Source organism: Salmo trutta, chromosome 1, assembly GCF_901001165.1.
Source record: "Salmo trutta chromosome 1, fSalTru1.1, whole genome shotgun sequence".
In the NCBI taxonomy this organism is placed as follows: domain Eukaryota; kingdom Metazoa; phylum Chordata; class Actinopteri; order Salmoniformes; family Salmonidae; genus Salmo; species Salmo trutta.
The window spans coordinates 813,163-880,898 of record NC_042957.1 but is presented as its reverse complement, the minus strand read 5'-3'; the positions used below and the strand labels follow the sequence as shown (position 1 = coordinate 880,898).

The 67,736-nt window shown below is 48.6% G+C and overlaps 2 protein-coding genes across 3 annotated transcripts; both read left to right on the top strand.

Moving 5' to 3' along the window:
- The first annotated feature begins 7,729 nt into the window (after positions 1-7,729).
- Positions 7,730-38,684, top strand: gareml (GRB2 associated, regulator of MAPK1-like). The gene is made up of 8 exons (XM_029774587.1): positions 7,730-8,004; positions 13,096-13,236; positions 25,747-25,877; positions 26,097-26,262; positions 27,440-27,654; positions 29,607-30,215; positions 35,163-35,323; positions 35,946-38,684. Exons 1-8 carry the CDS (start codon positions 7,890-7,892, stop codon positions 36,532-36,534), a joined length of 2,127 nt encoding a protein of 708 aa, XP_029630447.1. The 5' UTR covers positions 7,730-7,889; the 3' UTR covers positions 36,535-38,684.
- Positions 38,685-49,692: 11,008 nt separating this feature from the next.
- On the top strand, positions 49,693-67,535 carry hadhb (hydroxyacyl-CoA dehydrogenase trifunctional multienzyme complex subunit beta). 2 transcript variants are annotated; one of them, XM_029774392.1, is made up of 16 exons: positions 49,693-49,783; positions 50,473-50,547; positions 52,951-52,992; positions 53,091-53,187; positions 58,267-58,311; positions 58,558-58,657; positions 58,745-58,832; positions 58,917-59,104; positions 60,796-60,976; positions 61,824-61,945; positions 62,315-62,394; positions 62,500-62,547; positions 64,001-64,088; positions 65,562-65,636; positions 66,797-66,961; positions 67,034-67,535. In XM_029774392.1, the coding sequence occupies exons 2-16, from the start codon at positions 50,478-50,480 to the stop codon at positions 67,067-67,069; spliced, it is 1,425 nt and encodes a 474-aa protein (XP_029630252.1). In that variant the 5' UTR covers positions 49,693-49,783; positions 50,473-50,477; the 3' UTR covers positions 67,070-67,535. The 2 variants fall into 2 exon arrangements, with proteins under 2 accessions (XP_029630252.1, XP_029630333.1); XM_029774473.1 differs by having other exon boundaries at positions 49,743-49,844.
- The last annotated feature ends 201 nt before the right edge of the window (positions 67,536-67,736 follow it).

Below are 67,736 nucleotides of genomic sequence, written 5' to 3'. Positions count from 1 at the left end.
TTGTCAAGGTGCCGTATTTGGTCATTTTGACATTTGTAAACAAGTATTGGAGATGGGGTTTATTTAGTCTTGTGCCTTATATGGAAGACGGCTGGAACCTCACCCACCCAATTAAATTAAAAGTTTGGTATTCTGGCTCCTCCCACGACGAGGCGAAGCAGAAAGGTTTGAATTTCCTCACCAACCAGATCTTGTTAGGATGTCTGCTTAACGATTGTTTTACATTTTCATTTATTGTCCTTTTTTGGGTAAAATAAAAAGAAATGTCTGCATGTTTGGGTTGGGAGCATTTGTGATGTTATGTTTCTGTGACGTTGTGTTTTCATTTAGCAGACGCTCGTACCCAGAGTGACTTACAGGAGCAATGATGGTTAAGTGCCTTGCTCAATGGCACATTGACTGATTTTTTTTTTTCTTCACCTAGTCAGCTCGGAGATTTGAACCAGCGACCGTTCGGTTACTGGCCCAACGCTCTTAACCGCTAGGCTACCTGCTGCCCCTGTATGTAAGAGAACGTTCTGAAGGAAATTCAAACAGTTTTGCAGCTCCATTAAAAATAAGCTTGTTTAAGTTATATCCCTGGTGTCTTCTGTTCTTTACCAGCAGAGAGTCCTTTACCATGCTCCTTAGTGTGGCCAGCAGAGAGTCCTTTACCATGCTCCTTAGTGTGTGGTCAGCAGAGAGTCCTTTATCATGCACCTTAGTGTGGCCAGCAGAGAGTCCTTTATCATGCACCTTAGTGTGTGGCCAGCAGAGAGTCCTTTACCATGCTCCTTAGTGTGGCCAGCAGAGAGTCCTTTACCATGCTCCTTAGTGTGTGGCCAGCAGAGAGTCCTTTACCATGCTCCATAGTGTGTGGCCAGCAGAGAGTCCTTTACCATGCTCCTTAGTGTGTGGTCAGCAGAGAGTCCTTTACCATGCTCCTTAGTGTGGCCAGCAGAGAGTCCTTTACCATGCTCCTTAGTGTGGCCAGCAGAGAGTCCTTTACCATGCTCCTTAGTGTGTGGCCAGCAGATAGTCCTTTACCATGCTCCTTAGTGTGTGTGGTCAGCAGAGAGTCCTTTACCATGCTCCTTAGTGTGTGGCCAGCAGAGAGTCCTTTACCATGCTCCTTAGTGTGGCCAGCAGAGAGTCCTTTACCATGCTCCTTAGTGTGTGGCCAGCAGAGAGTCCTTTACCATGCTCCTTAGTGTGGCCAGCAGAGAGTCCTTTACCATGCTCCTTAGTGTGTGGCCAGCAAAGAGTACTTTACCATGCTCCTTAGTGTGGTCAGCAGAGAGTCCTTTACCATGCTCCTTAGTGTGTGGTCAGCAGAGAGCCCTTTACCATGCTCCTTAGTGTGTGGCCAGCAGAGAGTCCTTTACCATGCTCCTTAGTGTGTGGCCAGCAGAGAGTCCTTTACCATGCTCCTTAGTGTGGCCAGCAGAGAGTCCTTTACCATGCTCCTTAGTGTGTGGCCAGCAGAGAGGCCTTTACCATGCTCCTTAGTGTGTGGCCAGCAGAGAGTCCTTTACCATGCTCCTTAGTGTGTGGCCAGCAGAGAGTCCTTTACCATGCTCCTTAGTGTGTGGTCAGCAGAGAGTCCTTTACCATGCTCCTTAGTGTGGTCAGCAGAGAGTCCTTTACCATGCTCCTTAGTGTGTGGTCAGCAGAGAGTCCTTTACCATGCTCCTTAGTGTGGCCAGCAGAGAGTCCTTTACCATGCTCCTTAGTGTGTGGCCAGCAGAGAGTCCTTTACCATGCTCCTTAGTGTGTGTCCAGCAGACAGTCCTTTACCATGCTCCTTAGTGTGTGGCCAGCAGAGAGTCCTTTACCATGCTCTTTAGTGTGTGGCCAGCAAAGAGTACTTTACCATGCTCCTTAGTGTGTGGCCAGCAGACAGTCCTTTACCATGCTCCTTAGTGTGTGGCCAGCAGACAGTCCTTTACCATGCTCCATAGTGTGTGTGGCCAGCAGAGAGTCCTTTACCATGCTCCTTAGTGTGTGGCCAGCAGAGAGTCCTTTACCATGCTCCTTAGTGTGTGTGGTCAGCAGAGAGTCCTTTACCATGCTCCTTAGTGTGTGTGGTCAGCAGAGAGTCCTTTACCATGCTCCTTAGTGTGTGGTCAGCAGAGAGTCCTTTACCATGCTCCTTAGTGTGTGGCCAGCAGAGAGTCCTTTACCATGCTCCTTAGTGTGGTCAGCAGAGAGTCCTTTACCATGCTCCTTAGTGTGGTCAGCAGAGAGTCCTTTACCATGCTCCTTAGTGTGGTCAGCAGAGAGTCCTTTACCATGCTCCTTAGTGTGGTCAGCAGAGAGTCCTTTACCATGCTCCTTAGTGTGTGTGGTCAGCAGAGAGTCCTTTACCATGCTCCTTAGTGTGTGGCCAGCAGAGAGTCCTTTACCATGCTCCTTAGTGTGTGGTCAGCAGAGAGTCCTTTACCATGCTCCTTAGTGTGTGGTCAGCAGAGAGTCCTTTACCATGCTCCTTAGTGTGGCCAGCAGAGAGTCCTTTACCATGCTCCTTAGTGTGGTCAGCAGAGAGTCCTTTACCATGCTCCTTAGTGTGGTCAGCAGAGAGTCCTTTACCATGCTCCTTAGTGTGTGTCCAGCAGAGAGTCCTTTACCATGCTCCTTAGTGTGTGGCCAGCAGAGAGTCCTTTACCATGCTCCTTAGTGTGTGGCCAGCAAAGAGTACTTTACCATGCTCCTTAGTGTGTGGCCAGCAGACAGTCCTTTACCATGCTCCATAGTGTGTGTGGCCAGCAGAGAGTCCTTTACCATGCTCCTTAGTGTGGCCAGCAGAGAGTCCTTTACCATGCTCCTTAGTGTGTGTGGCCAGCAGAGAGTCCTTTACCATGCTCCTTAGTGTGTGTGGTCAGCAGAGAGTCCTTTACCATGCTCCTTAGTGTGTGTGGTCAGCAGAGAGTCCTTTACCATGCTCCTTAGTGTGTGGCCAGCAGAGAGTCCTTTACCATGCTCCTTAGTGTGTGGTCAGCAGAGAGTCCTTTACCATGCTCCTTAGTGTGTGTGGCCAGCAGAGAGTCCTTTACCATGCTCCTTAGTGTGTGGCCAGCAGAGAGTCCTTTACCATGCTCCTTAGTGTGTGGCCAGCAGAGAGTCCTTTACCATGCTCCATAGTGTGTGTGGTCAGCAGAGAGTCCTTTACCATGCTCCTTAGTGTGGCCAGCAGAGAGTCCTTTACCATGCTCCTTAGTGTGGTCAGCAGAGAGTCCTTTACCATGCTCCTTAGTGTGTGGTCAGCAGAGAGTCCTTTACCATGCTCCTTAGTGTGTGGCCAGCAGAGAGTCCTTTACCATGCTCCATAGTGTGTGGTCAGCAGAGAGTCCTTTACCATGCTCCTTAGTGTGGCCAGCAGAGAGTCCTTTACCATGCTCCTTAGTGTGTGGCCAGCAGAGAGTCCTTTACCATGCTCCTTAGTGTGGCCAGCAGAGAGTCCTTTACCATGCTCCTTAGTGTGGCCAGCAGAGAGTACTTTACCATGCTCCTTAGTGTGTGGCCAGCAGAGAGTCCTTTACCATGCTCCTTAGTGTGTGGCCAGCAGAGAGTCCTTTACCATGCTCCTTAGTGTGTGGCCAGCAGAGAGTCCTTTACCATGCTCCTTAGTGTGTGGCCAGCAGAGAGTCCTTTACCATGCTCCTTAGTGTGGCCAGCAGAGAGTCCTTTACCATGCTCCTTAGTGTGGCCAGCAGAGAGTCCTTTACCATGCTCCTTAGTGTGTGGTCAGCAGAGAGTCCTTTACCATGCTCCTTAGTGTGGCCAGCAGAGAGTCCTTTACCATGCTCCTTAGTGTGTGGCCAGCAGAGAGTCCTTTACCATGCTCCTTAGTGTGTGGTCAGCAGAGAGTCCTTTACCATGCTCCTTAGTGTGTGGCCAGCAGAGAGTCCTTTACCATGCTCCTTAGTGTGTGGCCAGCAGAGAGTCCTTTACCATGCTCCTTAGTGTGTGGCCAGCAGAGAGTCCTTTACCATGCTCCTTAGTGTGTGTGGCCAGCAGAGGGAGTCCTTTATGTATACAGTTCATACAAGGAAATCAGTCAATTGAAATAAATTCATTAGACCCTAATCTATAGATTTCTAATGACTGGGCAGGGGTGCAGCTATGGGTGGAGATAGGCCCACTCACTTCGGAGCCAGGCCCAGCCAATCAGAATTAGGTTTCCCCCACAGGGGCTTTATAACAGACAACCTTTATAACAGATTATCCTGCAGATGAAGAAGCCGGATGTGGAGGTCCTGGGTTGGCGTGGTTACATGTGGTCTGTGCTTCTGAGGCCAGTTGGACGTACTGCCAAATTCTCTAAAACGACTTGAGGTGGTTTATAGTAGAGAAAATAACATGACTTTCTCTGACAACAGCTCTGGTGGACATTACTGCGATCAGAATGCCAATTGCACGCTCCCTCAAAACATCTGTGACAAGTGCCGCTGTGTAATCAGCTTGTTGATATGCCACACCTATCAGATGGGTGGATCATCCTCTAAAAGGAGAAATGCTCACTAATAGAGAGAAATAAAATTGCACATTTTAGAGAAATTAGCTTTTCGTACATCTGGAACATTCCTGTGGTTTTTAATTTCAGCTCATGAAACATGGGACCAAAACATTACATGTTGCCTTGTTATATTTGTTCACTCTCCATGTTGTCACTTTTCTCCTCCCTGCAACCTCTAATGAATGTTCATACCAAGCCATCATGGCGTGAGACAAAAATGAAGACATCTTGGAAATACTGTTTTCAGAAAGTCTTTGTTTTATTCATTAGTAATACTAATCAATGTCTACAACTCATGCACTGCACACAGTACAGTATAGCACTACAAACAACCATCTTCATTCTTTAGAGGCATTCAGAGACGGTCATCTCTTGTTGGGATCTCCGAGCTGTTCCACAATCTGCTGGACAATAAAATGTCACTAGTTATCATATATATACAGCAATAACATAAATAAACTACGAATTTGTTCTTAACTCACTTGCCTAGTAAAATAAGGGTTACATAAAAATGTTTTTTAAATACCTTGCTAATTTCATGTCCTTTAATTCTGAATAGCTCAGCTGAAGTAGATATCCCACCGTCCATGAGGGCGTACTGTTTGGCACCAGCTTTATTCTATGTTGAAGTAGGTATCCCACCGTCCATGAGGGCGTACTGTTTGGCACCAGCTTTATTCTATGTTGAAGTAGATATCCCACCGTCCATGAGGGCGTACTGTTTGGCACCAGCTTTATTCTATGTTGAAGTAGATATCCCACCGTCCATGAGGGCGTACTGTTTGGCACCAGCTTTATTCTATGTTGAAGTAGATATCCCACCGTCCATGAGGGCGTACTGTTTGGCACCAGCTTTATTCTATGTTGAGTCTGAAAATACAATGAATCAGTTAAGCACTTTGTCTGTTCTCATGGGAAGAAAGGAACTTGGCAGGTGTTATATTTTTAACAATGCCTGAGTTGCTTTGAGTTGAGTCGCTAACATGTCTTCCATTCTCGTATCCTGACAAAAGGGAGCAATAGCACATGTAAAAACAATCAGCTATAATCATCCAGTCATAACGTCCCTCATCAGACTACCATAAAGGTGATTGGTGGAGTGCTGCAGAGATGGTTGTCCTTCTGGAAGGTTCTCCCATCTCCACAGAGGAACTCTGAAGCTCTGTCAGTGACATCAGGTTCTTGGTCACCTCCCTGACCAAGGCCCTTCTCCCCCGACTGCTCAGTGTGGCCGGGCGGCCAGCTCTTGGAAGAGTTTTGGTTCGTTCCAAACTTCTTCTATTTAAGAATGATGGAGGCCACTGTGTTCTTGGGGCACCTTCAATGCTGCAGAAATGTTTTGATACCCTTCCCCAGATCTGTTCCTCGACACAATCCTGTCTCGGAGCCCTATGGACAATTCTTTCGACCTCATGGCTTGGTTTTTGCTCTGACATGCACTGTCAACTGTGGGACCTTATATAGACAGCTGTGTGCCTTTCCAGATCATGTCTAATCAATGTAATATCCACACGTGGACTCCAATCAAGTTGTAGAAACATATCAAGGATGATCAATGGAGGATCAAACAGGATGCACCTGAGCTCAATTTCGAGTCTCATAGCAAAGGATCTGAATACTGATGTAAATAAGGTATTTCTGTTTTTATTTGTAATACATTTGCAAAAATGTCTAAACCTGTTTTCACTTTGTCATGGGGCATTGTGTGTAGATTGAAGGTAAAATAATATTGAATCCATTTTAGAATAAGGCTGTAACGTAACAAAATGTGGGAAAAATCAAGGGGGGGTCTGAATACTTTCTGAATGAACTGTACATAAAATGTCTCAAGACATGGCATTAGTGTCTTGAGACAGGCTGTCTCTGGAAATCTCTTCAAAATGTGTTTTGAGACATGTCTTGAACATAAGTATCTCAAGACGTCTCAAGACAAAGGTAATGGCTGGGTAATTTACTTTGTGATTGGCTGGAGTGAAATCAACATTACTTCTCTGTAGTGAAGTAGAACTCAGTAGAAACAGGTCTGCAGTAGAAACAGGTCTGAAGTAGAACTCAGTAGAAACAGGTCTGCAGTAGAACTCTGTAGAAACAGGTCTGTAGTAGAACTCAGTAGAAACAGGTCTGAAGTAGAACTCAGTAGAAACAGGTCTGAAGTAGAAACAGGTCTGTAGTAGAACTCTGTAGAAACAGGTCTGAAGTAGAACTCAGTAGAAACAGGTCTGTAGTAGAAACAGGTCTGAAGTAGAACTCTGTAGAAACAGGTCTGTAGTAGAACTCAGTGGAAACAGGTCTGAAGTAGAACTCAGTAGAAACAGGTCTGAAGTAGAACTCAGTAGAAACTGTAGAACTCAGTAGAAACAGGTCTGTAGTAGAAACAGGTCTGAAGTAGAACTCTGTAGAAACAGGTCTGTAGTAGAAACAGTTTGGAAGTAGAACTCTGTAGATACAGGTCTGCAGTAGAAACAGGTCTGTAGTAGAAACAGTTTGGAAGTAGAACTCTGTAGATACAGGTCTGCAGTAGAAACAGGTCTGTAGTAGAAACAGGTCTGCAGTAGAACTCTGTAGAAACAGGTCTGCAGTAGAAACAGGTCTGCAGTAGAAACAGGTCTGAAGTAGAACTCAGTAGAAACAGGTCGGAAGTAGAACTGTAGAAACAGGCCTATAGTAGAAACAGGTCTGCAGTAGAAACAGGTCTGCAGTAGAAACAGGTCTGTAGTAGAACTCAGAAACCAATGACCTATATAAACCCTGGATTACTATGTATTGGCCATTGAGAGCCTTTTTTAGCCACCGGTCGGCCATATTGTCTCTCCCCAGTAGGAGCAATCCTCCATAGGAATGAATGGAATTCTACAGTATTTCAATAAAATGTTGCAAGGAGAAAATTACCTGTATTTAAGTATTTTTTTTGTTGTAATAGGGGACAGTACAATTAGCAATCTTGAAAAATTCGACTTGAAGGAAAATGTCATTTTTGTTTAGCTCACATACTGTATAATTTCTAAGTATTCATTAAGGTGTATAATAGGAACCAGGGCTGATATTTAGATTCCATTAGACCGCTTCCTCGCGAGGCAGTCGGTTTCAGCCTGTCACTTCTCCCGGCAGAGCTCATTCAGTAAACAACCGGCCTGGAGGATCTGCTGGAGTCAGTGATTGGCTGTTCGAGGGGAGGGAGTGACGCTTAGAGAGAGAGATGGGAGGAGGAGTAGATGTCCACAAGAAGAACAGGAACAGAGCTCCCTAGTTTCCCCAGCCCACACCTTCCGTGCACTTTCTCTCAATTCAACTTTCTGTCTCTCTCTCTCCAAAAAATGGTGAGACTGAGCAGAGAGCTGCACCATCCCGGACCTCTCCCAGTGTGGGGTGTGATGACGTAGTGTCAGTATGAGATATGATGGAGAAGCTTTGGACCAGCCTGTCGGAGGTGTCTTGGAGCGCCGTGTCGGTTCCGTTAGATGCTGTGGTCAGTAAGGTCCGCCTGCCCTGTCTGGTCCGCCTGGCGCCTGGTAAGACCTTCGAGGACACACCTCACTGACTCCTCTATCCTCCCTCTATCCATCCTTCTCTTAGCCTGCTACACCATCTTCTCTATCTTAACACAATATTCCTTCCTAAACACTAAACTGTCTCTATAACAGTGTTATCCTTGTGGAGAATAATAATGATTGATTGAATTCGGAGAGTTTGGAACGGGAACTGGACACTAAAGAAGAATCAGCACTGGATGAAAATAGTTTATAAACGTGTAAACGTTTGGGCAGGTCTACTGGTATGTAGACGACTCGGTCTGTAAAAAAGATGACTTGTTGCAGCAGCTTCAAATTAACCCCTCGCGGTAGCAAGTCAGTTATTTAACAGTTTGGCCAAACCACCACAAAGTGTCTGTTGTGTTGCTAAAGTCCTGCTCTGCTTTTCATATGTAAATTCTGTAATCTGCCGGTGAGTGTTCTGAATACTAACGAGCAGCGCAAGGAAACCGACCACCAGGTTTGAGGCATTTTACACTGGACAAAAACCGTGCCCCCACCTCCCTATGACTACAACCCCCCAAGGTACCATAGATCTGACTACACCCCCCCATGGGCCATATATCTGACTACAGCCCCCCATGGACCATAGATCTGACTACACCCCCCATGGACCATAGATCTGACTACACCCCCCCAAGGACCATAGATCTGACTACACCCCCCAAGGACCATAGATCTGACTACACCCCCCATGGACCATATATCTGACTACACCCCCCATGGACCATATATCTGACTACCCCCCCATGGACCATAGATCTGACTACACCCCCCATGGACCATAGATCTGACTACACCCCCCATGGACCATAGATCTGACTACAACCCCCCATGGACCATAGATCTGACTACACCCCCCCATGGACCATATCTGACTACAGCCCCCATGGACCATATATCTGACTACACCCCCCATGGACCATAGATCTGACTACACCCCCCATGGACCATAGATCTGACTACACCCCCCATGGACCATATATCTGACTACCCCCCATGGACCATAGATCTGACTACACCCCCCATGGACCATAGATCTGACTACCCCCCCATGGACCATAGATCTGACTACACCCCCCATGGACCATAGATCTGACTACACCCCCCATGGACCATAGATCTGACTACACCCCCCCATGGACCATAGATCTGACTACACCCCCCCATGGACCATATCTGACTACAGCCCCCATGGACCATAGATCTGACTACACCCCCACATGGACCATAGATCTGACTACACCCCCCCATGGACCATAGATCTGACTACAGCCCCCAAGGTACCATAGATCTGACTACACCCCCCATGGACCATATATCTGACTACCCCCCATGGACCATAGATCTGACTACACCCCCCATGGACCATAGATCTGACTACCCCCCCATGGACCATAGATCTGACTACACCCCCCATGGACCATAGATCTTACTACACCCCCCATGGACCATAGATCTGACTACAACCCCCCATGGACCATAGATCTGACTACACCCCCCCATGGACCATATCTGACTACAGCCCCCATGGACCATAGATCTGACTACACCCCCACATGGACCATAGATCTGACTACACCCCCCCCATGGACCATAGATCTGACTACAGCCCCCCCATGGACCATAGATCTGACTACACCCCCCAAGGTACCATAGATCTGACTACAGCCCCCTAGGTTTACATAGATCTGACTACAGCCCCAAAGCTACCATAGATCTGACTACAGCCCCCTAGGTACCATATATCTAACTACATCCCCTAGGTACCATAGATCTGACTACCCTCCTAGGTACCATAGATCTGACTACACCCTCCTAGGTTTACATAGATCTGACTACACCCCCTAGGTTTACATAGATCTGACTACACCCCCTAGGTTTACATAGATCTGATAACCCCCCTAGGTTTACATAGATCTGACTACCCCTTAGGTTTACATAGATCTGACTACACCCCCTAGGTTTACATAGATCTGACTACACCCCCCTAGGTTTACATAGATCTGACTACCACCCCACTAGGTTTACATAGATCTGACTACACCCCCCCTAGGTTTACATAGATCTGACTACACCCCCCCTAGGTTTACATAGATCTGACTACACCCCCCCTAGGTTTACATAGATCTGACTACAGCCCAACTAGGTTTACATAGATCTGACTACAGCCCCCTAGGTTTACATAGATCTGACTACACCCCCTTAGGTTTACATAGATCTGACTACACCCCCTAGGTTTACATAGATTTGACTACCCCCCTTGGTTTACATAGATCTGACTACACCCCCCTAGGTTTACATAGATCTGACTACAGCCCCCTAGGTTTACATAGATCTGACTACACCCCCTAGGTTTACATAGATCTGACTACACCCCCCCTAGGTTTACATAGATCTGACTACCCCCCCTTGGTTTACATAGATCTGACTACACCCCCCACTAGGTTTACATAGATCTGACTACCCCCCTTGGTTTACATAGATCTGACTACACCCCCACTAGGTTTACATAGATCTGACTACACCCCCACTAGGTTTACATAGATCTGACTACCACCCCACTAGGTTTACATAGATCTGACTACCCCCCCTTGGTTTACATAGATCTGACTACACCCCCCACTAGGTTTACATAGATCTGACTACAGCCCCCTAGGTTTACATAGATCTGACTACACCCCCTAGGTTTAAATAGATCTGACTAAACCCCCCCTAGGTTTACATAGATCTGACTACCCCCCCTTGGTTTACATAGATCTGACTACACCCCCCACTTGGTTTACATAGATCTGACTACCCCCCCTTGGTTTACATAGATCTGACTACAACCCCCCTAGAATTACATAGATCTGACTACCACCCCACTAGGTTTACATAGATCTGACTACACCCCCACTAGGTTTACATATTACCTTTCACCTGTACCTTCCCCTGGGCAGCCACACCTCTCACCTGGACCTTCCCCTGGGCAGCCACACCTCTCACCTGGACCTTCCCCTGGGCAGCCACACCTCTCACCTGGATCTTCCCCTGGGCAGCCACACCTCTCACCTGGACCTTCCCCTGGGCAGCCACACCTCTCACCTGGACCCCCTGGGCAGCCACACCTCTCACCTGGATCTTCCCCTGGGCAGCCACACCTCTCACCTGGATCTTCCCCTGGGCAGCCACACCTCTCACCTGTACCTTCACCTGGGCAGCCACACCTCTCACCTGGACCTTCCCCTGGGCAGCCACACCTCTCACCTGGATCTTCCCCTGGGCAGCCACACCTCTCACCTGGACCTTCCCCTGGGCAGCCACACCTCTCACCTGGACCCCCTGGGCAGCCACACCTCTCACCTGTACCTTCCCCTGGGCAGCCACACCTCTCACCTGGATCTTCCCCTGGGCAGCCACACCTCTCACCTGGAACTTCCCCTGGGCAGCCACACCTCTCACCTGGAACTTCCCCTGGGCAGCCACACCTCTCACCTGGAACTTCCCCTGGGCAGCCACACCTCTCACCTGGAACTTCCCCTGGGCAGCCACACCTCTCACCTGTACCTTCCCCTGGGCAGCCACACCTCTCACCTGGACCTTCCCCTGGGCAGCCACACCTCTCACCTGTACCTTCCCCTGGGCAGCCACACCTTTCACCTGTACCTTCCCCTGGGCAGCCACACCTCTCACCTGTACCTTCCCCTGGGCAGCCACACGTCTCACCTGTACCTTCCCCTGGGCAGCCACACCTCTACCCTGTACCTTCCCCTGGGCGGCAACACCTCTCACCTGTACCTTCCCCTGGGCAGCCACACCTTTCACCTGGACCTTCCCCTGGGCAGCCACACCTCTCACCTGGACCTTCCCCTGGGCAGCCACACCTCTCACCTGGACCTTCCCCTGGGCAGCAACACCTCTCCCCTGTACCTTCCCCTGGGCAGCCACACCTCTCAACTGGACCTTCCCCTGGGCAGCCACACCTCTACCCTGTACCTTCCCCTAGGCAGCCACACCTCTCACCTGTACCTTCCCCTGGGCAGCCACACCTCTCACCTGTACCTTCCCCTGGGCAGCCACACCTCTACCCTGTACCTTCCCCTGGGCAGCCACACCTCAAACAAAGAAAACAAGGGGTATAAAGAGGAAGCCAGGAAGCCAATCTGTTAATTAATCAATCCGTTAACAAGCTCTCAATGAATCAATCCGTTAACAAGCTCTCAATGAATCAATCTGTTAACAAGCTCTCAATGAATCAATCAGTAAACAAGCTCTCAATGAATCAATCTGTTAACAAGCTCTCAATGAATCAATCCGTTAACAAGCTCTCAATGAATCAATCCGTTAACAATCTCTCAATGAATCAGTCCCCTAACAAGCTCTCAATGAATCAGTCCGTTAACAAGCTCTCAATGAATCAGTCCGTTAACAAGCTCTCAATGAATCAATCCGTTAACAAGCTCTCAATGAATCAGTCCGTTAACAAGCTCTCAATGAATCAATCCGTTAACAAGATCTCAATGAATCAATCAGTAAACAAGCTCTCAATTAATCAATCAGTCCCGTAACAAGCTCTCAATGAATCAATCAGTCCCGTAACAAGATCTCAATGAATCAATCCATTAACAAGCTCTCAATGAATCAGCTTGTTAACAAGCTCTCAATGAATCAATCAGTCCCGTAACAAACTCTCAATGAATCAATCCCCTAACAAGCTCTCAATGAATCAATCCGTTAACAAGCTCTCAATGAATCAATCCGTTAACAAACTCTCAATGAATCAGTCCGTTAACAAGCTCTCAATGAATCAATCCCCTAACAAGCTCTCAATGAATCAGTCCGTTAACAAGCTCTCAATGAATCAATCTGTTAACAAACTCTCAATGAATCAGTCCGTTAACAAGCTCTCAATGAATCAGTCCGTTAACAAGCTCTCAATGAATCAGTCCGTTAACAAGCTCTCAATGAATCAATCCGTTAACAAGCTCTCAATGAATCAATCCGTTAAAAGTATCTGAATCAAGAGCACAGTAATTAGGGAATGAGTCACGCGTGTGATGTTTGACTTGTGTATTTGTGCGTCTCCAGGGGAGAGCGTCGAGGGTCTGTGTGAGGATGATATGGTGTTGCTCCACTCGTGTCGTCAGTGGACAACCATCACCGCTCTCTCTCTGGAAGAAGGACACTACGTCATCGGACCCAAGATAGACATTCCTCTGCAGTACCAGGGTGAGAACACACACACACACACACACACACACACACACACACACACACACACACACACCTCTACAGTACCAGGTGCTGTCTGTCATCTGTGGATCAGTGTTCTGTCTGTAGCTCTTCTCTGATTGGTCCGTGTGTTTCCTGTGTTAGCTCATCTAGTCCTCTGGAGTTGGGGGTGTGTTATGGAATTTCTGTATTTATTTAACCTTTATTCAAAAATACCTTACAGTGAAATGCTGAATACAACAGGTGTAGTAGACCTCACAGTGAAATGCTGAATACAACAGGTGTTGTAGACCTTACAGTGAAATGCTGAATACAACAGGTGTAGTAGACCTTACAGTGAAATGCTGAATACAACAGGTGTAGTAGTCCTCACAGTGAAATGCTGAATACAACAGGTGTAGTAGACCTCACAGTGGAATGCTGAATACAACAGGTGTAGTAGACCTCACAGTGAAATGCTGAATACAACAGGTGTAGTAGACCTCACAGTGAAATGCTGAATACAACAGGTGTAGTAGACCTTAAAGTGAAATGCTGAATACAACAGGTGTAGTAGCCACACAGTGAATTGCTGAATACAACAGGTGTAGTAGACCTCACAGTGAAATGCTGAAAACAACAGGTGTAGTAGACCTTACAGTGAAATGCTGAATACAACAAGTGTAGTAGACCTCACAGTGAAATGCTGAATACAACAGGTGTAGTAGACCTCACAGTGAAATGCTGAATACAACAGGTGTAGTAGACCTTACAGTGAAATGCTTACAAGCCCTTAACCAACAATGCAGTTTTAAGAAACTACCTACAAAAATAAAAAATAAAAAATAAGTCAGAGATAAGAATAAGAAATAATTAAAGAGCAGCAGTAAATAACAATAGCGGGGCTATATACAGGGTATTACGGAACAGAGTCAATGTGGAGGCTATATACAGGGTATTACGGAACAGAGTCAATGTGGAGGCTATATACAGGGGGTACCAGTACAGAGTCAATGTGGAGGCTATATACAGGGGGTACAGGGACAGAGTCAATGTGGAGGCTATATACAGGGGGTACCGGTACAGAGTCAATGTGGAGGCTATATACAGGGTATTACGGAACAGAGTCAATGTGGAGGCTATATACAGGGGGGTACCGGTACAGAGTCAATGTGGAGGCTATATACAGGGGGTACCAGTACAGAGTCAATGTGGAGGCTATATACAGGGTATTACGGTACAGAGTCAATATGGAGGCTATATACAGGGGGTACCGGTACAGAGTCAATGTGGAGGCTATATACAGGGTATTACGGTACAGAGTCAATATGGAGGCTATATACAGGGTATTACGGTACAGAGTCAATATGGAGGCTATATACAGGGGGTACCGGTACAGAGTCAATGTGGAGGCTATATACAGGGTATTACGGTACAGAGTCAATATGGAGGCTATATACAGGGTATTACGGTACAGAGTCAATGTGGAGGCTATATACAGGGTATTACGGTACAGAGTCAATGTGGAGGCTATATACAGGGGGTACCGGTACAGAGTCAATGTGGAGGCTATATACAGGGTATTACGGTACAGAGTCAATATGGAGGATATATACAGGGTATTACGGTACAGAGTCAATGTGGAGGCTATATACAGGGGGTACCGGTACAGAGTCAATGTGGAGGCTATATACAGGGGGCACCGGTACAGAGTCAATGTGGAGGCTATATACAGGGTATTACGGTACAGAGTCAATGTGGAGGCTATATACAGGGTATTACGGTACAGAGTCAATGTGGAGGCTATATACAGGGGGTTACGGTACAGAGTCAATGTGGAGGCTATATACAGGGTATTACGGTACAGAGTCAATGTGGAGGCTATATACAGGGGGTACCGGTACAGAGTCAATGTGGAGGCTATATACAGGGTATTACGGTACAGAGTCAATGTGGAGGCTATATACAGGGTATTACGGTACAGAGTCAATGTGGAGGCTATATACAGGGGGTACCGGTACAGAGTCAATGTGGAGGCTATATACACAGGGGGTACCGGTACAGAGTCAATGTGGAGGCTATATACAGGGTATTACGGTACAGAGTCAATGTGGAGGCTATATACAGGGGGTACCGGTACAGAGTCAATGTGGAGGCTATATACAGGGGGTACCGGTACAGAGTCAATGTGGAGGCTATATACAGGGTATTACGGTACAGAGTCAATATGGAGGCTATATACAGGGTATTACGGTACAGAGTCAATGTGGAGGCTATATACAGGGGGTACCGGTACAGAGTCAATGTGGAGGCTATATACAGGGGGTACTGGTACAGAGTCAATGTGTAGGCTATATACAGGGGGTACCAGTACAGAGTCAATGTGGAGGCTATATACAGGGGGTACCGGTACAGAGTCAATGTAGAGGCTATATACAGGGTGTTACGGTACAGAGTCAATATGGAGGCTATATACAGGGGGTACCGGTACAGAGTCAATGTGGAGGCTATATACAGGGTATTACGGTACAGAGTCAATGTGGAGGCTATATACAGGGGGTACCGGTACAGAGTCAATGTGGAGGCTATATACAGGGGGTACCGGTACAGAGTCAATGTGGAGGCTATATACAGGGTATTACGGTACAGAGTCAATGTGGAGGCTATATACAGGGGGCACCGGTACAGAGTCAATGTTGAGGTTATATACAGGGGGTACTGGTACAGAGTCAATGTGTAGGCTATATACAGGGGGTACCAGTACAGAGTCAATGTGGAGGCTATATACAGGGGGTACCGGTACAGAGTCAATGTAGAGGCTATATACAGGGTGTTACGGTACAGAGTCAATGTGGAGACTATATACAGGGGGTACCGGTACAGAGTCAATGTAGAGGCTATATACAGGGTGTTACGGTACAGAGTCAATGTGGAGACTATATACAGGGGGTACCGGTACAGAGTCAATGTGGAGGCTATATACAGGGGGTACCGGTACAGAGTCAATGTGGAGGCTATATACAGGGGGTACCGGTACAGAGTCAATGTGGAGGCTATATACAGGGGGCACCGGTACAGAGTCAATGTTGAGGCTATATACAGGGGGTACTGGTACAGAGTCAATGTGTAGGCTATATACAGGGGGTACCAGTACAGAGTCAATATGGAGGCTATATACAGGGTGTACCGGTACAGAGTCAATGTAGAGGCTATATACAGGGGGTACCGGTGCAGAGTCAATGTGGAGGCTATATACAGGGGGTACCGGTACAGAGTCAATGTGGAGACTATATACAGGGGGTACTGGTACAGAGTCAATGTGGAGGCTATATACAGGTGGTACCGGTACAGAGTCAATGTGGAGACTATATACAGTGGGTTCCGGTGCAGAGTCAATGTGGAGGCTATATACAGGGGGTACCGGTACAGAGTCAATGTGTGGGGGCACTAGTTAGTTGAGGTTATATGTACATGTAGAGTTATTGAAGTGACTATGCATAGATAATAACAGAGTAGCAATATTTAGCTAGGCAAGTCAGTTAAGAACAAATTCTTATTTACAATGACGGCCAACCAAAAGGCAAATCAAATCAAATCAAATTTATTTATATAGCCCTTCGTACATCAGCTGAAATCTCAAAGTGCTGTACAGAAACCCAGCCTAATACCCCAAACAGCAAGTAATGCATGTGAAAGAAGCACGGTGGCTAGGAAAAACTCCCTAGGAAAAACTCCCAAGAAAGGCAAAAAACCTAGGAAGAAACCTAGAGAGGAACCAGGCTATGAGGGGTGGCCAGTCCTCTTCTGGCTGTGCCGGGTGGATATTATAACAGAACATGGTCAAGATGTTAAAATGTTCATAAATGACCAGCATGGTCAAATAATAATAATCATAGTAGTTGTCGAGGGAGCAACAAGCACGTCCGGTGAACAGGTCATGGTTCCATAGCCGCAGGCAGAACAGTTGAAACTGGAGCAGCAGCATGGCCAGGTGGACTGGGGACAGCAAGGAGTCATCATGCCAGGTAGTCCTGAGGCATGGTCCTAGGGCTCAGGTCCTCCGAGAGAAAGAAAGAAAGAGAGAGAGAGCGAATTAGAGAGAGCATATATAAATTCACACAGGACACCGGATAAGACAAGAGAAATACTCCAGATGTAACAGACTGACCCTAGCCCCCGACACATAAATTACTGCAGCATAAATACTGGAGGCTGAGACAGGAGGGATCAGAAGACACTGTCGCCCCATCCGATGATACCCCCGGACAGGGCCAAACAGGCAGGATATAACCCCACCCACTTTGCCAAAGCACAGCCCCCACACCACTAGAGGGATGTCTACAACCACCAACTTACCGTCCCAAGACAAGGCCGTGTATAGCCCACAAAGATCTCCGCCATGGCACAACCCGGGGGGGGGGGGGGGCGCCAACCCAGACAGGAAGACCACGTCAGTGACTCAACCCACTCAAGTGACGCACCCCTCCCATGGACGGCATGGAAGAACACCAGTAAGCCAGTGACTCAGCCCCTCTAATAGGGTTAGAGGCAGAGAATCCCAGTGGAAAGAGGGGAACCGGCAAGGCAGAGACAGCAAGGGCGGTTCGTTGCTCCAGCCTTTCCGTTCACCTTCACACTCCTGGGCCAGACTATACTTAATCATATGACCTACTGAAGAGATAAGTCTTCAGTAAAGACTTAAAGGTTGAGCCTGAGTCTGCGTCTCTCACATGGGTAGGCAGACCATTCCATAAAAATGGAGCTCTATAGGAGAAAGCCCTACCTCCAGCCGTTTGCTTAGAAATTCTAGGGACAATTAGGAGGCCTGCGTCTTGTGACCGTAGCGTAGGTGTAGGTATGTACGGCAGGACCAAATCGGAAAGATAGGTAGGAGCAAGCCCATGAAATGCTTTGTAGGTTAGCAGTAAAACCTTGAAATCAGCCCTTGCCTTAACAGGAAGCCAGTGTAGGGAGGCTGGCACTGGAGTAATATGATCAAATTTTTTGGTTCTAGTCAGGATTCTAGCAGCCGTATTTAGCACTAACTGAAGTTTGTTTAGTGCTTTATCCGGGTAGCCGGAAAGTAGAGCATTGCAGTAGTCCAGCCTAGAAGTAACAAAAGCATGGATTAATTTTTCTGCGTCGTTTTTGGACAGAAAGTTTCAGATTTTTGCAATGTTACGTAGATGGAAAAAAGCTGTCCTTGAAACAGTCTTGATATGTTCTTCAAAAGAGAGATCAGGGTCCAGAGTAACGCCGAGGTCCTTCACAGTTTTGTTTGAGACGACTGTACAACCATCCAGATTAATTGTCAGATTCAACAGAAGATCTCTTTGTTTCTTGGGACCTAGAACAAGCATCTCTGTTTTGTCCGAGTTTAAAAGTAGAAAGTTTGCAGCCATCCACTTCCTTATGTCTGAAACACAGGCTTCTAGCGAGGGCAATTTTGGGGCTTCACCATGTTTCATTGAAATGTACAGCTGTGTGTCGTCCGCATAGCAGTGAAATTTAACATTATGTTTTCGAATGACATCCCCAAGAGGTAAAATATATAGTGAAAACAATAGTGGTCCTAAAACGGAACCTTGAGGAACACCGAAATGTACAATTGATTTGTCAGAGTACAATCCATTCACAGAGACAAACTGATATCTTTCCGACAGATAAGATCTAAACCAGGCCAGAACTTGTCCATGTAGACCAATTTGGGTTTCCAATCTCTCCAAAAGAATGTGGTGATCGATGGTATCAAAAGCGGCACTAAGATCTAGGAGCACGAGGACAGATGCAGAGCCTCGGTCTGACGTCATTAAAAGGTCATTTACCACCTTCACAAGTGCAGTCTCAGTGCTATGATGGGGTCTAAAACCAGACTGAAGCGTTTCGTATACATTGTTTGTCTTCAGGAAGGCAGTGAGTTGCTGTGCAACAGCTTTTTCTAAAATGTTTGAGAGGAATGGAAGATTCGATATAGGCCGATTAGTTTTTTAATAATTTCTGGGTCAAGATTCGGCTTTTTCAAGAGAGGCTTTATTACTGCCACTTTTAGTGATCTTGGTACACATCCGGTGGATAGAGAGCCGTTTATTATGTTCAACATAGGAGGGCCAAGCACAGGAAGCAGCTCTTTCAGTAGTTTAGTTGGAATAGGGTCCAGTATGCAGCTTGAGGGTTTGGAGGCCATGATTATTTTCATCATTGTGTCAAGAGATATAGTACTAAAACACTTTCGTATCTCCCTTGATCCTAGGTCCTGGCAGAGTTGTGCAGACTCAGGACAATGGAGCTTTGGAGGAATACCCAGATTTAAAGAGGAGTCCGTAATTTGCTTTCTAATGATCATGATCTTTTCCTCAAAGAAGTTCATAAATTTATTACTGCTGAAGTGAAAGCCATCCTCCATTTGCGAATGCTGCTTTTTAGTTAGCTTTGCGACAGTATCAAAAAGAAATTTCGGATTGTTCTTAGGGCCTCCTTTGGAGACAGGTGCTGAGGATACAAATAAATGTAATTAAAATATAGGACAAAACACACATCATGACAAGAGAGACAACACAACACTACATAAAGAGAGACCTAAGACGACAACATAGCATGGCAGCAACACAACATGGCAGCAGCACAACATGGTAGCAGCACAAAACATGGTACAAACATTACTGGGCACAGACAACAGCACAAAGGGCAAGAAGGTAGAGACAACAATACATCACACAAAGCAGCCACAACTGTCAGTAAGAGTGTCCATGATTGAGTCTTTGAATGAAGAGATGGAGATAAAACTGTCCAGTTTGAGTGTTTGTTGCAGCTCGTTCCAGTCGCTAGCTGTAGCGAACTGAAAAGAGGAGCGACCCAGGGTGTGTGCTTTGGGGACCTTTAAAACCTGTTGGGGCTAGGGGGCAGTATTTTCAATGGCCGGATGAAAAACGTACCCAATTTAAACAGGTTACTACTCTGGCCCAGAAAATAAAATATGCATATTATTAGTAGATTTGGATAGAAAACACTCTGAAGTTTCTAAAACTGTTTGAATGGTGTCTGTGAGTATAACAGAACTCATATGGCAGGCAAAAAAAAACGGAGAAAAATTGAATCAGGAAGTGGGAGAAATTAGAAATGTAGTTTTTCTTTTGAATCCCTTGAAAAACTACAGTGACATAGGATATACGTTGCACCTCCTAACTCTTCCATTGGCTGTCAACAATCTTTAGGAACTGGTTTTATCCATCACCTGTTACCGGGCAGAAAATTGTGGCTCAGTCAATCACTGGCCAGTCTGAGGACAGGTGTCTTATGACGCGCGTGCACATGACTTCGTTGTTTTTAGATTTTTCTTCTGGGATGAATACCTATTGCCCGGTTGTAAAATTATCGCAATTTTACATAAAAAAATACCCTAAAGGATTGATTGTAAACATCGTTTGACGTGTTTCTACAAACGGTAATGGAACTTTGAACATTTCATCTACGGATTTGCGTCCACGCCACATGGCATTGTAACATGTGTTCTGGACGGGTCAACAAAACGGACGTATTTGGACATAAATGATGGACTTTGCAGAACAAATGAACATTTCTTGTGGAAGTGGGTGCTCATCCGAGTGCATTCCACCGAAGATCAGCAAAGGTAAGTAAATATTTCGAACATATTTTTAGAGATTTGTCGACGTCGTGGTTGTAGGCTAACTGTATAGCTTAGCAGTGAAGGCTAAGTTCTGTACTCAGAAATTTGAAGAATGTGCTTTTTCCGTAAAGTTATTTTGAAATCTGACAAAGTGGTTGCATAAAGGAGTAGATTATCTCTAATTCTTTAAATAATTGTTATAAATTTTGTCAACGTTTATGAGTTCTTCTGTAAATTAAATGTGCATATTCTCCGAAGGTTATGGGGAGAAAACATTTTCTGAACGTCACGCGCCAATGTAAAAATGGGGTTTTTGGATATAAATATAAACGTGATCGAACAAAAAAGGCATGTATTGTCTAACATGATGTCCTAGGAGTGTCATCTGATGAAGATTGTCAAAGGTTAGTGCTTAATTTTAGCTCTATATCTGGTTTTGTGATGGCTATCCGTGCTTGGAAAATTGCTATTTTTTTTGCTAAGGTGCTATGCTAAAATAATCGAATGTTTTGCTTTCACCGTAAAGCCTTTTTGAAATCGGACAATGTGATTGGATTAACGAGTAGAGTATCTTTAAAATGCCGTATAATACTGTTTTGTTTTGAATTTCGCGCCGTGCTATCTCACTGGTTGTTGTCCAACCAATCCCGCTAACGGGATTTTATCTCGAAGGGGTCCTCAAGATTAACAGAATGTGACTGGCAGAACGAGTGTTGTATGTGGAGGATGAGGACTGCAGTAGATTTCTCAGATAGGGGGGAGTGAGGCCTAAGAGGGTTTTAGAAATAAGCATCAACCAGTGGGTCTTACGACGGGTATACAGAGATGACCAGTTTACAGAGGAGTATAGAGCGCAGGGATGTGTCCTATAAGGAGCATTGGTGGCAAATCTGATGGCCGAATGGTAAAGAACATCTAGCCGCTCAGAGCACCCTTACCTGCCGATCTATAAATTATGTCTCCGTAATCTAGCAGGGGTAGGATGGTCATCTGAATCAGGGTTAGTTTGGCAGCTGGGGTGAAAGAGGAGTGATTACGATAGAGGAAACCAAGTCTAGATTTAACTTTAGCCTGCAGCTGATATGTGCTGAGAAGGTGAGGAGGAGGGTTTATTCTCCAGGTCTTTAACCGTTTTCCAGAACTTCTTGGGGTTAGACTCACAGAGAGAGATCTGCTCCTTAAAGTAACTAACTTTGACCTTCCGGGTAGCCTGAGTGCATTATTTCTCATTTGCCTGAACGAGAGCCAGTCAGCCTGAGTATGAGTGTGCCGAGCCTTTCACCAAATGCAATTCTTGAGGTGGAGTAACTCTGCCAGATCATGGTCGAACCAGGGGCTGAACCTGTTTTAAATTCTCATTTTCTTTATGGGGCATGTTTGTTAACAATACCACTGAAAATATAAAAAAATAAGGTCCAAGCTTCTTCGACAGAGGGGATCAAGCTGATTTTATACCAATTTACAAAGGCATGAAGGTCATGAAGGAAGGCTTGCTTCAAGTTTTTTAGCAGGCGTCTATGACAAATCAGGACAGGTTGTTTCTCTGAGCAGCCATTACGAACACAGGCTGTAAAACAGTGATCACTAAGGTCACTACAGAAAACACCAGACTGATACCTATCAGGATTATTTGTGAGGATAACATCAAGGAGAGTAGCCTTTTCTGTGGGTTTGGAGTCATAACTTGTGGGATTGGTAATAATCTGAGAAAGATTTAGGGAGTCCCATTGCTTTAGGACTTGGTCAGGTGGTTTAAGCATGTCCCAGTTTAGGTCACCTAGCAGGACAAATTCAGATTTAGTGTAAGGGGCCAGGAGAGAGCTTAGGGCAGGTAGGGTACAGGTAGGGTACAGGTAGGGTACAGGCTGGTGCTGATCCAGGACGATAGCACCCAAAAACAGTCAACAAATAGCAATTTCAAAGTTCAATACTTAAGAACAGGAAATGAAATTGTTTGGCGATAGACTTGGCGGGGACAACCGAGCACTGAAGGTGATCCTTGGTAAAGATTGCCACTCCGCCACCTTTGGAAGATCTGTCTTGCCGAAAAAGGTTATAACCAGAAAGGTTAAGATCAGTATTCAAAACACTCTTCCTTAACCACATCTCAGTAATGACCAACACATCTGGATTGGAGCTGTGAACCCACACTTTCAATGGATCCATTTTAGGTAATAAGCTTCTAGTGTTAACGAGCAGAAAACTCAGGCTTTTACGAGAGCAGAAATCAGGGGAAGGGAACGGTTAGGGCTGATACTTTCAGACCTTTGGAGAAATGTGTCTGTTGTTGTGGATCAGAGGGGGAGAAGAGGAGAACGAGGGAGGAGGACAGGAGGGGGAGGAAGACAGGAGCTGGAGGTGAGAAGGAGGAGGTAAGAGGAAGAGAAATGGAGGAGAAGAGGAGGAGGAGACGAGGAGGAGGAGGAGAAGAGGGGGAGACAGAGAGGGGTTGTGTGTGTGTGTGTGTGTTCTAGTGTGTGTTTGTCTGTCTCCATAGTGATGTATCTCTGTTCAGCGTGAGAATGGAGCTTGTTTAACGGTTACCATAACAACCCCTCTAGATTCTGATTGGGTGAGAGAGGAGGCCAGAGTCAACTAAGGGGAGTGGGGGTATACGCCACTGGCAACAGTAGGTTTAGAAAGACAGGACACCTTCCTTCCTCTCTCTGACTAGAAACCACCTCTCCCCCACGTTTAGAAACCATCTCTCCCCCACGTTTAGAAACCATCTCTCCCCCACGTTTAGAAACCATCTCTCCCCCACGTTTAGAAACCACCTCTCCCCCACGTTTAGAAACCATCTCTCCCCCACGTTTAGAAACCACGTCTCCCCCACGTTTAGAAACCACGTCTCCCCCACGTTTAGAAACCACGTCTCCCCCACGTTTAGAAACCATCTCTCCCCCACGTTTAGAAACCACGTCTCCCCCACGTTTAGAAACCATCTCTCCCCCACGTTTAGAAACCACGTCTCCCCCACGTTTAGAAACCATCTCTCCCCCACGTTTAGAAACCACGTCTCCCCCACGTTTAGAAACCACCTCTCCCCCACGTTTAGAAACCATCTCTCCCCCACGTTTAGAAACCATCTCTCCCCCACGTTTAGAAACCATCTCTCCCCCACGTTTAGAAACCATCTCTCCCCCACGTTTAGAAACCATCTCTCCCCCACGTTTAGAAACCATCTCTCCCCCACGTTTAGAAACCATCTCTCCCCCACGTTTAGAAACCATCTCTCCCCCACGTTTAGAAACCATCTCTCCCCCACGTTTAGAAACCACCTCTCCCCCACGTTTAGAAACCACCTCTCCCCCACGTTTAGAAACCACCTCTCCCCCACGTTTTTGTACCTTATCTTCTTTGTCTATTTGCATGTATTATGGATCCCCATTAGTTCCTGCCAAGGCAGCAGCTACTCTTCCTTGGGTTTATTATGGATCCCCATTAGTTCCTGCCAAGGCAGCAGCTACTCTTCCTGGGGTTTATTATGGATCCCCATTAGTTCCTGCCAAGGCAGCAGCTACTCTTCCTGGGGTTTATTATGGATCCCCATTGGTTCCTGCCAAGGCAGCAGCTACTCTTCCTGGGGTTTATTATGGATCCCCATTAGTTCCTGCCAAGGCAGCAGCTACTCTTCCTGGGGTTTATTATGGATCCCCATTAGTTCCTGCCAAGGCAGCAGCTACTCTTCCTGGGGTCCAGCAAAATTAAGGCAGTTATCCATTTTAAAACATTACAATACAATCATAACAGATTTTACAACACACTAAGTGTGTTCCCTCAGTCCTCTACTGGCCTCTACTACCACATACAGTGTCAACAAAACTAAATCCATGTGTACAAGTCTGTATAGTACTTGTGTTATCATGTGTTTGTGTGCATGTGTCTGTGTTTGTGCTACTTCACAGTCCCCGCCCAAAAGGTGTTTTTTTAATCTGTTTTTTAAATCTGATTCTGCTGCTGCATCAGTTACTTGATGTGGAATATTGTTCCATGTAGTCATGGCTCTATGTAGGACTGTGTGTCTCCCATAGTCTGTTCTGGACTTGGGGACTGTGAAGAGACCTCTGGTGGCATGTCTTGTGGGGTATGGATGGGTGTCTGAGCTGTGTGCCAGTAGTTTAAACAGACAGCTCGGTACATTCAACATGTCAACACTTCTCACAAATACAAGTAGTGATGAAGTCAATCTCTCCTCCACTTTCAGCCAGGAGAGATTGACATGCATATTATTAATATTAGCTCTCTGTGTACATCCAAGGACCAGCCGTGCTGCCCTGTTCTGAGACGATTGTAGTTTTCCTAAGTCCCTTTTTGTGGCGACTGAACAGTAGTCCAGGTGAGACAAAACTCGGGCCTGTAAGACCTGCCTTGTTGACAGTGTTGTTAAGAAGGTAGAAACTAGGGCCTGTAGGACCTGCCTTGTTGATAGTGTTGTTAAGAAGGTAGAAACTAGGGCCTGTAGGACCTGCCTTGTTGATAGTGTTGTTAAGAAGGTAGAAACTAGGGCCTGTAGGACCTGCCTTGTTGATAGTGTTGTTAAGAAGGTAGAAACTAGGGCCTGTAGGACCTGCCTTGTTGATAGTGCTGTTAAGAAGGTAGAAACTAGGGCCTGTAGGACCTGCCTTGTTGATAGTGTTGTTAAGAAGGCAGAGCATCACTTTATTATAGACAGACTTCTCCCCATCTTAGCTACTGTTGTATCAATATGTTTTGACCAGGACAGTTTATAATCCAGGGTTACTCCAAGCAGTTTAGCCACCTCAACTTGCTCAATTTCCGCATTGTTCATTACAAGATTTAGTTGAGGTTTAGTGAATGATTTGTCCCAAATACAATGCTTTTAGTTTTTGAAATATTTAGGACTAACTAAATGAAGCGTTTCTCTCCCTGTCTGTGTGTAGGTAGGTTCCGTCTGATAGATGAAGACAGAGACGTCAGGGACCCCATCCAGTATTTCTCCTCGGTGGAGGAAGTGGCCGGAATGTTCCCTGACCGCGTCTTCGCCATGGAAACGATCAGCTTCACTGTCAAGGTCAGGGGTTAGCTGAAGGAGCTTCGGCCAGCTCTACGCTGTCTGTTTCAGCTGTACATCACAAACCATGCTCTGTGTGTGTGTGTGTGTGTGTGTGTGTGCGTGTGTGTGTGTGTGTGTGTCTCTGTGTGTATGTGGTCTCTGTGTGTGTGTGTGTGTGTGTGTGTGTGTGTGTGTGTGTGTGTGTGTGTGTGTGTGTGTGTGTGTGTGTGTGTGTAGGTTCTGTCAGGGGAGTTCAGTGAGGACAGTGAGTCATACAGTGTGGTGCTGCAGCCTGGTGATGAGCTGTCACTCACGGGAAAGGCGGAGTTTCTCACAGCCACGCCCACCACGGAGAAGACTGGACTGAGCGCGCTCCTGAGACGCCTGGGGAAGACTCCCCGCAGTAAGACACACACACACCACACCCTGAGCTCTCTCTCTGTTCCACACCATACACACCACACCCTGAGCTCTCTCTCTGTACCATACACACCACACCACACCACACCATACCATACACACCACACCATACACACCACACCCTGAGCTCTCTCTCTGTACCACACCATACACACCACACCACACCATACACACCACACCACACCACACACACCACACCACACCACACCATACACACCACACCACACACACCACACCACACCACACCACACACCACACACACCACACCATACACATCACACCATACACATCACACCATACACACCACACCATACACACCACACCCTGAGCTCTCTCTCTGTTCCACACCACACCACACCACACCATACACACCACACCACACCATACACACCATACACACCATACACACCACACCACACACACCACCACACACCACACACACCACACCATACACACCACACCATACACACCACACCATACACACCACAGCATACACACCACACCATACACACCACACCACACCATACACACCACACCATACACATCACACCATACACACCACACCACACCATACACACCACACCACACCATACACACCACACCACACCATACACACCACACCATCCACACCATACACACCATACACACCACACCACACCACACCACAACACACACACCACACCATACACACCACACCATACACACCACACCACACCACACCATACACACCATACACACCACACCACACCACACCATACACACCACACCACACACACCACACACACCACACACCACACACACCACACCATACACACCACACCACACCACACACACCACACCATACACACCACACCATACACATCACACCATACACACCACACCATACACACCATACCACACCATACACACCACACTATACACACCACACCACACCACACCATACACACCACACCATACACACCACACCATACACACCACACCACACCACACCATACACACCACACCATACACACCACACCATACACACCACACCCTGAGCTCTCTCTCTGTTCCACACCTTCCACACCACACCACACCACACCATACACACCACACCACACCATCCACACCATCCACACCACACCACACCACATCCTGAGCTCTCTCTCACTTTGTTTCAGGTAAAACTCCATGTCTGGTGTGTATGAACCATCGGACCAATCAGAGCATCTCTCTGCCCTTCGCCTGCCGAGGACGGTTCTGCACGCGCTCCCCTCTGGAGCAGGGCATGCTGGGAGCTGACCACACGGTGCGCAGCATCATCGAAAGGGTCCGACTTCCTGTTAATGTTACCGTGCCGACCAGACCACCACGGAACCCCTACGACCGCCACGTGGTGAGACATCAAATCAAATGTTATTCGTCACATGCTTTGTAAACAACAGGTGGAGACTAACAGTGAAAAACTTGTTTACGTGGCCCGTCCCAACAATGCAGAGAGAAAGACCGTAGAGGAAAGGAATAACGCGTAACGATATCTTGGCTACATGGGGTTCCAGTAACGAGCGTATGTGAAGAATCAAAAAAGTACAAAAAGAGTCAATGCAGATGGTCCTGTTTAACTATTTAACTAACTATTCATCAGTCGTATGGCTTGGGGTTAGAAGTTGTTCAGGGTCCTGTTAACTATTTAACTAACTATTCATCAGTCGTATGGCTTGGGGTTAGAAGTTGTTCAGGGTCCTGTTAACTATTTAACTAACTATTCATCAGTCGTATGGCTTTGGGTTAGAAGTTGTTCAGGGTCCTGTTAACTGTTTAACTAACTATTCATCAGTCGTATGGCTTGGGGTTAGAAGTTGTTCAGGGTCCTGTTAACTATTTAACTAACTATTCATCAGTCTTATGGCTTGGGGTTAGAAGTTGTTCAGGGTCCTGTTGGTTCCAGACTTGGTGCTCCGGTACCGCTTGCCATGCGGTAGTAGAGAGAACAGTCTATGACTTAGGTGGCTGGAGTCTTTGACAATTTTTAGGGCCTTCCTCTGACACCGCCTGGTGTGGAGGTCCTGGATGGCAGGAAGCTTGGCCCCAGTGATGTACTGGGCCGTTCGCACTACCCTCTGTAGCGCTTTGCGGTCGGAGGCCGAGCAGTTACCATACCAAGCGGTGATGCAACCAGCCAAGATTCTCAAAAATTGTCTTCTTCAACTCCTAACTTATTGCACAATTTGACTGCAGGTATTTACTTAAAAATTAGCTACAAATATTCAAATGTAAAAAAAACCGTCAAAGAAATAGTTTCAACGGTATTGACGTTATTGAAAAACCCTCCTGTGGCTATTTCTGAATACCCTGGTATACGGTATACAGTATACTGCCCAAGACTAGTTTGGACCAGGATAGATCTTTAATGATGTGGACGCCAAGGTACTCTTAACCCGCTCCACTACAGTCCCGTTGATTGAATGTTGGCGTGCTCGGCCCTCCTTTTTCTGTAGTCCACAATCAGCTCCTTTGTCTTCATCACGTTGAGGGAGAGGTTGTTGTCCTGGCAACACACGGCCAGGTCTCTGACCTCCTCCCTATAGGCTGTCTCGTCATTGTCGGTGATCAGGCCAACCATTGTTGGGTCGTCAGCAAACTTAATGACGGTGTTGGAGTCATGAGTGGCCATGCAGTCGTGGGTGAACAGGGAGTACGGGAGGGGGCTGAGCACGCACCCCTGAGGGACCCCCGTGTTGAGGGTCAGCGTGGCGGATGTGTTGTTACCTACCCTTAACACCTGGGGGCGGCCCGTCAGGAAGTCCAGGATCCAGTTGTAGAGGGAGGTGTTTAGTCCCAGGGTCCTTAGCTTAATGGTGAGCTTTGAGGGTACTATGGTGTTGAACGCTGAGCTGTAGTCAATGAATACCATTCTCACATAGGTGTTCCTTTTGTCCAGGTGGGAAAGGGCAGTGTGGCGTGCAATAGAGATTGCATCATCTGTGGATCTGTTGGGACGGTATGTAAATTGGAGTGGGTCTAGGGTTTCTGGGATAATGGTGTTGATGTGAGCCATGACCAGCCTTTCAAAGCACTTCATGGCTGCAGATGTGAGCGCTACGGGTCTGTAGTCATTTAGGCAGGTTACCTTGGTGTTCTTGGGCACAGGGACTATGATGGTCTGCTTTAAACATGTAGGTATTACAGACTCAGACAGGGAGAGGTTGAAAATGTCAGTGAAGACACTTGCCATCTGGTCAGTGCATGCTCTGAGTACGAGTCCCTGTAATCTGTCTGGTCCTGTTGTGAATGTTATGGAGAGCCGATACTGTAGGTGACTAACTGTGTGATTCTGTCCGACTCCAGGTGAGAGAGGGGCATCGCTACAAGCTGTTGAACATTGTCAGTAAGACGGTGGTGTTGTGTCTCGTCCTACGGCCAATACAACTGGTTCCCTCCCACTTCCTGTTGCTGCGCTGCATGCCGCGCTTCTCTGTGGCAACGCCCTCGGCAACTACAGACAGCCTGTTGCTACGGCAACATGCCAGCTTCGACCCTGATGGGTACAGCCGAGCCGTCCGTGAGACACGTCCAGAACTCAGCGAGGAGAGAGTGTGCGTGAGCGAGGATGGTGTGTGCGTGTCAGCGCAGGACTCTCAGCTGCTGTCTGTGTGTGTGTTCGCTGGGGGCGGAGTTACAGACAACGTCAGCCAATCGCAACGCTGCAGAGACTCTCTAGGGGAGGGGACAGAGTACCTCTCTCCCAATTGGACAGAGGCTGAGCTGCAGACCAGTGAAGAGATCCCCTACGAGGAATTGTGGACCAATCAGACTGCAGAGGGCCTGGGGAAGGCAGAGCCAAACCGAATCTCCGTCCATTCCTCTTCCTCTTTGGATGGATTGCTGGGGACCGCCCGCCTCGCCATGGTGACAAGAGTATCAACCCCGCCCCCTGTACCTCCAAAATCAGACGCAGTGAGTCTCTCCCATAGAGATACCTAGAGAGCACCTCTCCTATCTATACTACATTGATACTTGGCGAGCACCTCTCCGTCTTTACCAGAGAGAGGAGAGGTGCTCTCTCTAGTATATCTATACCATAGAGATTCCCTCGCCTATCTATACCATAGAGATACCTGGAGAGCACCTCTCCTATCTATACCATGATACCCTCGCCTATCTATATCATAGAGATACCTAGAGAGCACCTCTCCTATCTATACCATGATACCCTCGTCTATCTATGTCATAGAGATACCTAGAGAGCACCTCCTATCTATATCATGATACACTCGTCTATCTATATCATAGAGATACCTAGAGAGCACCTCTCCTATCTATACCATAGAGATAGGCCCATTCTTCTCTTCTCCTCTGCTACTCTTCCCCGGGTCTTTTTTTTTCAAAATAATGTTTTCTCTGTTTTATTTTCCTGGTTTTACATTTTTGTTTTTATTTTTCACTCTCAAAATTCTAAGTATTCATAGAGAAACAACGATGGTCTGAGTCTTTTTCAATGCTTAAATCACATTAAATACCTTATTTTTTATGTTTGGAAGAAAACTAACAAATGTCGATTTAAAAAAATATATACGTTTTGTGTAATTCCCCTTTAATTGTGCATCTAGCGAGTGAGGAATGTGCTGTCTAACGTGCCGGTCTAGTGATGGTTCTGTACTGCTGCTGCTCATTTCATGGCAACATTTGCAAATAATAGATACAAATTATGTACTTCTGCCAGGTGAGCCTCCTTTGCAGTTAACATTTCAAGATGCACTATATGCAACAACAACATTTTTTAAAAAAGACGCAAAAACAAATCTTAAAAACGGGATAGAAATAGCTCACATAGAACAGATCTACCACTTCTTAGACTTGCTTTAAATGATAATTACAGATCTATAACATACATTTCTATGTGAATTTGGTTGGGTTGCCCAAAAAGGGACATGTTGCAGCTTTAATTGGGAAGGTTTTGGGGAAAGTATTTCTGTCAACCCACAAGACGGTTATCACATCAACTTGCTTCACACGGAGGGATAGACAAACACACGCACCACACAGACAGACAGGGGCAATATTACTGGAAAGGAATTGGTAGATATTGTGTTCGTTTTTGGCTTTTTAAACCAATAGTGGCTAACCAGCAGTGGGATAATGTCAATGTTGCCTTGATTAGATAGTAGCTCGCCTATCTATATCATAGAGATGCCTAGAGAGCACCTCTCCTATCTATATCATAGAGATACCTGGAGAGCCCCTCCGCTATCTATACCATAGAGATACCTGGAGAGCCCGTCTCCTATCTATATCATAGAGATACCTAGAGAGCACCTCTCCTATCTATACCATAGAGATACCTAGAGAGCACCTCTCCTATCTGTGACAGCATGGGCAGCACCAATGAGGGATGTCTCCATTTGTAAGTAGTCCACTGGGTGGGACATCCTATAGGTTAAGGAAGAACAGAATTCCACCCAGGTCATTAGGAGAATGAAGGAGATTCAGGTCATTAGGAGGGATCAGCCAATGAATGAAGGTGATTCAGGTCATTAGGAGGGATCAGCCAATGAATGAAGGAGATTCAGGTCATTAGGAGGGATTAGCCAATGAATGAAGGCGATTCAGGTCATTAGGAGGGATGAAGGAGATTATCAATTGTTTTGCTCGACTCCTCGCGTCCTCTCCTCTCCTTCTTTTGATTAAGGTCAAAGGTAATCGAGGAGCGGAAACTATTGTGATTGTATGAAATGACTCCTACATTAGCACATCATCAATCAAATGATGTTTACTATTTGTTTATTCAATAGTTTTACCCTATTTACTTGTTATCGAATTGGTAGTTACGACCTTGCCTCAGTGCGGAAACTCCCCAGCGGGCTCGGTAGAGGTGAAGATCGGGACGTGTCCTCCGAAGCATGCTCCACCAAGCCGTGCTGCTTCTTAACCCGGAAGTCAACCATAACCTACATTACTCATCTCATATGTATATACTGTACTCTATACCATCTACTGCATCTTGCCTATGCCGTTCGGCCATCACTCATTCATATATTTATATGTACATATTCGTATTCATTCCTTTACACTTGTGTGTACAAGGTAGTTGTTGTGGAATTGGTAGATTACTTGTTAGATGTTACTGCACTGTAGGAACTAGAAGCACAAGCATTTCGCTACACTCGCAATTAACACCTGCTAACCATGTGTATGGACCAATAACACCTGCTAACCATGTGTATGGACCAATAACACCTGCTAACCATGTGTATGGACCAATACCACCTGCTAACCATGTGTATGGACCAATAACATCTGCTAACCATGTGTATGGACCAATAACATCTGCTAACCATGTGACCAATAACATCTGCTAACCATGTGTATGGACCAATAACATCTGCTAACCATGTGACCAATAACATCTGCTAACCATGTGTATGGACCAATAACACCTGCTAACCATGTGTATGGACCAATAACACCTGCTACCCATGTGTATGGACCAGTAACACCTGCTAACCATGTGTATGGACCAGTAACACCTGCTAACCATGTGTATGGACCAATAACACCTGCTAACCATGTGTATGGACCAATAACACCTGCTAACCATGTGTATGGACCAATAACACCTGCTAACCATGTGTATGGACCAATAACACCTGCTAACCATGTGTATGGACCAATAACACCTGCTAACCATGTGTATGGACCAATAACACCTGCTAACCATGTGTATGGACCAATAACACCTGCTAACCATGTGTATGGACCAATAACACCTGCTAACCATGTGTATGTGACAAATTAAATTTGATTTGATTTGAACCAACGTATCAATGGAAACACCGTTCGACTGATGACCCCAGGCAGCTTGCAGGCACCCGGTCTGCCAAACCCTCCACGGGTGGTGCACCCGGTCTGCCAAACCCTCCACGGGTGGTGCACCCGGTCTGCCAAACCCTCCACGGGTGGTGCTCCCGGTCTGCCAAACCCTCCACGGGTGGTGCACCCGGTCTGCCAAACCCTCCACGGGTGGTGCACCCGGTCTGCCAAACCCTCCACGGGTGGTGCTCCCGGTCCTGCCAGCTGTGACACCGCCTGGGAGGCCCAAATGATGTTTACAGGGTTGGAATCACATTTATATGTGTTGTGTAAATAAAAAAAATAGTTGTGCCAGACATTTTATGGATAAAAAGATGACTTGCGTATCGTTTTTAAACATACTTTTCTCCTCAGAGAAAACAACAGGAGGGTGTAGCAGGAAGCACATGATTATCCTCGGCCGGAGCCTCGGTAGGAGGAGAGAACTATTAAAGCTGCAATATGTAACTTTTTGGGCGATCTGACCAAATTCACATAGAAAGCAAGTCTAAGAAAAGGCGTATCTGTTCTGTGTGTGCTATTTCTATGATTCCCGTGCTTATGTTTAGTTTATACCTGTTCAGACATCACCCTCCAGGGGGCAGTAAATCACCAACCTTGTCTTTATACCTGTTCAGACATCACCCTCCAGGGGGCAGTAAATCACCAACCTTGTCTTTATACCTGTTCAGACAACACCCTCCAGGGGGCAGTAAATCACCAACCATGTCATTATACCTTTTCAAACAACACCCTCCAGGGGGCAGTAAATCACCATCCTTGTCATTATACCTTTTCAGACAACACCTTAATACTTGTTCAGACAACACAGTTTGTTTACCGACTGTCAGAAGTAGAAGATTAAACTTCAAAATGGTGGAAACCCTTAATGGCCCTGTTCATTCTAAATCAGGCTTTGTGTCAGAAAAGCCCTCTATCCATCTTCATGCTAAATCAGGCTTTGTCAGTAAAGCCCTCTATCCATCTTCATGCTAAATCAGGCTTTGTGTTAGAAATGCCCTCTATCCATCTTCATGCTAAATCAGGCTTTGGCAGTAAAGCCCTCTATCCATCTTCATGCTAAATCAGGCTTTGACAGTAAAGCCCTCTATCCATCTTCATGCTAAATCAGGCTTTGACAGTAAAGCCCTCTATCCATCTTCATGCTAAAGCAGGCTTTGTGTTAGAAATGCCCTCAATCCATCTTCATGCTAAATCAAGCTTTGTGTCAGAAATGCCCTCAATCCATCTTCATGCTAAAGCAAGCTTTGTGTTAGAAATGCCCTCTATCCATCTACCCCCCACTCTCTCTCTGTCTCTCTCTCTCTCTCTGTCTCTCTCTCTCTCTCTCTCTGTCTCTCTCTCTCTCTGTCTCTCTCTCTCTCTCTCTCTCTCTGTCTCTCTGCCTCTCTCTCTCTGTCTCTCTCTCTATCTCTCTGTCTCTCTCTCTCTCTGTCTCTGTCTCTGTCTCTCTCTCCCTCTCTCTCTCTCCATTTGGTTGTTAAACTCAGGATGAGACTGAATTATTGATACACACTTACTGGAATTGGTCACACACTCTGTGTGTTTCAAACTTTATTTTTAACATGCGCCGAATACAAGTGTAGACCTTAATGTGAAATGCTTACTTACAAGCCCTTAACCAACAATGCAGTTTGTGTGCTGAAGAGTGTGTTTCAGGAGTGAAAGGTCGAGAGTGACATTTACCAGCATGCCAACACACACACACACCCATCCACACACACACACACACACACACACACACACACACACACACACACACACACACACACACACACACACACACACACACACACACACACACACACACACACACACACACACACACATCCACCCACCCACCCACCCATCCACACACACTCCTGTATTATTGCACATTCCTCTGGAAATTCTTCAGACTCTATAGAAACCACTCTGTGTGTGATTGTGTGGGTGTGTGTGGGTGGGTATGTATGTGGATGTGTGTGTGTGTGTGTGTGTGTGTGTGTGTGTGTGTGTGTGTGTGTGTGTGTGTGTGTGTGTGTGTGTGTGTAGGTGAGAGAAGAGTGCAGGTTCCTGATCGCTCCTCCTGTTCCTCCTCGATGCTGTAAAGGAGACTCCTCCCCTTCCTGTCCAAGCCCCACCCCCAGTCCACCGGTCCCGCCCCGCTTCCCACAGACACATCTCTCCTATTACTCCTCTGGACCACCCAACAGGTACACACACACACACACACACACACACACACACACAGCCACACACACACACACAGACACACACACAGACACACCCACACACACAGACACACACACACACAGACACACACACAGACACACCCACACACACAGCCACACAAACACACACAGACACACACACAGACAGACACACACCCACACACCCAGACACACAAACACACACACACACACACACACACACACACACACACACACACACACACACAGACACAGACACAGACACACACACAGACACACAAACACACACAGACACACAGACAGACAGACACACACACACAGACACACACACACACACACACACACACACACACAGACACACACACACACAGACACACAAACACACACAGACACACGCACAGACACACAGACAGACAGACACACACACACACACAGACACACACAGACACACACACAGACACACACACAGACACACAGACAGACACACACCCATCCACACACACACACACACATCCACACACACACACACAGACACAGACACAGACAGACACACACAGACTAACCATATCCCTTTCTCTCATCCTTCCCTCTCTCTCTTTCCATCTTTCTTTCTCTCTCTCTCTAGTTGTTCTGTCTCTCCTCCAGACTCGTCTATCTACTGTTATCCATGTTCCTGGACTGACCCCTCCCACATCAGCCCTGAGCCAATCCCTGCTCTCCCTGCTGACAGCTTGGCCAATCCCCAGCCAGCGCAGGCCACCTGGGTGGAGCCGTGGAGCTATAATTCCTCCTCCTTCTCCCGGCTGAGGCTCCCGCCCCCTCAGAGTCGATTCGCTCCCTTCGGAGCACTGAACCCCTTTAACCGACCTAGTCCCTCCCCCTGCCCCTCCCCAGAGCCTGTACCAGCCAATCAGACAGCAGAGCTCTCCAGAGGCGCCGAGGGAGGTGGGACATGCGAGGGGTCGACTCCGCCTAGTGACCCTGCCTGGCGCCCGCCCACTGACCTGTCTGCCCTCTCATTGGAGGAGGTGTCTGCCAGTCTGAGGTTCATTGGCTTATCAGAGGCAGCGGTGGGCGTGTTCCAGAGAGAGCGCGTTGACGGGAGCCTCCTGGTTCAGCTCGACGAGGAGACCCTGTCACATGACTTCCATCTCAGCCGATTGCACGTCACCAAGATCACACAGTTCATACAGGGCTGGAGGCCCAAGATTTAACAGATCACACAGTTCATACAGGGCTGGAGGCCCAAGATTTAACACCATCACAAGGTGTTTATCACACCAGAGGAGGCAGCTGATTGGAGGACGGCTCATAATAATGGCTGGAACGGAAACCATGTGTTTGATGTACTTGCTAGCATTCCACTGCAGCCATTACCACGAGCCCATCCTCCCCAATTAAGAAGCCACCAACCTCCTGTGCGATCTACGTAAAGGACGAAGGCAAGGTTTGCCATTTTAATGAAGTACTGTACTTTCTGTCTTGTTCGCTGTAGTCACCCTCGGTGGGCTCCTCCCTCGGTGGGCAGCTCCCTCGGTGGGCTCCTCCCTCAGTGGGCAGCTCCCTCGGTGGTCAGCTCCCTCGGTGGGCAGCTCCCTCGGTGGGCAGCTCCCTCAGTGGGCAGCTCCCTCGGTGGGCTCCTCCCTCGGTGGGCTGCTCCCTCGGTGGGCAGCTCCCTCGGTGGGCTACTCCCTCAGCCTCAGTGGGCCGCTCCCTCGGTGGGCAGCTCCCTCGGTGGGCTTCTCCCTCGGTGGGTTGCTCCCTCGGTGGGGTGCTCCCTCGGTGGGCTTCTCCCTCGGTGGGCAGCTCCCTCGGTGGGCAGCTCCCTCGGTGGGCTGCTCCCTCAGTGGGCAGCTCCCTCAGTGGGCAGCTCCCTCATTGGGCAGCTCCCTCGGTGGGCAGCTCCCTCGGTGGCCAGCTCCCTCGGTGGCCATCTCCCTCGGTGGACAGCTCCCTCGGTGGCCAGATCCCTCGGTGGGCAGCTCCCTCGGTGGGCTGCACCCTCGGTGGGCTGCTCCCTCGGTGGGCAGCTCCCTCGGTGGCCAGCTCCCTCGGTGGGCAGCTCCCTCGGTGGGCAGCTCCCTCGGTGGGCAGCTCCCTCGGTGGGCTGCACCCTCGGTGGGCTGCTCCCTCGGTGGGCTTCTCCCTCTGTGGGCTTCTCCCTCTGTGGGCTTCTCCCTCTGTGGGCTTCTCCCTCATTGGGCAGCTCCCTCGGTGGGCAGCTCCCTCGGTGGGCAGCTCCCTCGGTGGACAGCTCCCTCGGTGGCCAGATCCCTCGGTGGGCAGCTCCCTCGGTGGGCTGCACCCTCGGTGGGCTGCTCCCTCGGTGGGCAGCTCCCTCGGTGGCCAGCTCCCTCGGTGGGCAGCTCCCTCGGTGGGCAGCTCCCTCGGTGGGCAGCTCCCTCGGTGGGCTGCACCCTCGGTGGGCTGCTCCCTCGGTGGGCTTCTCCCTCTGTGGGCTTCTCCCTCTGTGGGCTTCTCCCTCTGTGGGCTGCTCCCTCATTGGGCAGCTCCCTCGGTGGGCAGCTCCCTCGGTGGGCAGCTCCCTCGGTGGGCAGCTCCCTCGGTGGGCAGCTCCCTCATTGGGCAGCTCCCTCGTTGGGCAGCTCCCTCATTGGGCAGCCTGTGACATGACTTCCACTTTAGGACGTTAACAAGGCGACACTCCATCTTAACTCCTCCTCCACATTGACTGGATTGGTTGAACAGCACAGAAGAGAACCTCCCGACAGTAAAATGTTTTTCTCGTCAGGACCAGAAACAAGGAAACACCGCTTAGGCATTTATTTTCCGCCTGTAACGTTTGGTTACCGTAGAGCCATCCTACATGTCCCTTCTTATTGGTTGAATCAGATGCTGTGTACCTTCCGATGAACCCGGCTGCTGTGTGCCTTCTTATTGATTGGAGGAGAGATAGGGACTCTATACTGCCACTTGGAGGGTGATTAGAGAAGTGTGCTAGTCAGAGCATTTAAATCTCTATATTCAAGGTTAACATGTGTCCCTCTGCTGGCCAGTCAACCTATTACAGAATGCCTTTGGTTTGTGGAGAACAAGTTTAATGCCTAGATTCAATCAGATCTTTGGAGTCATCAAATCGGTGAGAAGCAGATCTTGCGATCCTCAACCCTTCCTTAACGTTATTGAGTGAATTAAGAAGGAATGGCGACGTAATTTGTAGCGACATAAGAAGCGAAATGTGGTTTTCCATCAAAATAATAATGACTGTGTTCTAACACGACATAATAAAGGAACTTATGTTTTAATAGATGAGTCAGACAGGAGAGTTTGAGTGATGAAGTTGGACAGAGGATATCAAAATCTCTCCGCCAAGAAACACTTGGATGAACTGGAAAAAAAAAAATTCTGTCAATTGAGCCTTGTTCTCTGCCAGATGTTATACAAACTGTTATACATGGATAATAGCTAGGCCTATCTGCATGATTGACTTGTCATTTCAATAGGCCTAGGCTGCTATATACAATCTGGGTATCTGATTGTAATTCAACTTTGCCATGGTTTGCTTAGCTAGATGCAGCTAGCCTATAACTCCTGATAGGCCTATTAGATAGCCTACAGTAGGCTAGGCAATATGTAAAATGAACAATTTACTACAGTATCTTGCTTAGTTCAAATTGACAGACTCATTTATTAAACCTGAATAGCGAGGAGATTTTGGTTAAAAGTGTTTATGTTGCCCAATAGCCTGGATTTGACAGCTCTAACGCGATCTGATTGAATCCAGCCCTAAGGTCTTTGATAGGCTGATGAGGAATTTGTTCCAGGAAATAATCTGCCACCTGGTGAGGTTAGCATAGGGCTAACGTGTGCCAGGTTATCTGATGGGACCAGCTACAATTTAGCATTCTGTCACATGACACATCAACCATTTTTAATTGGCTGATGCTTAAACTTAACCTTGAACTTAAACTTTTTCTAATGTTTGCAAGTATGGGCCCATGGTGTTTGTTATGCAGGATGCAACGTTTTGGAACCTTCAGATAGAAATAGCCTTTGTAGACCAAATATGCCTTTGACATGTAGAATAAGGATTAACATCAGCTCTGTTCATGGCATTTCTATCTGCAACTGAACGTGGCCCTGCAGTATCTACAAACTGTAGAGTTAACTAAGTTCTGGCTGTGGTCCTGCAGTAACTACAAACTGTACAGTTAACTAAGTTCTGGCTGTGGTCCTGCAGTAACTACAAACTGTACAGTTAACTAAGTTCTGGCTGTGGCCCTGCAGTATCTACAAACTGTAGAGTTAACTAAGTTCTGGCTGTGGTCCTGCAGTAACTACAAACTGTACAGTTAACTAAGTTCTGGCTGTGGTCCTGCAGTAACTACAAACTGTACAGTTAACTAAGTTCTGGCTGTGGCCCTGCAGTATCTACAAACTGTAGAGTTAACTAAGTTCTGGCTGTGGCCCTGCAGTAACTACAAACTGTACAGTTAACTAAGTTCTGGCTGTGGCCCTGCAGTAACTACAAACTGTACAGTTAACTAAGTTCTGGCTGTGGTCCTGCAGTAACTACAAACTGTAGAGTTAACTAAGTTCTGGCTGTGGTCCTGCAGTATCTACAAACTAGAGTTAACTAAGTTCTGGCTGTGGCCCTGCAGTAACTACAAACTGTAGAGTTAACTAAGTTCTGGCTGTGGCCCTGCAGTAACTACAAACTAGAGTTAACTAAGTTCTGGCTGTGGTCCTGCAGTAACTACAAACTAGAGTTAACTAAGTTCTGGCTGTGGCCCTGCAGTAACTACAAACTGTAGAGTTAACTAAGTTCTGGCTGTGGTCCTGCAGTAACTACAAACTGTAGAGTTAACTAAGTTCTGGCTGTGGCCCTGCAGTAACTACAAACTAGAGTTAACTAAGTTCTGGCTGTGGTCCTGCAGTAACTACAAACTAGAGTTAACTAAGTTCTGGCTGTGGCCCTGCAGTAACTACAAACTGTACAGTTAACTAAGTTCTGGCTGCTACAGGGGGTTGCTATGGTGATTTGCTATGGTAAGGGCTGGTGTTAGTCTCTTTACTAGTGATGATGGTGTTTAACCAGGGATTGTAGTGATGATGATGATGATGATGATGTTGTTTAACCAGGGATTGTAGTGATGATGATGATGATGGTGTTAAAGGTGCTCAAAGAAAATGATAATTTAAGATGGCTTCAACATTAAATAGCTGAGTACATGTTGCATAGAACATCTTTAACATAATGTCTAATGAGGACTGAACACCTTGAAACATAATGTCTAATGAGGTCTGAACACCTTGAAACATAATGTCTAATGAGGTCTGAACACCTTGAAACATAATGTCTAATGAGGTCTGAACACCTTGAAACATAATGTCTAATGAGGTCTGAACACCTTGAAACATAATGTCTAATGAGGTCTGAACACCTTTAACATAATGTCTAATGAGGTCTTCAGGATGTCTATGATCAATAGAAAATTAAATAACCTCTCAACTGAGCACTTGATTTGTCTGACATACACACACACACACACACACACACACACACACACACACACACACACACACACACACACACACACACACAGTGGAGGTTGTGGAGTTTATTGGATAAGTCCAGCACAGTCATCAATATAAATAACATCAGAAACACACACACATGTTTAGTGTAAAATACCACTTCCCTGGAGTTCTCTGGTCTACAGCGTTAATAAACCCAACCTCCCTGGAGTTCTCTGGTCTACAGCATTAATAAACCCAACCTCCCTGGAGTTCTCTGGTCTACAGCGTTAATAAACCCAACCTCCCTGGAGTTCTCTGGTCCACAGCGTTAATAAACCCAACCTCCCTGGAGTTCTCTGGTCTACAGCGTTAATAAACCCAACCTCCCTGGAGTTCTCTGGTCTACAGCGTTAATAAACCCAACCTCCCTGGAGTTCTCTGGTCCACAGCGTTAATAAACCCAACCTCCCTGGAGTTCTCTGGTCCACAGCGTTAATAAACCCAACCTCCCTGGAGTTCTCTGGTCCACAGCGTTAATAAACCCAACCTCCCTGGAGTTCTCTGGTCCACAGCGTTAATAAACCCAACCTCCCTGGAGTTCTCTGGTCTACAGCGTTAATAAACCCAACCTCCCTGGAGTTCTCTGGTCCACAGCGTTAATAAACCCAACCTCCGTGGAGTTCTCTGGTCCACAGCGTTAATAAACCCAACCTCCGTGGAGTTCTCTGGTCTACAGCGTTAATAAACCCAACCTCCCTGGAGTTCTCTGGTCTACAGCGTTAATAAACCCAACCTCCCTGGAGTTCTCTGGTCTACAGCGTTAATAAACCCAACCTCCCTGGAGTTCTCTGGTTTACAGCGTTAATAAATCCAACCTCCCTGGAGTTCTCTGGTCTACAGCGTTAATAAACCCAACCTCCCTGGAGTTCTCTGGTCTACAGCGTTATTAAACCCAACCTCCCTGGAGTTCTCTGGTCTACAGCGTTAATAAACCCAACCTCCCTGGAGTTCTCTGGTCTACAGCGTTAATAAACCCAACCTACCCGGAGTTCTCTGGTCTACAGCGTTAATAAACCCAACCTCCCTGGAGTTCTCTGGTCCACAGCGTTAATAAACCCAACCTCCCTGGAGTTCTCTGGTCCACAGCGTTAATAAACCCAACCTCCCTGGAGTTCTCTGGTCTACAGCGTTAATAAACCCAACCTCCCTGGAGTTCTCTGGTCTACAGCGTTAATAAACCCAACCTCCCTGGAGTTCTCTGGTCTACAGCGTTAATAAACCCAACCTCCCTGGAGTTCTCTGGTCTACAGCGTTAATAAACCCAACCTCCCTGGAGTTCTCTGGTCTACAGCGTTAATAAACCCAACCTCCCTGGAGTTCTCTGGTTTACAGCGTTAATAAACCCAACCTCCCTGGAGTTCTCTGGTCTATAGCGTTAATAAACCCAACCTCCCTGGAGTTCTCTGGTCTACAGCGTTAATAAACCCAACCTCCCTGGAGTTCTCTGGTCTACAGCGTTAATAAACCCAACCTCCCTGGAGTTCTCTGGTCTACAGCGTTAATAAACCCAACCTCCCTGGAGTTCTCTGGTCTACAGCGTTAATAAACCCAACCTCCCTGGAGTTCTCTGGTTTACAGCGTTAATAAATCCAACCTCCCTGGAGTTCTCTGGTCTACAGCGTTAATAAACCCAACCTCCCTGGAGTTCTCTGGTCTACAGCGTTAATAAACCCAACCTCCCTGGAGTTCTCTGGTCTACAGCGTTAATAAACCCAACCTCCCTGGAGTTCTCTGGTCTACAGCGTTAATAAACCCAACCTCCCTGGAGTTCTCTGGTCTACAGCGTTAATAAATCCAACCTCCCTGGAGTTCTCTGGTCTACAGCGTTAATAAACCCAACCTCCCTGGAGTTCTCTGGTCTACAGCGTTAATAAACCCAACCTCCCTGGAGTTCTCTGGTTTACAGCGTTAATAAACCCAACCTCCCTGGAGTTCTCTGGTCTACAGCGTTAATAAACCCAACCTCCCTGGAGTTCTCTGGTCTACAGCGTTAATAAACCCAACCTCCCTGGAGTTCTCTGGTTTACAGCGTTAATAAATCCAACCTCCCTGGAGTTCTCTGGTCTACAGCGTTAATAAACCCAACCTCCCTGGAGTTCTCTGGTCTACAGCGTTAATAAACCCAACCTCCCTGGAGTTCTCTGGTTTACAGCGTTAATAAATCCAACCTCCCTGGAGTTCTCTGGTCTACAGCGTTAATAAACCCAACCTCCCTGGAGTTCTCTGGTCTACAGCGTTAATAAACCCAACCTCCCTGGAGTTCTCTGGTCTACAGCGTTAATAAACCCAACCTCCCTGGAGTTCTCTGGTCTACAGCGTTAATAAACCCAACCTCCCTGGAGTTCTCTGGTCTACAGCGTTAATAAACCCAACCTCCCTGGAGTTCTCTGGTCTACAGCGTTAATAAACCCAACCTCCCTGGAGTTCTCTGGTCTACAGCGTTAATAAACCCAACCTCCCTGGAGTTCTCTGGTTTACAGCGTTAATAAATCCAACCTCCCTGGAGTTCCCTGGACTACAGCGTTAATAAACCCAACCTCCCTGGAGTTCTCTGGTTTACAGCGTTAATAAATCCAACCTCCCTGGAGTTCTCTGGTCTACAGCGTTAATAAACCCAACCTCCCTGGAGTTCTCTGGTCTACAGCGTTAATAAACCCAACCTCCCTGGAGTTCTCTGGTCTACAGCGTTAATAAACCCAACCTCCCTGGAGTTCTCTGGTCTACAGCGTTAATAAACCCAACCTCCCTGGAGTTCTCTGGTCTACAGCGTTAATAAACCCAACCTCCCTGGAGTTCTCTGGTCTACAGCGTTAATAAACCCAACCTCCCTGGAGTTCTCTGGTCTACAGCGTTAATAAACCCAACCTCCCTGGAGTTCTCTGGTCTACAGCGTTAATAAACCCAACCTCCCTGGAGTTCTCTGGTCTACAGCGTTAATAAACCCAACCTCCCTGGAGTTCTCTGGTCCACAGCGTTAATAAACCCAACCTCCCTGGAGTTCTCTGGTCTACAGCGTTAATAAACCCAACCTCCCTGGAGTTCTCTGGTCTACAGCGTTAATAAACCCAACCTCCCTGGAGTTCTCTGGTCCACAGCGTTAATAAACCCAACCTCCCTGGAGTTCTCTGGTCCACAGCGTTAATAAACCCAACCTCCCTGGAGTTCTCTGGTCCACAGCGTTAATAAACCCAACCTCCCTGGAGTTCTCTGGTCCACAGCGTTAATAAACCCAACCTCCCTGGAGTTCTCTGGTCCACAGCGTTAATAAACCCAACCTCCCTGGAGTTCTCTGGTCTACAGCGTTAATAAACCCAACCTCCCTGGAGTTCTCTGGTCTACAGCGTTAATAAACCCAACCTCCCTGGAGTTCTCTGGTCTACAGCGTTAATAAACCCAACCTCCCTGGAGTTCTCTGGTTTACAGCGTTAATAAATCCAACCTCCCTGGAGTTCTCTGGTCTACAGCGTTAATAAACCCAACCTCCCTGGAGTTCTCTGGTCTACAGCGTTAATAAACCCAACCTCCCTGGAGATCTCTGGTCTACAGCGTTAATAAACCCAACCTCCCTGGAGTTCTCTGGTCTACAGCGTTAATAAACCCAACCTCCCTGGAGTTCTCTGGTCTACAGCGTTAATAAACCCAACCTCCCTGGAGTTCTCTGGTCTACAGCGTTAATAAACCCAACCTCCCTGGAGTTCTCTGGTCTACAGCGTTAATAAACCCAACCTCCCTGGAGTTCTCTGGTCTACAGCGTTAATAAACCCAACCTCCCTGGAGTTCTCTGGTCCACAGCGTTAATAAACCCAACCTCCCTGGAGTTCTCTGGTCCACAGCGTTAATAAACCCAACCTCCCTGGAGTTCTCTGGTCTACAGCGTTAATAAACCCAACCTCCCTGGAGTTCTCTGGTCCACAGCGTTAATAAACCCAACCTCCCTGGAGTTCTCTGGTCTACAGCGTTAATAAACCCAACCTCCCTGGAGTTCTCTGGTCCACAGCGTTAATAAACCCAACCTCCCTGGAGTTCTCTGGTCTACAGCGTTAATAAACCCAACCTCCCTGGAGTTCTCTGGTCTATAGCGTTAATAAACCCAACCTCCCTGGAGTTCTCTGGTCTACAGCGTTAATAAACCCAACCTCCCTGGAGTTCTCTGGTCTACAGCGTTAATAAACCCAACCTCCCTGGAGTTCTCTGGTCTACAGCGTTAATAAACCCAACCTCCCTGGAGTTCTCTGATCTACAGCGTTAATAAACCCAACCTCCCTGGAGTTCTCTGGTCTACAGCGTTAATAAACCCAACCTCCCTGGAGTTCTCTGGTTTACAGCGTTAATAAATCCAACCTCCCTGGAGTTCTCTGGTCTACAGCGTTAATAAACCCAACCTCCCTGGAGTTCTCTGGTCTACAGCGTTAATAAACCCAACCTCCCTGGAGTTCTCTGGTCTACAGCGTTAATAAACCCAACCTCCCTGGAGTTCTCTGGTCTACAGCGTTAATAAACCCAACCTCCCTGGAGTTCTCTGGTTTACAGCGTTATTAAACCCAACCTCTCTGGAGTTCTCTGGTCTACAGCGTTAATAAACCCAACCTCCCTGGAGTTCTCTGATTAGATATACTAATAGACTGCAGTTGCATGGGGACGCTGACTAAACCATCCAATGAGAGCCAAGCAGTGTTGAGGCTCGTCCAATAAGGTTGGAGGTGAGCTGGAGCGGGCGGGGTTACTTGTGGAACTTCCTAGTTGGGTCCCTCGCATGGTCCAATAGCAGCTGGCAGGGCGTGAACTGATTACCATAAACATCTTCATAAAGACTCATCATCGCTACAAGATGCTCCTCACCAATGGAATCAACAAACTGGAAAGTACCTGGCCTCACACAAACACACAGCAACCTGTCTCATTGGATGTCAGGTGTTTGTAGTCAGCTGGTGTCCAGTATTTAGTGTGTGTGTGTGTGTGTGTGTGTGTGTGTGTGTGTGTGTGTGTGTGTGTGTGTGTGTGTGTGTGTGTGTGTGTGTGTGTGTGTGTATCCATAGTGTGTGTATAATGTGTGTGTGTGTCGTACCTCCCAGACAGGGAGGGAAGCCCAGTCCGAACACAGCTTCGATGTTTCCCTCCTTTGGATTACCTATAATTCTCTCCTGCAGACACAGCACTGCCTCGTTGATGAAAAAAAAAGTTCAAAATCTGACATTCATATGGCATCGGGAAAATATTTTCATCTGAATTGTGCCCATTGGGTAGTTTTTTAAAATTGTATTTCACCTTTATTTATCCAGGTAGGCTAGTTGAGAACAAGTTCTCATTTACAACTGCGACCTGGCCAAGATAAAGCAAAGCAGTGCGACACAAACAACAACACAGAGTTACACATGGAATAAACAAACGTACAGTCAGTAACACAATAGAAAAGTCTATATACAGTGTGTGCAAATGTAATAAGATTAGGGAGGTAAGGCAATAAATAGGCCATAGTGGTGAAATAATTACAATATAGCAATTAAACACTGGAATGGTAGGATGTACAGAAGATGATGTGCAAGTAGAGATACTAGGGTGCAAAGGAGCAAAATAAATAAATACAGTATGGGGATGAGGTAGGTAGATAGATGGGCTGTTCACAGATGAGCTGTGTACAGGTGCAGTGATCGGTGAGCTGCTCTGACAGCTGGTGCTTAAAGCTAGTGAGGGAGATATAAGACTCCAGCTTCAGTGATTTTTGCAGTTCGTTCCAGTCATTGGCAGCAGAGAACTGGAAGGAAAGGTGGCCGAAGGAGGAATTGGCTTTGGGGATGACCAGAGAGATATACCTGCTGGAGCGCGTGCTACGGGTGGGTGCTGCTATGGTGACCAGTGAGCTGAGATAAGGCGGGGCTTTACCTAGCAAAGACTTATAGATGACCTGGAGCCAGTGGGTTTGGCGACGAATATTAAGCGAGGGCCAGCCAACGAGAGCATACCGGTCGCAGTGGTGGGTAGTATATGGGGCTTTGGTGACAAAACGCATGGCACTGTGATAGACTGCATCCAATTTGCTGAGTAGAGTGTTGTAGTTGTGAGATTGTATTGTTCTAGCATTTATTTGCATATTTCCGTTAGGGAAGTGCTGGTGTGCAATAACAATTTGCCAGTGGTGTAAAGTACTTAAGTAAAAATACTTGAAAGTACTACTTAAGTAGTTTTTGGGTTATCTGTACTTTACTTTACTATTTATATTTTCTTTTACAACTTTTACTCTTACTTCACTACATTTCTAGAGAAAATTATGTACTTTTTACTCCCTACATTTTCCCTTACACCCAAAAGTACTTGTTACATTTTGAATGCATAGCAGGGCAGGAAAATGGTCTAATTCACAGACGTATCAAGAGAACATCCCTGGTCATCCCTACTGCCTCTGGCGGACTCACTAATCACGTTTCGTTCGTAAATGATATCCGAGTGTGGCCCTAGCTAACCGTAAATAAAATAAAAACGAGGAAATGGTGCGGTCTGGTTTGCTTTATACAGTTGAAGTCGGAAGTTTACATACACTTAGGTTGGAGGCATTGAAACTCGTTTTTCAACCACTCCACACATTTCTTGTTAACAAACTATAGTTTTGGCAAGTCTGTTAGGACATCTACTTTGTGCATGACACAAGTCATTTTTCCAACAATTGTTTACAGACAGATTATTTCACTGTATCACAATTCCAGTGGGTCAGAAGTTACATACACTAAGTTGACTGTGCCTTTAAACAGCTTGGAAATTTCCAGAAAATTTAATGGCTTTATAAGATTCTGATAGGCTAATTGACATCATTTGAGTCAATTGGAGGTGTACCTGTGGATGTATTTCAAGGCCTACCTTCAAACTCAGTGCCTCTTTGCTTGTCATCATGGGAAAATCAAAAGAAATCAGCCAAGACCTTAGAATAAAATTGTAGACCTCCACAAGTCTGGTTCATCCTTGGGAACAATTTCCAAACGCCTGAAGGTACCACGTTCATCTGTACAAACAATAGTACGCAAGTGTAAACACCATGGGACCAAGCAGCCGTCATACCGCTCAGGAAAGAGACGCGGTCTGTCTCCTAGAGATGAACGTACTTTAGTGTGAAAAGTGCAAATCAATCCCAGAACAACAGCAAAGGACCTTGTGAAGATGCTGGAGGAAATAGGTACAAAAGTATCTATATCAACAGTAAAACGAGTCCTATATCAATATAACCTGAAACGCCGCTCAGCAAGGAGAAGCCACTGCTCAAAAAGCGCCATAAAAAAGCCAGTCTACGGTTTGCAACTGCACATGGGGACAAAGGTTGTACTTTTTGGAGAAATGTTCTCTGGTCTGATTAAACAAAAATAGAACTGTTTGGCCATAATGACCATGGTTATGTTTGGAGGAAAAACGGGGAGGCTTGCAAGCCGAAGAACACCATCCCAACCGTGAAGCACGGGGGTGGCAGCATCATGTTGTGGGAGTACTTTGCTGCTTCACAAAATAGATGGCTGTTGCACTTCACAAAATAGATGGCTTCATGAGGGAGGAAAATTATGTGGATATATTGAAGCAACATCTCAAGACATCAGTCAGGAAGTTAAAGCTTGGGCGAAAATGGGTCTTTCAAATGGACAATGACCCCAAGCATACTTCCAAAGTTGTGGAAAAATGGCTTAAGGACAACAAAGTCAAGGTATTGGAGTGGCCATCACAAAGCCCAGACCTCAATCCTATAGAAAATGTGTGGGCAGAACTGGAAAAGTGTGTGCGAGCAAGGAGGCCTACAAACCCGACTCAGTGGCGGCAGGTAGCCTAGTGGTTAGAGCATTGGACTTGTAACCGAAAGGTTGTTAGATCAAATCCCCGAGCTGATAAGGAAAAAATCTGTCGTTAACCCACTGTTCCTAGGCCGTCATTGAAAATAAGAATTTGTTCTTAACTGACTTGCCTAGTTAAATAAAGGTAAAATAAAAATTACACCAGCTCTGTCAGGAGGAATGGGCCAAAATTCACCCAACTTATTGTGGGAAGCTTGTAGAAAGCTACCTGAAATGTTTGACCCAAGTTAAACAATTTAAAGGCAATGCTACCAAATACTAATTGAGTGTATGTAAACTTCTGACCCACTCGGAATGTAATGAAAGAAATAAAAGCTGAAATAAATCATTCTCTCTACTATTTTTCTGACATGTCACATACTTAAAATAAAGTGGTGATCCTAACTGACCTAAGACAGGGAATTGTGAAAAACTGAGTTTAATTAAATGTATTTGGCTAAGGTGTATGTACACTTCCGACTTCAACTGTATAAGGGCTTTGAAATGATTTATACTTTTACATTTACTTTTGATACTTACGTATATTTAAAGCCAAATACTTTGACTTTTACTGAAGTAGGATTTTACTGGGTGATTTTCATGTTTACTTGACTCATTTTCTATTAAAGTATCTTTATTTTTTACTGAAGTATGACAATTGGGTATTTTTTCTACCACTGCAATTCGCCCTTGCACTCCTGCTAAACAACTACATTTCTAAAAACGTTTTGCAACGGATGAAGTGTCCAAAACGAAATCCACTGTGTTACAGCTTCTGAAACCCAGTCTGTCAGAGGGACCCGTTTACAATCAGAGAAGAGACGAAAGAGCGCCGTTAAGAAATATATTCATATATTTTCGTTGAATTAATCAAAAGTAAAAAAAAATTGTAAATCATTCGTTAGATTTGATGATGTTATGTCCAGTGAAGGTAAAAATAGGTTTCATACCTAAAATAGTAGTTTTCTACACTTTAAATTGGGCTTTTCTTAGGACAGCCCAAACCCTTTCAGGGTCCTGAGAAGACGAGCGGTTTTGTTGTGAGCTTCCGGTTCAGGAGCAGACGCCAGAGAGACATAGCGACAGGAGAGCTGTGCCGGGACACAGAGTTAAGTTACAGGTAAACAGCGTTAGTTGTACTAATCAACTTTAAAGCAACATTGGGATACATTTAACTACAGGTACTGACAATGTTTACCCAGCCACATGCTGCCAGAAACTGGCAAGAGTCGTTTAACTGTCTAGCTACGGAATGTATACTTGCTAGCTAATTAGCCTGCCAGCTAGCCTGCCATTAATTAGCCTGCCAGCTAGCTAATTAGCCTGCCAGCTAGCTAATTATTCTGCAAGACAGCTAATTAGCCGTAATATGTATGTTGTGTGTTTTTTAATGTGATGTTGGGTGGCTGTGAATGAATTTAGTCCCGCTAGCGTTGGTGTGCACAGGGTTAGAGAGAGTCTCTCTGCCCTTGTCATTCTCTGGACGGGGATCTGGGTGAAGGGTCACCGCTGGGTTGGGGGTGGGGCTGGTTGTAAAGTCTAGTAGGTTAAATCCTATACTTCAGTGGTAATCTCTCTGTCATCATAATCTCCATATCTATAACACACAGTAAATCATCATCACATTATAGAAACTACAGTTAGGAAGTAGCTTTAACCGCAACATGCGCCAGTCTCAGTAGAGGGGCTACTGCGTCACATTCAGGGTATTTTCAACTCCTCGTGTTTTATGGCAGCTGTAGGGCGAAAATACAGGATTACTGCACTTCCTACTCTGTTGATATGGAGCACATTGTTTTGTGTTGACAGATAAAATGGCGTCCATGTTGATGAACTCTCTACGGTGCTGTCCCCCAGTCAACCCTGCCTGGGTTGTACAGTATGGTGAGACACACACACACCAAACAGGGTTTCAGACAAGTGGCCGGCGGCATTTGAATTGATCAGACTTTTGAGACATTTACCGGACCTATATGCATTAATGCAATTCGTGTGAAAACAAGATAATTCTAAACAGCACACCTGCTGTAAGCACGTCCATATGTGACAGATTCAAGCTAGGGTGGGTTGTTAAATATGCGCTATGTAGAAATCGTGCCTCCATTTCCTGGTTGCAAAAATTTTAAAGCTTTGCCTAGTTTCTGTTTGTGACAAAACAAGCAAGTATAGTGTAGGGAAGGATTGTACCATTTAAACTGCTATGAAATATATTTTACATAACCAAAAATATTGTGTTTGAAGCTGGAATACAAAACCGAAAGTAAAAGATGCCAAAACTAAATGTGAAGGAAAAATCCACCCAAAACCACAAATTCCTATAATTTACAGTGTTACATAACACTAATATGTAATACAGACAACATACTTTTGGTCATGTAGTGTATGTGAACACCTGCTCATGGGTATTAATATTGAGTTGGTCCTCCATTTTACTGCTATAACAGCCTCTGCTCTTCTGGGAAGGCTTTCCACTAGATGTTGGAACATTGCTGCAGGGACTTGCTTCCATTCAGCCACGAGCATTAGTGAGGTTGGGCACTGATGTTGGGCGATTAGGCCTGGCTCACAGTCGGCGTTCCAATTTATCCCAAAGGTGTTCAATGGGTTTGAGGTCAGGGCTCTGTGCAGGCCAGTCAAGTTCTTCCACGCCCATCTCGACAAACCATTTCTGTATTGACCTCGCTTTGTTCACGATGGCATTGTCATGCTGAAACAGGATAAGGCCTTCCCCAAACTGTTGCCACAAAGATTGAAGCACAGAGTCTTCTAGAATGTAATTGTATCCTGTAGCGTTAAGATTTCCCTTCACTGGAACTAAGGGGCCCGAACCATGAAAAACAGCTCCAGACCATTATTCCTCCTCCACCAAACTTTACAGTTGGCACTATGCATTCGGACAGGTAGCGTTCTCCTGGCATCCGCCAAAACCGTCCGTCGTACTGCCAGATGGTGAAGCGTGATTCATCACTCCAAAGAAAGTGTTTCCACTGCTCCAGAGTCCAATGGCGGTGAGCTTTACACCACTCCAACCGACTCTTGGCATTGCGCATGATGATCTGAGGCTTGTGTGCGGCTGCTCTGCCATGGAAACCCGTCTCATGAAGCTCCCGACGGACAGTTTTTCTGCTGACGTTGCTTCCAGAGGCAGTTTGAAACTCGGTAGTGAGTGTTGCAACCGAGGACACGCTAAGTGCTTCAGCACTTGGTGGTCCTGTTCTATGACCTTGTGTGTCCTGTTGCTTCGCTGCTGAGCCGTTGTTGCTCGTAGACGTTTCCACTTCTTCATAATTACAGCACTTACAGTTGACCGGGAAAGCTTTAGCAGGGCAGTAATTTGATGACAATCTGACCTGTTGGAAAGGTGGCATCCTATGACGGTGCCATGTTGAAAGTCACTGAGCTCTTCAGTAAGGCCGTTCTACTGCCAGTGTTTGTTTATGGAGGTTGTATGGCTGTGTGCTCGATTTTATACACCTGTGGTTGAAATAGCTGAATCCACTAATTTGAAGGGGTGACCACATACTTTTGTATATATAGTGTAGCTACTCCAACGTGTTAGTAAACCCGCTGCAATCGTGCAGTACAGTAAGCAGTTACACCGGCGGGCCCCGATGGCAGTAAATTAATAAAACCAAAAGCTTACCGTGACTTGAAAGAGTTCCAGTGTTGGATAGCCATAGACAGCTAACGTAGCATCCGTCTCTGTTTGAACCAGGTGTTTGAGTAGGCTAAACTAGCTAGCTGCATAGGTCACTAATTGAAAGGGGAAAACCAGCAGACACTAAACCCTCTGTGGAATGAGCTTGAGACCCATGCGTTAGACCTTAGTCCAACGAGGCCAGGCCTACATTTTCGCTCAAGCCAGTTAGACTAGGACTACTTCTATGCCTGATCAGGTGCGTGTCCGTAAGATTGACGGGAGCGCTCCAAACGAGACAATGAATAAAATGACAACTGGTGAATGAACCGAAACCTGTTTCTCAGGTGTAGCCTAGGTTGTGCCCTCTAAACGACGTGTCCACTCCTACGATGACAACGTTAAGACTGGAATGATATATTGAATGCATTAACAGAAATGGCTGTAACCAAAGAAACATTGTAGATAAGTGATAGTAATTAACGGTAAATGTAGGTTACTACTAGTGTGCCTTCCCTGTGGCCTTCAATGGATTAGTCCTCTCAGACAGGCGTGAATCGTGTGCCATAATTTAAATATGCCATTTTTTACCCCAAAAATAGGCAAAATGGGGTCAGCCCTTGTCACTCACTCTGACTGTTTCTCTACAGCGACCCGCTCCCTCAGTACATCAGTCCAGCTCCATGCCCAGGGTAAGAGTCTACACACACACTTTGAGATCGCTGCCCTGAGCTCGTGATGTCACACACCGTCTACTATATTTTCTTTGTCTCTGTGTGTGTGTGTCCAGTCCAGACTAAGAGTAAGAAGACATTGGCTAAACCCGGAGTGAAGAACGTAGTTCTGGTGGAAGGAGTCAGGACACCTTTCCTCCTCTCAGGAACCACGTAAGGCTGGGAGCGTAGGTTTGGGGGCTGGGAGCATAGGTTTGGGGCTGGGAGCATAGGTTTGGGGCTGGGAGCGTAGGTTTGGGGCTGGGAGCGTAGGTTTGGGGCTGGGAGCGTAGGTTTGGGGCTGGGAGCGTAGGTTGGGGGCTGGGAGCGTAGGTTGGGGGCTGGGAGCGTAGGTTGGGGGCTGGGAGCGTAGGTTGGGGGCTGTGAGCGTAGGTTGGGGGCTGGGAGCGTAGGTTGGGGGCTGGGAGCGTAGGTTGGGGGCTGGGAGCGTAGGTTGGGGTTGGGGGGCTGGGAGCGTAGGTTGGGGTTGGGGGGCTGGGAGCGTAGGTTGGGGTTGGGGGGCTGGGAGCGTAGGTTGGGGTTGGGGGGCTGGGAGCGTAGGTTGGGGTTGGGGGGCTGGGAGCGGCGTGGGGTTGGGGGGCTGGGAGCGGCGTGGGGTTGGGGGGCTGGGAGCGGCGTAGGTTTGGGGGCGGGAGCGTAGGGAGCGGCGTAGGTTTGGGGGGCGGGAGGGTAGGTTTGGGGGGCGGGAGCGTAGGGGCTGGGAGCGTAGGTTTGGGGCTGGGAGCGTAGGTTTGGGGGCGGGAGCGTAGGTCTGGGGGGCTGGGGGCGGGAGCGTAGGTTTGGGGGGCTGGGAGCGGCGTAGGTTTGGGGGGCGGGAGCGTAGGTTTGGGGGGCGGGAGCGTAGGTTTGGGGGGCGGGAGCGTAGGTTTGGGGGGCGGGAGCGTAGGTTTGGGGGGCGGGAGCGTAGGTTTGGGGGGCGGGAGCGGCGTAGGTTTGGGGCTGGGAGCGGCGTAGGTTTGGGGCTGGGAGCGGCGTAGGTTTGGGGCTGGGAGCGGCGTAGGTTTGGGGCTGGGAGCGGCGTAGGTTTGGGGCTGGGAGCGGCGTAGGTTTGGGGCTGGGAGCGGCGTAGGTTTGGGGCTGGGAGCGGCGTAGGTTTGGGGCTGGGAGCGGCGTAGGTTTGGGGCTGGGAGCGGCGTAGGTTTGGGGCTGGGAGCGGCGTAGGTTTGGGGGGGCTGGGAGCGGCGTAGGTTTGGGGGGGCGGGAGCGTAGGTTTGGGGGCGGGAGCGTAGGTTTGGGGGCGGGAGCGTAGGTTTGGGGGCGGGAGCGTAGGTTTGGGGGCGGGAGCGTAGGTTTGGGGGGCTGGGAGCGGCGTAGGTTTGGGGGCGGGGAGCGTAGGTTTGGGGGGCTGGGAGCTGCGTAGGTTTGGGGGCGGGGAGCGTAGGTTTGGGGCTGGGAGCGGCGTAGGTTTGGGGGGCTGGGAGCGGCGTAGGTTTGGGGGGCTGGGAGCGGCGTAGGTTTGGGGGGCTGGGAGCGGCGTAGGTTTGGGGGGGCGGGGAGCGGCGTAGGTTTGGGGGGCGGGGAGCGGCGTAGGTTTGGGGGGCGGGGAGCGGCGTAGGTTTGGGGGGCGGGGAGCGGCGTAGGTTGGGGGGCGGAGCGGCGTAGGTTTGGGGGCGGGAGCGGCGTAGGTTTGGGGGGCGGGAGCGGCGTAGGTTGGGGGGGCGGGAGCGGCGTAGGTTTGGGGGGCGGGAGCGGCGTAGGTTTGGGGGGCGGGAGCGGCGTATTTTTGGGGGGGCGGGAGCGGCGTAGGTTTGGGGGGCGGGAGCGGCGTAGGTTTGGGGGGCGGGAGCGGCGTAGGTTTGGGGGGCGGGAGCGTAGGGGCTGGGAGCGGCGTAGGTTTGTGGGGCTGGGAGCGGCGTAGGTTTGGGGGGGCTGGGAGCGGCGTAGGTTTGGGGCTGGGAGCGGCGTAGGTTTGGGGCTGGGAGCGGCGTAGGTTTTGGGGGGCGGGAGCGTAGGTTTGGGGGGGCGGGAGCGTAGGTTTGGGGGGCGGGAGCGTAGGTTTGGGGCTGGGAGCGGCGTAGGTTGGGGGGCTGGGAGCGGCGTAGGTTTGGGGGGGCTGGGAGCGGCGTAGGTTTGGGGGGCTGGGAGCGGCGTAGGTTTGGGGGGCTGGGAGCGGCGTAGGTTTGGGGGGCGGGAGCGTAGGTTTGGGGGGCTGGGAGCGTAGGTTTGGGGGGGCTGGGAGCGTAGGTTTGGGGGGGCTGGGAGCGTAGGTTTGGGGGGCTGGGAGCGTAGGTTTGGGGGGCTGGGAGCGTAGGTTTGGGGGGCTGGGAGCGTAGGTTTGGGGGGCTGGGAGCGTAGGTTTGGGGGGCGGGAGCGGCGTAGGTTTGGGGGGCGGGAGCGGCGTAGGTTTGGGGGGCGGGAGCGGCGTAGGTTTGGGGGGCGGGAGCGGCGTAGGTTTGGGGGGCGGGAGCGGCGTAGGTTTGGGGGGCGGGAGCGGCGTAGGTTTGGGGGGGCTGGGAGCGGCGTAGGTTTGGGGGGCTGGGAGCGGCGTAGGTTTGGGGGGCGGGAGCGTAGGGGCTGGGAGCGTAGGTTTGGGGCTGGGAGCGTAGGTTTGGGGGCGGGGGCGTAGGTCTGGGGGGCTGGGGGCGGGAGCGTAGGTTTGGGGGGCTGGGAGCGGCGTAGGTTTGGGGGGCGGGAGCGTAGGTTTGGGGGGCGGGAGCGTAGGTTTGGGGGGCGGGAGCGTAGGTTTGGGGGGCGGGAGCGTAGGTTGGGGGGCGGGAGCGTAGGTTTGGGGGGCGGGAGCGTAGGTTTGGGGGGCGGGAGCGGCGTAGGTTTGGGGCTGGGAGCGGCGTAGGTTTGGGGCTGGGAGCTAGGTTTGGGGCTGGGAGCGGCGTAGGTTTGGGGCTGGGAGCGGCGTAGGTTTGGGGCTGGGAGCGGCGTAGGTTTGGGGCTGGGAGCGGCGTAGGTTTGGGGGGCTGGGAGCGGCGTAGGTTTGGGGGGGCGGGAGCGTAGGTTTGGGGGCGGGAGCGTAGGTTTGGGGGCGGGAGCGTAGGTTTGGGGGCGGGAGCGTAGGTTTGGGGGCGGGAGCGTAGGTTTGGGGGGCTGGGAGCGGCGTAGGTTTGGGGGCGGGGAGCGTAGGTTTGGGGGGCTGGGAGCTGCGTAGGTTTGGGGGGCGGGGAGCGTAGGTTTGGGGCTGGGAGCGGCGTAGGTTTGGGGGGCTGGGAGCGGCGTAGGTTTGGGGGGCTGGGAGCGGCGTAGGTTTGGGGGGCTGGGAGCGGCGTAGGTTTGGGGGGGCGGGGAGCGGCGTAGGTTTGGGGGGCGGGGAGCGGCGTAGGTTTGGGGGGCGGGGAGCGGCGTAGGTTTGGGGGGCGGGAGCGGCGTAGGTTTGGGGGGCGGGAGCGGCGTAGGTTTGGGGGGCGGGAGCGGCGTAGGTTTGGGGGGCGGGAGCGGCGTAGGTTTGGGGGGCGGGAGCGGCGTAGGTTTGGGGGGCGGGAGCGGCGTATTTTTGGGGGGCGGGAGCGGCGTAGGTTTGGGGGGCGGGAGCGGCGTAGGTTTGGGGGGCGGGAGCGGCGTAGGTTTGGGGGGCGGGAGCGTAGGGGCTGGGAGCGGCGTAGGTTTGTGGGGCTGGGAGCGGCGTAGGTTTGGGGGGCTGGGAGCGGCGTAGGTTTGGGGCTGGGAGCGGCGTAGGTTTGGGGGCTGGGAGCGGCGTAGGTTTGGGGGGCGGGAGCGTAGGTTTGGGGGGCGGGAGCGTAGGTTTGGGGGGCGGGAGCGTAGGTTTGGGGGCGGGAGCGGCGTAGGTTTGGGGGCTGGGAGCGGCGTAGGTTTGGGGGGCTGGGAGCGGCGTAGGTTTGGGGGGCTGGGAGCGGCGTAGGTTTGGGGGGCTGGGAGCGGCGTAGGTTTGGGGGGCTGGGAGCGGCGTAGGTTTGGGGGGCGGGAGCGTAGGTTTGGGGGGGCTGGGAGCGTAGGTTTGGGGGGCTGGGAGCGTAGGTTTGGGGGGCTGGGAGCGTAGGTTTGGGGGGCTGGGAGCGTAGGTTTGGGGGGCTGGGAGCGTAGGTTTGGGGGGCTGGGAGCGTAGGTTTGGGGGGCTGGGAGCGTAGGTTTGGGGGGCTGGGAGGCGTAGGTTTGGGGGGCGGGAGCGGCGTAGGTTTGGGGGCGGGAGCGGCGTAGGTTTGGGGGGGGCGGGAGCGGCGTAGGTTTGGGGGGCGGGAGCGGCGTAGGTTTGGGGGGCGGGAGCGGCGTAGGTTTGGGGGGCTGGGAGCGGCGTAGGTTGGGGGGGGCGGGAGCGGCGTAGGTTTGGGGGGCTGGGAGCGGCGTAGGTTTGGGGGGCTGGGAGCGGCGGAGGTTGGGGGTGCGGGAGCGGCGTAGGTTTGGGGGGCGGGAGCGGCGTAGGTTTGGGGGGCGGGAGCGGCGTAGGTTTGGGGGGGCGGGAGCGGCGTAGGTTTGGGGGGCGGGAGCGGCGTAGGTTTGGGGGGGCGGATCGGCGTAGGTTTGGGGGGCGAGCGGCGTAGGTTTGGGGGGCGGAGCGTAGGTTTGGGGGGCGGGAGCGTAGGTTTGGGGCTGGGAGCGGCGTAGGTTTGGGGGGGGCGGGGAGCGTAGGTTTGGGGGGCGGGAGCATAGGGGCTGGGAGGGTAGGTTTGGGGGGCGGGAGGGTAGGTTTGGGGGGCTGGGAGCGTAGGTTTTGGGGGCTGGGAGCGGCGTAGGTTTGGGGGCTGGGAGCGGCGTAGGTTTGGGGGCTGGGAGCGGCGTAGGTTTGGGGCTGGGAGCGGCGTAGGTTTGGGGCTGGGAGCGGCGTAGGTTTGGGGCTGGGAGCGGCGTAGGTTTGGGGGGGCGAGAGCGTAGGTTTGGGGGGCGAGAGCGTAGGTTTGGGGGGCGAGAGCGTAGGTTTGGGGGGCGAGAGCGTAGGTTTGGGGGGCGAGAGCGTAGGTTTGGGGGGCGAGAGCGTAGGTTTGGGGGGCGAGAGCGTAGGTTTGGGGGGCGAGAGCGTAGGTTTGGGGGGCGAGAGCGTAGGTTTGGGGGGCGAGAGCGTAGGTTTGGGGCTGGGGGCGAGAGCGTAGGTTTGGGGCTGGGGGCGAGAGCGTAGGTTTGGGGCTGGGGGCGAGAGCGTAGGTTTGGGGCTGGGGGCGAGAGCGTAGGTTTGGGGCTGGGAGCGGCGTAGGTTTGGGGCTGGGAGCGGCGTAGGTTTGGGGCTCGTAGGGGCTGGGAGCGGCGTAGGTTTGGGGGCGGGGAGCGGCGTAGGTTTGGGGGCGGGAGCGGTTGAGAAATGTGTCTGTGTGTTCAAAATGTGTGTGTTTCCAGATATGCTGATCTGATGCCCCATGACCTTGCCAGAGCAGCGCTACAGTAAGTCATCTCTGTTTTATACACACCATCTCACAACACATCTATCCCTAACCCCCATGTGACCTGCTTGTTCTGTGTATGTACTGACATGTATGTGTAATTGATAGATGCTTAACATAAAAAATAAAATGGATGTAATGTTTTCTTTCTGTTAGTCGTTGGACCCCGGTAAGACTAGCTGTCGCTAATGGGGATCCTAATAAATGACATCTCTTAATACACACATTCTCACTGGGGTGTCTGTAGGGGTCTGCTGCATAAAACCAGTCTCCCTAAGGATGCAGTAGATTACATCATCTATGGAACCGTCATCCAGGAGGTCAAGACCAGCAACGTGGCTAGAGAGGTACACACACACACACACACACGTTATACACACACACACACCACCCCCTTCCCTGTCACATGTATTGAGTGAGTGTGTGTTTTCCAGGCTTCGTTGGGAGCAGGCTTCTCTGATAAGATCCCATCTCACACCGTTACCATGGCCTGCATCTCCTCCAACGTCGCTATGACAACAGGTACCGGTCTGTGTGTTGTGTGGCTGATCACAGCAGGCCAGTGTGTTACTATAGTAACTGTGTGTGTGTGTGTGTGTGTTGTAGGTGTGGGGCTGATCACATCAGGCCAATGTGATACCATAGTAGCTGGAGGGGTGGAGTTTATGTCGGACGTTCCTATTCGTCACAGCAGGAAGATGAGGAAGACCATGTTGGCTCTGAACAGAGCGAAGACCCTCGGACAACGCCTCAGCCTTATAGGCTCTATCAGGATGGCTCATCTCACACCTGAGGTGTGTCTTATGTATATCACGTGTTTACAACTTCAGGAAATTCATTTGTGTGTGTGATTGTCATATGTGTGTTTCTGCAGTGCATTCGGAAAATATTCAGACCCCTTGACTTTCTCCACATTTTGTTACGTTACAGCCTTATTCTAAAATTGATGAAATAAATAAAAATCCTCAGCGATCTACACACAATACCCCATCATGACGTCACAATACCCCATCATGACGTCACAATACCCCATCCTGACGTCACAATACCCCATCCTGACGTCACAATACCCCATCCTGACGTCACAATACCCCATCATGACGTCACAATACCCCATCATGATGTCACAATACCCCATAATAACAAGGCGTGAACAGGTTTAGACGTTTCTGTAAATGTATTAAAAATAAAAAAACATTCTTATTTACGTAAGTATTCAGACTGTTTGCTATGAGACTCGAGCTTCAGTGCATCCTGTTTCCATTGATCATCCTTGAGATGTTTCTACAACTTGATTGGAGTCCAACTGTGGTAAATTCAACTGATTTGAACATGATTTGGAAAAGCACACACCTGTCTTTATAAGGTCCCCCAGTTGACAGTGAACATCAGAGCAAAAACCAAGCCATGAGGTTGAAGGAATTGTCTGTAGAGCTCTGAGACAGGATTGTGTTGAGGCACAGATCTGGGGAAGGGTAACACAAATGTCTGCTGCGTTGAAAGTCCCCAAGAACACAGTGGCCTCCATCAGTCTTAAATGGAAGAAGTTTGGGATCAAGGCTCAGGGAGGTGACCAAGAACCCGATGGTCACTCTGACAGAGCTCTAAAGTTCCTCTGTGGAAATGGGAGAACCTTCCAGAAGGTCAACCATCTTTGCAGCACTCCACCAATCAGGCCTTTATGGTAGAGTGGCCAGACAGAAGCCACTCCTCAGTTAAAGGCACATGACAGCCTGCTTGGATCATGAGGACCAAGATTCTATGGTCTGATGAAACTAAGTTTTAACTCTTTGGCCTGAATGCCAAGCGTCACATCTGGAGGAAACCTGGCAACATCCCTACGGTGAAGCATGGTGGTGGCAGCATCATGCTGTGGGGATGTTTTTAAGTGGCAGGAACTGGGAGACTAGTCAGGATCGAGGGAAAGATGAACGGAGCAAAGTACAGAGAGATCCTTGATGAAAACCTGCTCCAGAGCACTCAGGACCTCAGACTGGGGTGAAGGTTCACCTTCCAACAGGACAACGACCCTAAGCACACAGCCAAGACAATGCAGGAGTGGCTTCGGGACAAGTCTCTGAATGTCCTTGAGTGGCCCAGCCAGAGCCCGGACTTGAATCTGATCGAACATCTCTGGAGAAACATGAAAATACCTGTGCAGCAACGCTCCCCATCCAACCTGACAGAGCTTGAGAGGATCTGCAGAGAAGAATGGGAGAAACTCCCCAAATACAGGTGTGCCAAGCTTGTAGCGTCATACCCAAGAATATTCCAGGCTGTAATCGCTGCCAAAGATGCTTCAACAAAGTACTGAGTAAAGGGTCTGAATACTTACGGAAATGTGATTTCAGTTTTGTAGTTTTTATAAATGATATATTTTTTTTAAGGCTGTATCTTAACAAAGTGGAAAAAGTCAAGGGTTTGAATACTTCCCGAAGGCCCTGTATAGTGTTTTTATATAATGTGTGTGTGTGTGTGTGTTTAGCTGCCTGCGGTAGCAGAGTTTTCCACGGCAGAGACGATGGGTCACAGTGCAGACCGCCTGGCGGCGGCGTTCGGAGTGACTCGGCTGGAGCAGGATGAATTCGCGCTACGATCACACACACTCGCCAAACAGGCCCAGGATGCAGGACTCCTCAGTGACGTCATCAGCTTCAAGGTGCCAGGTAACCATGTTGACGCATGGTGGTTTTAGGGTGTTGGAGAGACTAGTGACCAGAGGATTAGTTAGTTGAGTTTTAGACTAGTGACCAGCGGGTTAGTTAGTCCATCATGCCAGTGGTTACCAAACTGGGGCATGTTAAAATGCACATGGTGGGGGGGGGTGTTTCCCAATGATGGAATGGGGGAACGGGGGGTCCCAATGATGGAATGGGGGACCGGGGGGGAGTCCCAATGATGGAATGGGGGGGGTCCCAATGATGGAATGGGGGACCGGGGGGGAGTCCCAATGATGGAATGGGGGGAACGGGGGGGGGGAGTCCCAATGATGGAACGGGGGGGGGTCCCAATGATGGAATGGGGGAATGGGGGGTCCCAATGATGGAATGGGGGAACGGGGGGGGTCCCAATGATGGAATGGGGGAACGGGGGGGGTCCCAATGATGGAATGGGGGAACGGGGGGGGGGGGGGTCCCAATGATGGAATGGGGGAACGGGGGGGGGTCCCAATGATGGAATGGGGGGGGTCCCAATGATGGAATGGGGGACCGGGGGGGAGTCCCAATGATGGAATGGGGGAACGGGGGGGGGAGTCCCAATGATGGAACGGGGGTCCCAATGATGGAATGGGGGGGGGGTCCCAATGATTGGAATGGGGGACCGGGGGGGAGTCCCAATGATGGAATGGGGGACCGGGGGGGTCCAATGATGGAATTGGGGGTCCCAATGGGGGACCGGGGGGTCCCAATGATGGAATGGGGGACCGAAGTGAAAACGTTTGGCAAATTCTGCATTAAACAGAGCATTCTATGATGATCACAAATATTGACGTGTGTTTGTGTGTGTGTGTAGGTCGTGACATGGTCGCCAAGGACAACGGCATCCGTCCATCCTCCATGGAACAGCTGGCCAAACTGAAACCTGCCTTTATCAAACCTCATGGCACTGTTACTGCTGCCAACTCTTCCTTTCTGGTACACACACACACACACACAGCGCCCTGTTACTGCTGCCAACTCTTCCTTTCTGGCACACACACACACACACACAGAGCACTGTTACTGCTGCCAACTCTTCCTTTCTGGTACACACACACACACACACACACACACACACACACACACACACACACAGCACTGTTACTGCTGCCAACTCTTCCTTTCTGGTACACACACACACACACACACACACACACACACACACAGCACTGTTACTGCTGCCAACTCTTCCTTTCTGGTACACACACACACACACACACACACACAGAGCAGTGTTACTGCTGCCAACTCTTCCTTTCTGTTACTCAACACCTCAAATGACTGAGTTTCCATTGTGTTCCTCAGACCGACGGTGCATCAGCTGTCCTCATCATGTCAGAAGAGAAAGCCCTGGCCATGGGATACAAGCCCAAAGCCTACCTCAGGTACTGATATACAGTATTAGTACTCTTATACTATACTATACTATACTACATAAAAGTATCTGCAGTGTCGTCGTGTGTTGTTTATCTGCTGTGTGTGTTCTACAGAGACTTTGTGTTCGTGTCTCAGGACCCCAAAGACCAGCTGCTGCTTGGGTGAGTAACCCGGCCATACAGTAGACCTTTAACCCGGCCATACAGTAGACCTTTAACTCAGCTATAGCAGCTCTATAGTCTATATAACCTTAGAGGACATACAGTAGACCTTTAACTCAGCTATAGCAGCTCTATAGTCTATATAACCTTAGAGGACATACAGTAGACCTTTAACCCAGCTACGGTAGACCTTTAACCCAGCTACGGTAGACCGTTAACCCAGCTACGGTAGACCGTTAACCCAGCTACGGTAGACCGTTAACCCAGCTACTACGGTAGACCGTTAACCCAGCTACTACGGTAGACCGTTAACCCAGCTACTACAGTAGACCGTTAACCCAGCTACTACAGTAGACCGTTAACCCAGCTACTACAGTAGACCGTTAACCCAGCTACTACAGTAGACCGTTAACCCAGCTACTACAGTAGACCGTTAACCCAGCTACTACAGTAGACCGTTAACCCAGCTGCAACAGTAGACCGTTAACCCAGCTGCAACAGTAGACCGTTAACCCAGCTGCAACAGTAGACCGTTAACCCAGCTGCTACAGCAGACCGTTAACCCAGCTGCTACAGCAGACCGTTAACCCAGCTGCTACAGCAGACCGTTAACCCAGCTGCTACAGCAGACCGTTAACCCAGCTGCTACAGCAGACCGTTAACCCAGCTGCTACAGCAGACCGTTAACCCAGCTGCTACAGCAGACCGTTAACCCAGCTGCTACAGCAGACCGTTAACCCAGCTGCTACAGCAGACCGTTAACCCAGCTATAGCAGCTCTATAGTCTATTTAACCTTAGAGGACATACAGTAGACCTTTAACCCAGCTGCTACAGCAGACCTTTAACCCAGCTGCTACAGCAGACCTTTAACCCAGCTGCTACAGTAGACCGTTAACCCAGCTATAGCAGCTCTATAGTCTATATAACCTTAGAGGACATACAGTAGACCTTTAACCCAGCTACAGTAGACCTTTAACCCAGCTACAGTAGACCTTTAACCCAGCTACAGTAGACCTTTAACCCAGCTACAGTAGACCTTTAACCCAGCTACAGTAGACCTTTAACCCAGCTACAGTAGACCGTTAACCCAGCTACAGTAGACCGTTAACCCAGCTACAGTAGACCGTTAACCCAGCTACAGTAGACCGTTAACCCAGCTACAGTAGACCGTTAACCCAGCTACAGTAGACCTTTAACCCAGCTACAGTAGACCTTTAACCCAGCTACAGTAGACCTTTAACCCAGCTACAGTAGACCGTTAACCCAGCTACAGTAGACCTTTAACCCAGCTACAGTAGACCTTTAACCCAGCTACAGTAGACCTTTAACCCAGCTACAGTAGACCTTTAACCCAGCTACAGTAGACCTTTAACCCAGCTGTAGCAGCTCTATAGTCTATATAACCTTAGAGGAGGTTAATGACAAGGTCATGAGTTTGTTTCTCCTCTTCAGGCCCACATATGGAACCCCGAAGGTTCTGGCACGTGCAGGGTTGACTATGGATGACATCGACGTCTTCGAGTTCCATGAGGCCTTTGCCGTGAGTTGCTCAGTCACGTGTGTGTGTGTGTGTGTGTGTGTGTGTATTCTACATGTTGGATCTCCTTTGTGGAGCTCAGTATAAGTTCTAGATCCTTCCGGTTCCTCAGTGTCCACATCACTAAGGACTTGACATGGTCCCCGCATGGCAGCGCCTCTTCTCCCTCAGGAGGTTAAAGATTTGGCATGGACCCTCAGATCCTCCAGCTACACCATCGAGAGCATCTTGACTGGCTGCATCACCCCTTGGTATGGCAACTGCACCGGTCCTGAATGGCAGGAACCTCAACCCCAGTGATGTACTGGGCCGTTCGCACTACCCTCTGTAGCGCCTTACGGTCAGATGCTGAGAGTTGCCGGCTGGTCTGAAACGTCCTCTGGTCTGATGGAACAAAAATAGAACTGTTTGGCCTAATGACCATCATTATGTTTGGAGGAAAAAGGGGGACGCTTGCAAGCCGAAGAACACCATCCCAACCGTGAAGCACGGGGGAGGCAGCATCATGTTGTGGGGGTACTTTGCTGCAGGAGGGACTGGTGCACTTCAGAAAATAGATGGCATCATGAGGGAGGAAAATTATGTGGATATATTGAAGCAACATCTCAAGACATCAGTCAGGAAGTTAAAGCTTGGTTGCAAATGGGTTTTCCAAATGGACAATGACCCCAAGCATACTTCCACAGTTGTGGCAAAATGGCTTAAGGACAACAAAGTCAAGGTATTGGAGTGGCCATCACAAAGCCCTGACCTCAATCCTATAGAAAATGTGTGAGCAGAACTGAAAAAGTGTGTGCGAGCAAGGAGGCCTACAAACCTGACTCAGTTACACCAGCTCTGTCAGGAGGAATGGGCCAAAATTCACCCAACTTATTGTGGGAAGCTTGTGGAAGGCTACCCGACACGTTTGACCCAATTTAAACAATTTAAAGGCAATGCTACCAAATACTAATCGAGTGTATATAAACTTCTGATTCACTGGGAATGTGATTAAATAAATAAAAGCTGAAATAAATAATTCTCTACTATTATTCTGACATTTCACATTCTTAAAATAAAGTGGTGATCCTAACTGACCTAAGACAGGGAATTTTTACACGGATTAATGAAACGGAGTTTAAATGTATTTGGCTGAGGTGTATGTAAACTTCCCACTTCAACTGTACCTCCATTCTTGTGTATTTTTATTGTTGAACTCTGCACCTAAAGTTCTGTTAAGTCTGCATCAGTTGTGTTCGGTGTGTGTGATAAATTAAATTAGATTAGATTTAGATGTTTAGTTTTGACAACCTACTGATTGTGTGATATTGAGGAAGAAGAGTAAACTGTTCTGTTCTACACAGGACTCAGTGTTTCCTCTCTATCTATAGTAACACTGTTCTGTTCTATACAGGACTCAGTGTTTCCTCTCTATCTATAGTAACACTGCTGTGTGTGTGTGTGTGTGTGTGTGTGTGTGTGTGTGTGTGTTAACAGGGCCAGATTATGGCTAACCTGAAAGCGTTGGATTCAGACTGGTTTGCACAGACCTACATGGGACGGAAGGCTAAGGTAAAATATGAACTATCTAAACTCAGCAAAACAAGACCATCCTCATAATCACGTACTACATATATCTGTGCAGCACGGCATTGCTTTCTCTCTCTGCTGTGTTTTCATCTTGCTAGCTGTCGCTCAAATGGCAGGCGGCTGGAACTCTAATTGCTAAGGGGTTTGCTCACATGGTGAAAATGTAGGAAAAATTGAGCTGCACAGCTTCAAGAGAAGTTGGCCACAAAATCCCTAGTTTAAAACCAATTGAGGTGAGACAGTAATTTTGCTCATAGATTATGCATAATGACACATCCAGCCCAAAGCGGGAGGGTTAAAAAAATGCCTAGTTGCCAAAGTTCCAGTGTCTTTAAGAGAAGAGATCGGAACTGGAACAAAGCACTCCACCCTTTTCTCTGCATGTTAGGGGCCGAATGTCCCCTCCACCTCCAAAATTCAAAAGATGAGAACACCTGTGAAATGGGGACCTGTTCATTATGTCACGACTAACCCTGTGAAATGGTGACCTGTTCATTGTCACGACTAACCCTGTGAAATGGGGACCTGTTCGTTACGTCCCGACTAACCCTGTGAAATGGGGACCTGTTCGTTACGTCACGACTAACCCTGTGAAATGGGGACCTGTTCGTTACGTCACGACTAACCCTGTGAAATGGGGACCTGTTCGTTACGTCACGACTAACCCTGTGAAATGGGGACCTGTTCGTTACGTCACGACTAACCCTGTGAAATGGGCACCTGTTCGTTACGTCACGACTAACCCTGTGAAATGGGCACCTGTTCGTTACGTCACGACTAACCCTGTGAAATGGGGACCTGTTCGTTATGTTACGACTAACCCTGTGAAATGGGGACCTGTTCGTTATGTTACGACTAACCCTGTGAAATGGGCACCTGTTCGTTATGTCACGACTAACCCTGTGAAATGGGCACCTGTTCGTTACGACTAACCCTGTGAAATGGGCACCTGTTCGTTATGTCACGACTAACCCTGTGAAATGGGCACCTGTTCGTTATGTCACGACTAACCCTGTGAAATGGGGACCTGTTCGTTATGTCACGACTAACCCTGTGAAATGGGGACCTGTTCGTTATGTCACGACTAACCCTGTGAAATGGGGACCTGTTCCTTTCCCTAACTCTGCTGACTGTGTGTTTAGGTGGGGGCCCCTGCCATGGAGAAGTTTAACCTGTGGGGGGGCAGTCTGTCTCTCGGCCATCCGTTTGGCGCCACCGGCTGCCGTCTGGTAACCACGGTAGCACACCGCCTGCAGAAGGAGGGGGGCCAGTATGGACTGGTGGCTGCATGCGCTGCGGGCGGACAGGTAAAACACGCTTCCAGTTAATTCAATGTAATGGACAGTAAAGTCATCTTACCTGTGTGTGTGTGTTTTCAGGGCCATGCCATGGTGATCGAAGCATACCCACAGTAGAACAGGATTCTGGGAGGACGCAGGAGAAGACTGTGCACATACACACAGAGTGGAATAACACACATTATCAGACTGTACATACTAGCACCACTTTGCCTGGTTGCGTTAGGGCATGTGTTTGTGTGGAGGAGAGTGGGTGTGTAAATTATAGCAGAGTTTTGGTTGCCTTGCTGTTAGGGTGCAACGCAGCAGTAGCCTTCACACAGACAGGAATGTAACAGTGGGGCTTTCTCCATAGTCTGTGGCCTCCTCATTTCCTCTCCTCATGAAAGGAAATTCTTAGTCGGTAGTTGTCCACCGTGATGCCATCAGCTGTGTTCATATCAGGGCAGATGGAGGAGGAGAAGCCATTACTCTTGAGATGCACCCTGATCCGATCATTCAGATGTTTATACTCTGTCTGTTTGTTTACTTACAAATGAATGTGTTATTACAATGATTTAATTAAAAAACAATAGAACTACCCTACAGCTTCCCATAATGGATTAGTCATTTATTTTCTGTGTCTCTAAAATTGTAACCTCCACCATGGAAAAGTTTGAAATCTAAAGCAACATTTTTCTTCAGAGAAACTTGTTGTGCTGTAACTAGCCTAAAGCTACTGTTATGGTATGGTTAGCAGCTGGCTGTGTTGATCTGAGGAATGGTATCCACAGGTCTCCTGTGC

Excerpts from the sequence above, each read along its gene's own strand:
- hadhb (XM_029774392.1), top strand. The coding sequence starts at position 50,478 with ATGGCGTCCATGTTGATGAACTCTCTACGGTGCTGTCCCCCAGTCAAC. Across the intron at positions 59,105-60,795 it reads TGGCTCATCTCACACCTGAG|CTGCCTGCGGTAGCAGAGTT; the intron begins GTGTGTCTTATG and ends GTGTGTGTTTAG. Across the intron at positions 64,089-65,561 it reads AGTTCCATGAGGCCTTTGCC|GGCCAGATTATGGCTAACCT; the intron begins GTGAGTTGCTCA and ends GTGTGTTAACAG.
- gareml (XM_029774587.1), top strand. The coding sequence starts at position 7,890 with ATGATGGAGAAGCTTTGGACCAGCCTGTCGGAGGTGTCTTGGAGCGCC. Across the intron at positions 8,005-13,095 it reads TCTGGTCCGCCTGGCGCCTG|GGGAGAGCGTCGAGGGTCTG; the intron begins GTAAGACCTTCG and ends GTGCGTCTCCAG. Across the intron at positions 30,216-35,162 it reads TACCTCCAAAATCAGACGCA|GTGAGAGAAGAGTGCAGGTT; the intron begins GTGAGTCTCTCC and ends GTGTGTGTGTAG.